Source organism: Corvus brachyrhynchos, unplaced genomic scaffold, assembly GCF_000691975.1.
Source record: "Corvus brachyrhynchos isolate BGI_N302 unplaced genomic scaffold, ASM69197v1 scaffold12, whole genome shotgun sequence".
NCBI lineage: Eukaryota > Metazoa > Chordata > Aves > Passeriformes > Corvidae > Corvus > Corvus brachyrhynchos.
Genome location: NW_008237885.1, coordinates 7,682,908 through 7,744,281, shown reverse-complemented (window position 1 = coordinate 7,744,281; position 61,374 = coordinate 7,682,908). Strand labels below are relative to the sequence as shown.

Below are 61,374 nucleotides of genomic sequence, written 5' to 3'. Positions count from 1 at the left end.
CTTGCATAAGCTTTTTGATTTTACCAAATTTCCATCAGTTACAATTTGTACATTGTACTTTGACTTATTACTAAGTACATTGTGCCAAAACCCATAAATGAATTTCCTCAAAATTACTCTCTCTCTTCACAGATGACATTTTTTTCACTCTTGTCAGAATTGTATCCAGCTGTGTTTTCCACTGCAGAACTCAGTATAGTTTCTCTTCACACTGTCTGTTCACTGCCTGGATGAATATTTCCCTGTAATGTGGGACATAATCTTCACCAGGCTATTTCTGCAGTCTGGATTATCCCAGAAACTCTATTTCTTCTGGTTGCACACTGTCTAGTATCAATATGGAAGCATCTCAGAAGGGAACAAAGTAGTATCATATTTTCTGCTTTCATTTTCTCCTCAAGGCCTTTCCACTCCATTTTAATTATAATTTCTGTTGTTATTGTACCTCAATTTGTGTTCTGTACAAAGCAGCTGTAACAAAGATTGGTTACTCATCTTTGTTAATATAAAGCATTATTATTAACCACCATAGTATTACCTATTGTGTTTAATGAGGCTTGAGACAAAGCTTAGTGAAGTCGATAGCAAATTTTCTATTAAGTACAATGATGTAGAGCATAAATTTGAAGTGAATCTTTATTTTAATTTTAAATAAACATTTATTATTTAACTAACTTCCAATAAAAGCAATAATTCATATAATTATTAACATCATTATTTGGAAAATGGAATATTTTTATGAAAACTATGTGATTAATGGTTTTGAGCTGCATTCTTTCCATAATAGAGACATTAAATCTTACTTTGACACAAAAGCATAAAATTTTTTAAGACAGGCTATAAATACTAATACCATTAAAAGACAAACAAAAATTCATCCACAAAATGTCAAGCTGCTTGAATTCATTTCTTTCTAAGCGTCTTGGTAAAAACTGGGAAAATATGAAAAAAGATTAATATGAGTAAGAAGAGAAAAGAGTAAGCTAGACCTTTACTTCTGAGATAATTGGCTGTAATTCTACCATAGATGACAGAAATATCCAGGCTTTGGCCCAAGATTCTAATGGAGATTTTTGCTTTGTTTTGTTTCTTTGCTTGTTTGTTTATGTTACTTTTTTGGGTTTTTTTCCTGCAGTATAACTATACTGGAAAATTAAAACTCACAAATCTGATCATCTTGACCTTTATGCCTAAGAAACACCAAAACCCATAAACATCAGTGCTAACCACACAGTATCAGCTACATGGAAGAACTTCAAGGTCATCTTTCTAACAAACAATCCTGTGTGCTACAGTAGAGGAGAAAAGCCTAATTTGTACACAAAAGTACCTCTGCTGTCCTTGTACTTTGCATGTGTTCCTTGTTACAAAATACAGTATCCTACAAAATTTTATTTTGTAAGTTTGGTATGGCTTTTTAATGAATCTTATAGATATTTTGGACTTCTCATTCAGATAACTTTAGGCAGATGAAATTCCTGATCTGGAAAGCTCAGTTGTTATCATTTAATACCAGTTAAAACTAAATATTGGCTGGACATTTGCTCTCAAAGACTTTTAGAGACCAATCTGTACTTGCTGTAGATTGCTAGTTTTCATTTCCATTGTTAAATGTGAGAAAATCAGGTGCAGTGCTGCAAGTGAATGGGCAGCAACAAAATAAAGGGCTGGGGGAAAAGGAAAGGGACAGAAGAGGACACATCAATGACTGATGTGCTTCAGGTTTTTTCTTCTATTTTTACTGATAATATTTGTTCTCGTGTCTCCCAGGTACCAACATCTAGTGACAGAATATGAGAAAATCAAACACTAATAAGTTAGCATGAAAATACTAAGTTAGAGGAACAGCTGATACGTGGGAGGGCAGGGCTGACATGGAAAAATCTGGAGAAATGTCCTGATAGAAACCTCAGGAGGTTCAATAAAAGCAAATGGAAAATCCTGTACCAGGAACAGAGTAACCCCACACACATTACAGGGTGGATGGCAACTGTATGGAAAGCAGCTTTGCAGAAAATGGTCTTAAAGTCCTGGCAGACAGCAAGCTGAGGATGAATCAGCAGTGTGCTCGTGAGATGATAATGAGTAAATGCATGCTATTGTAGTGGTTATAGCTGTGTCAGAAAGAATTATCCAACAAGAAGAGGAAAGGGGTTTTTCTCCCCCTGTGCACAGTACTTCTGAGACTGTCCAAGGTATTGTGTGCTATTTGGTGCTTTTTAGTACAATAAAAACATTGACAAACTTGAATAAATTCAGTGGAGGGCCACTGTCACCCTTTAAAGATATTCAAAGAGTGGTTCAGATAAATGGATTTACTCAGACTTAAGAAAATACTAAGGGGGCCCTAATCATAGTCTTCAGCTAACTGATAGATACCTATAGAGAAGATGGAGCTAAAATTGTCTCTGAGGTGCACTTGAAAGAATGAGAAGCACCAGGGGAAAGGTGTGCTGAGAGAAGTTTAGAATAAATGTAAGTGAAAAACTACTGAAAAATAAGGTGAACGTACACTGGAAATGGTAGCCCAGAGAAGATGTAGAATGTGTAGCCTTGAAGACACTCTGAACTCGAGTGGAAAAAGTGCTGAACAACCTGGTGTAACTTTTATGTTTGCCCTGGTTTGTGTGAATCTCTCAACTAGATGATCTCCAGCTATCTATGATTTTAAATGAAAAAATAAAATAAATCTAAATTAACATTTCTTTGTTGTGGAGAATTAAAAATCACTATATTTTAGATAAACTGGTATATAAAGTTTTGATTGGCACAATATTTCCTTCCTGTTACATTGAGTGGCTCATAGAGTGCTTTTGAGTTATATTAGCTGAATCATGATTGTACTTCTTAATACAATAGATATAGGTCTTAATATTTGTGTTGCAGGAGTTTTTATATTAAAAAAAAAAAAATCAGAGCAGTGTTTAGTGATGGACACTCTTTTGGTCTTTCTCTTCAGTATTTTGGAGCAACCCCTCAGAAAACCTAGGTCATCAGCAAAAATATATAATGCATTATTTACTGAAATTCATGCCACACATGACAAGCTGAGAAGTTTTGTCCGAGTAAAATCCAGTGAGTTTCTTTTCTTTTTTCTCTCCCTTCCTTTCCTTGAGAGATTTCTTTTTCTAATTGCTTTTATTAACCACGACTGTCACTAGTTACAAACACAAATGCACACACACTAACATGCAGCCACATATATACTTATTGTCCTTCCACTGCCTTTTTTTTTCTCTTTTTTCTCTATTAGTTGCACAAGATTGCATGAAACAGTTTGATTTTTCCAGTTTTTCCAGAGCTTCAGAGGTAACCACCCTGCTAGATGGAACATTTCTGGAAGTTTACAGGGACCCTGCAGCTTCTGTTAGTTGTTTCTTGATTGGCAGGTTAATGATTGTAACCTGATAGATTGGCTCCTGATAAAATAAAATGGGCCCACCCCATTCCACTCCTTGGTGGATTGGACCAAACAAGTGCCAGATGTCCTTCAACATCAAGCATTCTGTGGTCCTGAGATACCATTATACTGACCATGGGATTCAGGGGGGGTATTGGCCTAAGCCTGGGGACAAGAGTGGTGTTACTTACAGGCGTCATATCCAGTTCAAGACATTGAGTCATCAGGTGCTGGATAAAATAAGCATTTTTTTGTAATATTGTGAGGATAAACAGGAGATCCAGGGTATCCACATTGACTCAGCAAAGGTGAGAGCCTGAATCACAGGATACAATGGAAGTGGGGCATCTAGAGGCTTCACCTGAATGAAAAATGGACAGGAATAAACATTTGCTCCGGTGGGAGCAATTCAGGGACACTTACTCTGCTGATCTGACTCCAGTAGCTGTCATCAGACCCATTCACACCTGTCCCCCAGTAGCTGGCTCTCTGGGCACAAATTCAGTAGGACCCTCTCTAGATCCAGAGAGCTATGTCCTGTCCAAACTATTGACCCAGGACCCCCGCTCACTCTGGTGTCTGACACCACAGGAGGTCACACCAGCAGCTGGCAGCTAGTCCTTGCAGCACATGTACACAGGTTTAGAGAGTGCCATCACACAGAGAGTTAAAAGTTTTAATAAGAAGATATAAGAAGACAGGACAGACTGCAGTGATGAGGAACAGGGCTCTGCCAGAGAAATGTACTGATTTGTTTACATGCAGCCAGTCCCTTTATACCTTTTTCTGTCTGTTTACCTACACTCTCTGTCCCTTCCTGCTTCCCCGTCCACTGCATTTCTTCTCAGGGGCTTGTACAACTCTATCACTCCTAAACTCCTTCCAGACTGGGTACCTCTGGGGTACCCTATTAGTTAAAACAGTGCAATCACTGTGGTCATCAATAAAACTGTTTTTGAAAACAAATGTATTTCAACCTCTTCCATGAGCTGTCCTTTTCTACTTAAGATTTCCATAATGGGAGGTGAAGCTTTACTGGGACAAAAGTTGACATAGTTAGTCTGCAATCTTATTGTATCATTTCATTATCCAAGCCAAAATGATGACAGTATCACCCTGTCAAGGCTGGCTAGCAACAAGTGTTTTATCCTGAGCGTTGTAGAAGCAGTTAGGTGCGTATGTCTCCTAAACGGAAAAGTGGAGCTTTCAACTGAAATGGGTTGAATAGCCAAAGAAGTCAGAATAAAACCAGTTTTGTCATACATGAACATGACTCATTTTCTTTCTGTAATAGTCTGCGCAAAAAGAAAATGATCTAATAAAAACCTAGATGAATCTTCACAAAGGATAAAAGTTCAATGAAAAAGATATGCCTATGAAAATCACAGACTTCATGATAATCATGTTTTTAAGAAATAGTACATATACAGAAAGCTTAGTCTGAATCAGAAAATGCAGAGTACTGTAACTCCATGTTTGTTTTCTCTGTGAGAAACAAAATTGACAGTCTTTTCAGAGGAAGCAAATAACAGAAAATAAATGTTTTCCTGAAGTTCACTTGAAGCCTTAAGGGATACTATGTTATAACAACCTACCTTCCATTCTTTGCAGCTCTGACTAGTATCCCACAGAGATTCTTTGCTAAGCTGTGAGTACAAAATAAAATGTGAAGAGGTCCAAGCCTGTCTACAGATTCCACTTATTATTAGCATCCATTCTTACCATAGAACATGTCACTGGAGACCGGTATTGTCCTTAGAGGGAAAGGATTTCAGGAAAGTTATTTTGGACCATCTGAAAGAAAGAAAATCTGTTGTCTTTTTATAAAAGCCTATAATCTCAATTACCCATTTGCTTTTTCTTTAAAGAAACATTCAAGCTCCCCAGTCTCTTTCAGCAATGTAATTCCCCAACTTTGTTTGCAGTGGAGATAGTTTTAAATGTTGTGTTATTTCTGTAGTAACTTTGCAGAAAAATATAGTGTGGAAATTGCTGTGAATTAGTTCAGATCGGAAAGAACAGTTTTTATTCTACATTACAGGAAATGAATGTAAGTATAGTTGCCAGTTACTAATAAATAAAAAACAATGCCTCTAAGGAGGCATCTTGACAAATACATAGGGAAGGTTAACTATATTTAGAATAGCAGAATAGGACATGACTGACATAACATAAAACTACCTTGTATTGCTCGCGCATCAGCTTTTTTTTCTTTTTTCAAAGTAATTAGCATGACAACGTATTACATTAACTTGTGAAAGGTCCTGTGTTTCAGGGAGTACAATGGGCTGGAAGTGGTAATGGATGTATTTTTTTAAATGTTTATCTATATCTGTCTTTGCTAATCTAGAAGCTGTTTCAGCTAATGGTTTTAAATTACCAGAAGGAAGGCCCCTACAAGATTAAATTACGCTTATTCATAAAAAGTGTTTGAAAAAGTCAGACAGCTTAAAAAAAATTGCTAAAAATGTCACTCTGGAAAAATGCTTGATTTTTTAAGCATCAAACAGAATCATGAGGATGAAACGTCAATTATCAATTGAGCTTGTGACTCACAATTTATAATTTTGGGGCTTAAAAGCTAGTTTTCGAATGCATTTAAATTAAAGTATTAAAAATATCATATACCTCTTAATGATATTAATATCATACTAAAATAAAGCAAAATAAGCAAAACCCAAGTATAAACAAATTTAATACCTGTTTATGGTGCCAGATGTTTAGCAGACACCTGGACTGCAAATAAAGTGTATTTGGAATATTTTTTTCCTTTACTAACTGTAATTCTAAAAATGTATTCAAATATGTGACTATAATCCTATGTTCTCATTTTGATGTCACCTGTAGTGCCCATCAAGCTTCAGTGCCCAGTAAAATACTTTTTTTTTTTTGCCAGCCTTGTCTGCTCATCAGTAGAATAGAGTGGGTGGTATTTGGATTGGTTAAGAAAAAGTCTGGCCATTAGGCTTGCAGCATCCAGAACCTTTTTTCTTCTCTTTTCATAAGGGACCCATTTCAGCCAGTGAACTGAGGACTGAGTATTTCTCCTTCTAGTCATTCCTACTGTTAGTTTAGTGACTTGTTCACTCACCTGGGAAAAGGGAACTACAGCCTGAATTCCTTTCAGTTACAAGCAGATGCGAACTTATGTCTCCTTGTTATGAATGGATGATGTGGGTTTAAATCAGTCTCTGCCTTTTGCCCAGGCCTCTGGCAGCAGGCAGTCACATTATTGAGGTGGCCAGCACCCCAAGACCCACTCTCATTCACAAGTTCTTTAATAATGGCTGATTTGGTCTATCATAGAATGAATTATTTATTAATGGAAACAAAACTAACAGACATAAGACTTAAAACAGACTATTACTACACAGGGATAAGACAAAAAGGGATTACTAGTATTACACGCAGGGTTAAAGGTACCATTAAATTTACAGCTAGTGAAGAAATAGTATAACTTAGGATCCAGTGTTTTTTACTACCAAATTGTTGAAGGGGCACACATCGAGATCCTTTCCCTCAATTTCCAGAAAAGTAACCACAAAGTTGTGTCCAAGCTTTGGGAAGAAATTGTCTCACACGTTCCCAGGGAGTGTGTAAGAGACTTCGGCCTCTATGATAAACTGTAGTACTTTTATAGTGTAAAAACAGGCCTATTGGTCACCTGTGGTTTTTTTTATCTCTTCCCACATCTGTGTCTTGGGGTGACTTTATGATGTTGTATCCCATATCGTTGCTCTATGCCCAGAAATTAATTTTTTTGCCTTTTCTACGCCTTTAAACTGAGCCTGAGAGGGGGGAGAGGAAAAAAACTGAGAGAACTCCTAAAGCAGTTTGCAGTTTGTTTTCAAGGACACAGATAAAAAAACCTCTCTGCGTTCAGCTGCTGCAGCAAGAGGCAGGAGTGGGAGGAAGCACCGGGTTTGCTTTTTTTCCAGCAGCTTTTGGCCAGTTTTTAAGCTCCTTTTCCTCTGGAGAGTTGAACTTTGTTTTCCTGGGACTCCAATTTTTCCCTTCTTCTCTTCTGGATGGTTTCAACATCAGAACGCATCGGGAGGAATTTCCACTGAGGCCTTGGCCCTGGAGGAGGGCCCATCACCCCGTCCCAGCTCCAAGGAGGGGGAGAGAAATCTATGGAAGGACTCTGAAATTTTCCCAGGTTTCTCTCAGCAGAGTGAGAGGTTTTATTATTTAGCATTATTATCCTTTTCCTGTGTGTTTGTTAAATAAATAGTTTTTATCTCTTTCACTTTCCTTTGAGGAAAATTCATTTTTTCCCGAACCTGGTGGGGGAAGGTTGATTGTAACCTGCCTTCTATCAGAGGATATTTTCCTCCAAATTTGTCCAAACTGGCACAATCTGTTAAGCTGGCAGACCTTTTGGCGCTAGGAGATGATACCCTCTGGGCCTTGCCCGCCTGAGTTCTCTCTCCTATCTCCACCAGCCACCTGTGGTGGGGAGAGGGGAGGTATGACCAGCCACACTCCTACTCTGTGTACTTTAAACCTACTGTTCAAAGAGGTTGGTAGAAAAGCCATTACTGTATTTTTTCAATGGAGATGTATGTTGCAGTTGTGATCAGCTTGGGTATTCTAGAAAATATACATTTGTACCTATTCAGGGTAGTGCTAAGCATGCTAACGTCTTGCTTGTTGAAACACATCTTTCTGTGACTTTGGTATTTTCTTCTTGAACTCCAATTATCGTTGGCATTTTTTTGCAGCTTTACTCCTAAATACTTGAACTTGGAAATTTAGACTGACTATCTAAGTTTGTATGACAAGGAAACTTTCAGACTATCTGGAAAAGGATTTATTTGTTGCCGGCCTCCACACCTGGGTGCTGCTGGACTGCTGTTTCTGCTACATCTGATATGAGGATATAGATTCTGACAGACATCCTTTTTTGCATGTATTAAAAGGTAAGAAAATTTTGATAGTTAAATCTTTATATATTTCTGTACAGGTAGATCAAGAGCTTCTAATCTTAACAAATTCAATTAAGCACAATTTTCAATAATGTCAACAACCAAAGTAACTATAATAATATCATGATGTAATAGCTATTATTTCTGATTTTTTTTTTTTTTGTTACCAACAAATAGCAGTAGCCACAATCAGTTTAAACTGCTGTGTAATAGCATGTGGGTTTTGTTCACTATGGAGCTTACTTGATTTTCTCAAAGGAAAAAGCATCTTACATCTGGTTGGTTGTTGAGATGTCTTAGGAAGATCCAGTTGGTTGAGCTGTCTTAGAATCAGTACATTTATTTTAAATATGTATCATTCATTGTTCTGGGAGTACGGATATTTCATTTATCTGAAAATACTATGTATACAAGCATCTAGATCCACAAATCTGCAAGATGTGATAAAGTACACGTAGTGGTTAAAAAATATATTTTGAAATAACTTGTGAGTATAAAAATAAAATTTTGATTCTGGTCTAATGCAATACAGAAAAAATGTGATGACTTTTTTTTCACTTCATTATTATGATTTTCCGGAGTTTATAAACTGATCATTGTCCTGTCACTTGGAAAATGAATTAGCTTATAAATATTACAATAGCAGGAAGTTTATATTTAATTGAAGACACTATGTACATGAATATATATGTGTGCATTTTTACAGATATTAGTAAGCCTCATAACTCACTTTTCTTAATAGCAATAGTCAAGAACATTTTTTTTTAATTGCTGGATTAAAGGATTAGCAATGAACTGCACTTGTCTTCTAAAATAATTTTGAGTCGGGGGAAAAATAATGGACTGAAATATATTGTATTTTCTTCTACTCTGGAAACTATGCACAAGACAACACACATAAAAGCAGTCTCCTTATTGCATGTCTGGTTTTCAATTAAAATGTCAGGATATAGGCACCTTTCCTCCTTGCAGGTCAGACAAATAACCATATTTTAAGTAACTTATTCATTTTACACAGGATGGTGAAATGCAAGATCTCTCTCTTGCTAGATAGAAGAAAAAAGTGAATCTGTGTAGGTGAACATATGTGTGTGAACAATGAGAATGCAGTCATCTCTCTTATTTAAATAAATTTCTGTGGGAAAAAAGTGTTTGTGTTCTCTACCTTCAGGCATGAAGAGTTACATGGTTTAAAAAGTAGCAACAGTTTGTTTTCTTTGAAGTAGTTGAGGTGGGGGTTTTGTGTTGTGGGGTTTTGTTTTCTCTCCTGGTAACTTTACTAGATCAAAAGTACAGACTTGGTTCATTCAACTACACATCAATGTCCAGAGATAGTCAAAATGCTCTGATGTATACTGCCAGGCATCTAGCTGCCTTTCCAAAATACTACAGGTCCCACATATCTGCAACCTTCTTCATCATGGCTTGGGCAGATAGAGGACTGAAAAAGGTACTCATGTTCAGGTTACTGAACAGGGACATAATTTGCCTTACAGTGGATGACTAGCTCCTCAGTTTTGACAGAGGTGAAGATACGGACTGTGTGTACGTTGTGACTGTTATAGGAGCTCAGGTACCTAGATCACTTATAAATACCTAAATCTGACTGTTTGAATCAAATCTAAATCAAACCCTTAATACCTGAAACAACTGACTGTGACAAAATGAGGACACTTGATATATCATTTTCCCTAATTCCACTGGGAGCACTTCTATGTAAGACTCATTGTACCCTACAGAAAAAAATCAAAGTTGGAACTGCCCAAGGGTGAACTTTTGTCATGTTCTTTAGCTTATTTGTTTTATTTTTGGAAATTTAAGTAAGTTTCCTTAAGTTTAGAGAATCTCTTCTGAACATGTAATTTTCAGGCTAACACAGTTTTAAAATACTAGAGAAGCTGGTCACTAATTCAAACTATAAGGAAAATGTACTCTATTTTTTTCTTCCAATTTGAGTTTTTCCTATGTCTTTGGAACTTAAAAAGATATTTTGGTATCCAAAAGAACAAAAAAATCAGGTAATCTATTTTCAGGTTTTAAGAGGTAAATTTGAACTCTGTTTGACATATGTTACAAAGCAAAGGTATAATGCTTGGTTGTTTAAGATAGCCACAGAAAAATGAAGTGCACGGAATTACTTCTTTGGCCTATATTGGATATCACTGTTGAAATCAATCAATCCCTTTGATGATGAAAAGAATTATAGCATGTCTAGATCAGGCTTTATTTGGGTCAGTACAAGTCATACCCTTATGTCATACCTTTATCCTTTAAAATACAAAATATAAACATTATTCTAGTTTTTTAGATGGAGCAAGCCCTGGGTCGTATTGATACAACATTTTTTTTTCCATGCTAAAATTTTTTTTTGAATAGGTATTGTTAAAATTTATGAAATTTGGGTAGTAAGCAATTCAAATATCTGGTTATCTGCTGGAAAGTAGATCTAATCTGAACACACAGTCTAAATGTTCCTTGAAAAAGGCCTGGGTTTATAAAATGGAAAAAAGTTTTATGGGAGAACTTACCTTAATTTGGTTGGTTTTTTTGTTTTGTTTTTTTTATCATCAGAGAAAAATTATTGAATATCTCAAGCTGGAAGTTAATATGGGTAAGAGTAATAACAAAAAAAAAGTGTTACTATGCAGAAAAGCGAAGGTGGGAGCACAAAATAAGACAAAACAATTACTCGCAAAATATCCTATTGCTGAGGAAAGCTATGAGGCATACTGAAATAATGTGATGGCTCTATAATGAGCTCTGTAATGACTTTAAAATGTTTATGTTTAAAAAAGGAATCATACAATACTGAAAATAAAGACATGACTGAATATTACTATAAAGGAGTAGGTCAAGCATGTAAGGATTGAATTAGAAAGATATAACCATGAAATCAGTTCCAGCTACACAGAGACATTAAAAAAAAGAAAAATTTGATAAGTGTTTTTCAGAGTAAATAGAAGACACTGAAAAGAAGATTTCAGTTTATAGAAAGACAGGAGGAATGTAAGAGAAGGACAGATTGTGTCCTGTGTAAGAGAGCAGTTTGAGCAAACGGGGGCTATCCCGGCGATTTCTGGACTGTGTCAAAGACATATTCTTGACAGTTGCCAAGTATGGCAATGAGGATTGGTGCTTTTTGGAGTCACTGCTTGCAAATAGCCAAGAACTCTTTGGAGATGGGTCTGTAAGCAGAAGCTTTGGCTGCAGTACCCCTACAATTTTAGAGGTAAGATCATAAAGGGCATGAGAAAGACAAGTAAAGTAATAAAGATCACTGACTTCAGAAGAGCAGACTTCAGATTCAGGTTCTTCAGGGAACCATTAGGAATAGTCCAAAGGGAGCTTGTCTTCAGGCACAAAAAGGACCTCTGAAGTGCTTTGAGAGTTTCAGGACATCATTCTGAAAGCACAGGTGTGATCTATCCTCATGTCAACTCTTGTGTCATACCCAAGAATGTTGCAAAAGTTAGCAGTTGCTTCTGTGTGACAACTTGATCAAGCTTTCAACATTCTCCTTAGTCTCCATAAATAAAAAGAAGAGCATACTCCCAGTAATTCATCCATCTTCAGATCTTCTTCAGATTGAATAGTCACTGCTTTCCCTCCTCTGTACTCAATCCAGCTCTCCTCCATATAGATAACACACATTTATATGGATACAATATAAAGCCCATATTTGCTCATTGTTAATTTTAATATTTATTAGAGTGAATAGATTAGGATTGCAGAATAGTTATGGGAATTAGATGGACAAACACTATGCAAAAGTTGAGGGAGCCTGGCTCTGTTTGCTCTAGAGTATTTAAGTAATTAACTGAAGCAATCCCTGAATCTTTAGTGTTTATTGAGGACAAAGGAAGAACAAAGGAGTGAATAACAATAAGGTTTGAGTCTTTTTTGCAAAACATTAGGGGTTAGAAATGACCAATATAGTACAGTCCAAAAACGTCTCTGTTAAGTAAATGTCATTTATTTCTGTGATAGGACACCTAGTAGATAAAGAAAAAATCGCAAATTACATACTTGGAGGCTTTTGTTGTTGACATGATGATTACTGCATCATATTTGGATTGCTACCTTTGCATTAAATGAATAACACCTATTCAGTGTAGTATATGAAGAGCTATAGTTAAGCTATCATTCCTACGCCATCTTGACATATTCTTCCTTTACTGTCAGTTTAGTAGAACTAGTTCACAGCATCAGGCTTTTGGTCTTGCACAACTGTTGTAAGCAAAATCATCAGTCAAAAAATCTTCCATTAAATTAAACACGGCGTCCACATCACATGTTTAGAAGACTGAACTAGCCTAATTGTTTGGTACTTTTCAAATGTGAGGTATGTGTTAATTCCATTATTCAAATGCTAAAGACTTCTTCCCCCTAGAAAAAAAAAACCAAAACACAACAAAGCAAAGAAGAAAACCCACAAAAACCAAAGCAGCTCCCTCCTATGAACCTGACAGCAGTAACAATATATGAAAACAAAAGAGCACGATGAATGTCAAGTATAACTAGCCAAAACTATAAAGTTTGAAAGTCAGTTTGATTTCTTGAAAATTATTTGGAACAAAAAAAGAAAATTAGTGAGGGGTATACAAGCTTTAAAGAAAGACAGGTTCTGTGCCAACCACTGAATGAAGAGAGCCTTACCAAGTCTCTCTCTTCAGAAATGCTTGACAGGAGACAACTCTAGAAATAACTCTGAAATCTTCAAGGGTACTCACCAAAGTCCACAATTGCTACCAAACATGTGATCACCCAAGTTACATATTTATTACTTCTTCAAGACATCCCTCTTCCTACTACTTTTACAAAGCAAAGTTGTTTGAGAACTGCTCTATTTTGTGTCCCCTGTCACTGCCCTAGGACACTAAAAAAAGGAAAAATGGAAAGAAATTGACACAGGATATTTTTTATCCTACTATTGTTTTGCATTGATCAACATTACCATTCGTCATTCTTTTGGCATTCTCTGTATTTCTGAACATAGACAAGAAATTACAAGATAATAATCTTACTCATGACGTCTTCATAATTAACAGACACTGAGGAGAAATACATGGCTTATTCTAACAGTTTTCTCTGGGGGTGGCCATCTAACCTGTCAATCTGGCACTCCAGAAAAGTGTGGGTTTATTTCAGATACTCTATGGCATCTTAGGGAGGACTAGAAATACACAGAAAGGTTACTGAACTGAGTCTTTAATTGTCACATCCTAAAGCAGACGCTACATCTGGTCAGCTGAAAAGGTCTCTTGACTCTATTAATTGCCCTGTAAATATATTTGCAATAATCATCTGACTTTCCTTTGTGATGAGATATGGTGTTTTAAAGCTGTTTAATTGAATCTGAAGGCACATATCTTAATTGAGTCAAGTGACTTTTACTCCAGAAATTATTGCTGTAAGCATTAGGACAGGCTACAGTTGCTTAAACATGAGCATCTCATTCTCACTTCATGTGCTCTAAGGCGCTTTATAGTTACAATACTGGACCAAGGGGACACTCACATGCTTCTTGAGCAGCAGCTGGAGACCATGCAGAACTAGGCAGATCATGCTCAACTTGCACAACTTGGCTGTTTTTTGGCAACTGGAATCTGTTCATAAAGATAAATGAATTTCAGCCAAACTGCTTTTATATAACAGTTCAAATTTAATCAAATCCATACTTAATGTTTCCCAAGGGTGTTTAATAAATAATAAGCCAATTTTTGTTGATATTTGATATGTTTGAAGATTGAACAATAAGACTTTGATTCTTGTGAATTTGAAATATGGCAGTTTTCTGAACCACTGTGGGCTATGAGTGATGTATGTTCTTCAGTACCTTTATGGATGTGGCTGTGAAGGTGACGATTTAAGCTCAATCCTTGGAATTTAACCTGAAAGAGAGGATATGCAATCCCTTTCTTGCCATCTAGCCTTAGCTAGTAAGTAGAAGCAAAGGTACAGCATTAGGGATGACATTTTCCCAAACCACCTTTCAGCTGTAACTGGCTGTTTGAACTGCTGCTGTAAGTAGGGGATCAGGAAAGTGACTTTAATTTCTGAGGCAGCAAGGAGAGATACCACAACATCCTCTGATACAGAAAAGAAAGTTGTCTCAGGGATGTAGATGGCTGTGAATACTAAATTAACTTATTCTTAAATGAGGTGTGAATTACAGTGACATGGAGACAGTAGGGTGAATGAAAAAATATTTCAGAGGTATATGCATCCTCTGTGCATAGAGCAAGAGAAGGCAAATTAAATCATAACTCAGTAATGCAGAAAGTACACTCTTCACTTTCCCTGTAAATATGTCTCCTTTTGTTCCAAGTTTAAGAAGTATGTAGAACCTGGAGGAACTTGTGCTGTTGAAAGGAGATCATAGACTTCATGGTTGTTTTTCCTTTAGAAATACGCTAGTCAATATCTTTGATCAGTTTTGATATATAAAAATGAAAGCATGATAAATTCTACATTTATTTCTTACTAAGAAAGCAAGAGTTCTGAGACATTACTGTTGCTGAACTTTATTAAAGAAAACTTTTTAAAATTATCCCCAGCGTTTTAGTGTTCTTATTTTTTTAGAGTTCTTATGTTAAAAAGAAATAATAAGTATTGACAGACAGTCATGTTAATAATGTATTTATACATTATACATTGTTTTTGTAAAGTATTTCTTGAGCTATGCTTCCCCCAGTGCAATCAGGAATTTTCCTTGTTAATTATGCCTTGTTAAACTGAAATAATATTGCACATGTATATATCAATGTAACTTTTGTAATATATACACTTTATTTAAGAATGCTTACATTTTATAGTGCAAATATGATTGTATTCTGCTTCCTCTAAGGTGTTCAGAAGTAAAAAATGCTGATAGTTGTTATATGTTCTAATCCTTCTATTAGAGTTTTTATTTTGTAATAGTATGCTAATCATAAATAACTCCATAGCAGATTTTGTTTGGTTTTTTTCCTTGACTTTCTTAATGTCCACAGAAAAATATTGGTCTTCCTGTTGCCAGTAGGAATTTGTATTCTGATTGCTACACATTATGATGTCTGCTTAGGAGGGGGAAGTTATATAAGCCCTTTTTAGCAAAGAAAAACAGCAAGATTGTATTTTTTTTCTTTTTTTTTCTTTTTTTTTTTTTTTTAAATCAAGTAAGCAAATTCCAAATTTAGTATATGTTCAGTTTTACAGATGGGGTCTGCTTAGGATGTAAGACAGAAGGTCTACTGCAATCTTGAGCTATGTACTTGACAAAAATCCCTGTTGGCTTGTTTGTTTTTTTTTAAACAACCATATGCATTACATGCAGATGTGTCATGTATCACAAAATAACTTTTTCTGCCTTCTAGGCACCATACCTATTTCCTCCTTAGTCTTCTGAAATGCAACAGTCAGTGGAAACTAACAATTCACAGAATTCACAGAAGAACCTATCTGCTCTTGGAACTCACCTGTCAAGCTTTGTTCCCTGTATGGATTTGTCCAGGCTGGAATTCTAAAGTTCTTTCGGCTTGAGGTAATTGATAGCCAATTGGATAAAGTTAAAAGATAAAGCTGTAAATGACAGTCTAAGCCTTATGCAAATGTTTGTTCTCGTGGTATTTTCTGTATTTTTCCCCTAGGGCTGGAAAAAAATACCCAATTTAGCAATAAATAAAGTTTTAAAAATGGGACTGAAGCTACTGCTTCAGCTATTCATATTTTGCATCTGTGAGCTTCTGCTAAGTAAAACACTGCAATTGTTGTGACAGAAAGTTGTTTGGCTGATTTTGGATCTTAGTGTATTTTATAAAGTTTATTTTAACACTAATCAACATAGTTTTGCATATTCTGCAAGCTGGGTAAACTCAATTTCTGTTCCAAGTACACTGTCACACCAGTAGTTATTACAACACGGCTTGCATGGGTTGATTTCAGTGGGATTCCACTTAGTATGTCTCTCAAAATTGCATTATTTGATTCTAGGGGAATATTCTTGGGACCAAAATACACGCATAACAGTATGCAATGTTTGGAGCTGTGATTTTACATTGCTAACTGGGCTAAGAAATATTTCATCAGAGTAAATATGAATGAATCAGCATTTCAGAGAATCACAGAATGACGTGGGGTGGAAGGCAGCTTAAAAATCTTCTCGTTCCAACCCCATTTCCATAAGCAGAGATGCCACCCACTAGATCAAGTTGCACAGGGCCCCAGCCATACTGGCCTTGAACACTTCCAGACAGGGGACATCCACAACTTCTCTGGAAAACCTGTTCCAGTGCTTCACTACCCTCTGAATCAGGAATTTCTTCAAAACACCTTATCTAAATCTCTCTTCTTTTAGTTTAAAACAGAGATTATGTAATTTTTTTTGTACTCTGAAAAGTAAAATTCTCTGTAATTCTCTTAGCTTGGTAGCAATATAAAAGCTTATGTCAAACAGAGGTTTGGTTTTAACTTTGTTCAAAAAGCAAAATAAAAAGGAAAACTGCTTTCTTTTGTTCTTTTTTTTTTCTCTGTTGGACTTCATGAACAAAGTAGAAAAATGTTATATAGTCCAAATAGCTCTAGGCCAGTCAAACCAAATTTTTACATCAGATAATCCACTTATCATGTGAAAACCAGGATAAAATGCAGCTTTTCCTTTAATATAAGTCTAAAGAAGTACAAAGGTGTTGATTAAATAGCAACATCTAAATGATTTTCTATTTTCTGAAAAATGTGGCACAATACTTGATGGTGTTATTTTCAAAGTAGCATGTAGATAGGGAAGTTACTTTTTCAAGATCTTATGCAGTGACTTCTGAGTACTTTCAGCTGAAATTAAATTATGTGCCTATATATATTAATTAAATTTTTGCAAAATTATAACAGGACTCAGTATTGTCAGTGCATGATGGGTGAATACATCTCAATACAAACATCTCAAAAAATCACATATGTGATTTTAAAAATGCTGTTTTGAAAAAACGCTTTTCTAAGATGTGACATTTCTTTTCCATGCAAGCGAGCTGGCATGAGTATGATGACCTTGAGAAGGTATCTGCTTTAAATAATTATTAAGCAGTATTTATGATACTGTTAATGAATTTATGGCCTTCCCTTTAGATATCCAAGAATGCTGATATTCAATAGAATAGAATAGAATAGAATAGAATAGAATAGAATAGAATAGAATTTCCGTTGGAAGGGACCTAAAATAGACCAATTCTCTGACCACATCAGGGCTGAAGAAAAGTTAAAGCACACTTTTAAAGGCATTGTCCAAATGCCTCTTAAACACTGACAAGCTTGGGACATCAACCACCTCTCTAGGAAGCCTATTCAGTCAACACTGAATCTCCCCTGGTGAATCTGTGAACCATCCCCATTTGCCTTTTCAGTAGATAGCAGGGAGAAGAGATCATCACCTCCCTCTCTACTTTCCCTTCTCTGGACGCTAAAGAAAACAATGAGGTCCTTCAGCCTTCTTTTCTCCAAACTAGTAAAACCCAGGGTCCCCAGCTGCTCCTCATGGAACATTACTTCCAGCCCTTTAACCAGCTTTGTTGCCCTCCTCTGAATTCATTCAAGGACCTTAGCATCCTTCTTAAATTGTGGGGCTGCACCAATGCTGAATGCAGCAGGATAATTGTTATAAGAGAAAATTTTTGTGCCCTTCCAACTTTCAGACTTTTAAAAAAAAATCTCCAGGGCCTACCACAATTGTAGTTGATGGCTATTTAATTTTCTATACAAATTTCACCTGTATTCTCTGTTGCCTGTGGTGAAAACTCATTTTCCTTAATTTTCCCTATTCTTTTAATAACATGGGACAAACTGTGGTATTATAAATAAATACAGCCTGTAATGCTCCTGCTAGCCTCAAAAGCTCACACTGATTTCTTGCAATCTGAACACAATATGGAAAGAAAAATATGACATTTGCAAAACTGACAATTTTAGTAAAATATTAAGATGGTTTCATTTGAAATGAAATGTCTCCTGTTATTGTCTCCTGTTCTTGGTACACATTTAAAGCAAATTATGTTCCATAGTGCATATCTTGCTTGTTATATGGGCATCACATTGAAATTTTTCACTTTTAGTAGATGACAGATTTCAACAGGAAACCTTTTCAGTAAGAATACTTTAAAAAAGAAGAAAACTGCATCTGCAGAAAGCTCGACTGAAAAAGACATTTGATGGGTAACACCTGGGGTTTTAATTGTAGCACAGTCTGTAATGTAAGGCATGTACACTGCTCTCAGATGCTGAAGCCAAATGACACCAGGTCATGCTATAACTGCAGCTGGCAAATAAGCCTTGCCCTGCCACTTGCTCACTTCTTCCCAGTGGGGTGGGGGAGGGAATCTGGAGGGTAAAAGTGAGAAAATTCATGAGTCAAGATAAAGACAGTTCAATAGGTAAAGCAAAAGCCATGCATGGAAGCAAAACAAAACAAGGAATTCATTCACCACTGCCAATCGTCAGGCAGATGTTCAGCCCTCCCCAGGAGAGCCAGGCTCCTTCACACATTAACAGTGACTTGGGAGGACAAAACTCAACTCTGAATGTCTTTCTTGAAGAGGTTATATGTACAGTTATATGAAGCACAGGTTCTTGGGACTACACAGGCAAGGAAACAAACTTGCCCTGATTTTCAATAAGGAAACATCCGGATAGTAGGAGGCTATATAAATATTTGATATCATTCCTTTGCAATATTGGGCATATTAATCAGCAAGTTCTTTTCATACTGACATATATCTCTGTGAAAAACTGGGACCATTCTCATCCAGTCAAACTTTCTATAGTTTTAACTGCCTATGTAGGATAAAATGTGGGCTAATTTTAGCCCCCAAATATCTAGTACATGAAATAGAAGTATTTTTAGTCAGTAGTTTTCCTTCCTCATGTTCTCTTTTAGTGATTCATATGCCCTCCAATGTTTGAAGCACTGCAATAAATATTATGCAGTTACTCTTTATCAAAGCCGCAGTTAGTGTATTTCTCATTCCTCAAAGAACACACACAAGAAGTGCATTCCCAGCATTTCCCACTGAGCCTGTTGGTAGCTGCATGTTCAAGTCCCCATCCCTGGAGATATTCAAAATTCATCTCGATATAGCTCTATATGGTCCTGCTTAAGCAGGGCGTTTGGACTAGATGATCACTTCCAAGCTCAGACACTCTGTCACTCTGGGACTCTGTAAACATAGGTGTCCTGACTATGTCCCTAGGATATATCAGATAGGTGTGTATTTAATTGTCTCCGGTGGACTGCTTTGCATATGCATTGATTTTTTTTTTTTTTTTAATATTTTCACCACAAGGTCAGTCTGAAGTTTTCACAGGTTTCTGTCTCTGGTTCTCTTACACAGTGAAAGGTATCATCTCTGTATTCATATTGACTACTATGAACATGTCAGATGTAACTTCATATATTCTCGTATTAAGACTTCCTAATGAAACTTTTTTATACTAGCCAGGCATGTCCTTTTCAGGAATCACTGGTTGGAAGTGTTTTTTTTCCTCTTTTCTTCAATTCATTCTCTAAAATAAAACCCAGAGGTGGTGACTTTGTAGTTTATTACTATAGAAAATTAAATTTAGAAAGATGGTTTGTAACATTTTTTGTACTTTATTTCCTTCATTTTCCTACAGATAAGGATTTGGGTTAATTTTAGACAGGGATTATATTCTTTATTTATGCAAACCTATTTGAGGTCATTATCCTTTGTCTCATGTGTTGCGAATCTGAGAAAGGTTCGATACTTCCTCTACTGATTTTGAAACTTCTCATTCATACTGTTAAGTAACTGTAATAGTGTTGAACAGAGTTTTCCTTCAGTTGCAGGGGTTTTGTTAAAAATTTAGGGTTTAGAGAGTTTTGATCTTTTATAAGTATTAGTGCAGATGCCTGTGTTTACAGACACACACACACACTCATCTACGAAACCCATCAGCATTGTAACACAATATATAACTTTGTGTGAAAATGGATTTGATAGCAATCAACCTAGATACATACACAAGTAAAAAAGCAGACAACCTGAAGTCATAGTCTCACACATCAGTGTCTAATACTGTGTGCTATGTGGTAAGGCTCTAAAAAGACACGTGACACATGACCAAAATCAGAGTACCAACTATAGGTGAGACAGAGTTGCAAATGGCATTAGACACCTCTGTGCAGAAAACTGATTTCAGTCCACACTTTATGAATGAAAAACAATCAATAAAAAGAAGTTCACTTTTTACTTGTTATTTAATTAAAAATAGCTCATGTTCAGTAAGCTGTTAACATCCCTGAGGCAAGATTCCAAAGAAGTGTTTGAAACAACAGACGAGCTTCCTTACTGAAGAAATTTTTTGGATGGTCTTCAGACATCTCAGACAATTCAGTTGCTTAGACAGAGTTTTCTGCTGTCTTTTGAAAGGTCCTAGGGTATCCAGCATGGGACTGGCTCATAATAAAATAGTTCTAAATCATCACAGACCTGTCTGGAATAGCATGTGGAGACCGAGTGAAATACCCTTGGGTGTTTTTGATGACACTGCAAACCTATGTTTAAGGAACATAAGTTTTGTCATTTGTTCTCAGGAGGCAGCAATAACAGGTAGAGTACCTGCAGAGAATGATTCAATTCACCCAAAGAAGTTTGTTAAATGTTTGAAATAAATTAAGTTAATGCCATCATGAATACATTTCCCATGGAAATCTATATGCTCCCAGGGAGAGGACACTATCATTTCCTACAGTAGTATTTGCTTAAAAATGGAAGGTATATGGAGAATTGAAGGTATGTATCATGGACAGATTCATAAAAATATCTGTGTGCAACACACATAACATCTGTTACGTATAATGATGATGTATAAAAATGAACTCTTTCATTTTCCTTTCTTTTAAAAGAGAAAACATTTAATCTCCATCATTTTGGCCTTGTTTTCCATGGAAATCATCACAGCTATGAAGGGCTTAGTTCAGTTACCTAATACCTGTGAGAGTTCCTAGAGTATGCAAGGCATCCATAAAAGACTCAGCTATATTACAGAAGATCTGCAGGGAACCTATGCTCTTCTGTACCAAGAAATCCATAATGCAGTAGACATCTATGTGCTAAGAACTGAATCAGTTTTAAGTTTCTTATATTGATATATATTGTCATTAAAAAAATGCATGGTGTTTTTCAGTGTTTAGGAAAAAGGACCAAGATTGCAGTAATGTACTTCTGATGTTTTTAATTAGCAGTTTACTTCATACAACAGTCCCAAGGTAAAAAAGAACTGATGAAAAATGCAATGTCTTTTGTTGTTTCAAGCAGAATTCCATTGTAGTCACATTTTTTACAAGCTTTAATTTATTTTAATATCTATAAGGGGAAACAACATAGCTATGGAGAATGACTGTTCTCACCTAAACTGTTGAAAGTTTCATAGCTTCCAGTGGTTTAAACCAAGCATAATCCTTCCAGAAAAGAAGGACACTTTATTGGGAACAATGAGTATGACAATATGCCCTAAAAATAGATAACATTGGAATGGATGGATTTTTTTAAGACTTATCTATATGTTTAGGAAAATAACTTGTTGCTGCTTGTTAAACATTGTAAATGTATACTTTATCAATTTAAAAAGTCATTTGATCACTTAATGTTAGTGTCAGAATTTCCAAAGGTAGGCAAGGAAATAGAGACTATTCTACATGTGTATCTATAATGACATGGTAAAACTAGTCAATACAGCCAAGATCCACCAAATTTTGACACTGACATTAGGCAAGGTCATTTCCTACCACTAAATTCCAGGTTTTATTTCTGATTAATTTTCAGTGTTTTAAACAAACATATTTCCAGAGATACACATGGTAATCAAGCTACCTAAATCCCTCAAAAATCTATCAGCTGCTAACTTCCTCTGGTGATCTACTATTAATGCAGAATGAAGAATGATGGCTTAGAGATAAATTTTTATCTGACTTACTCAATTAGAATTTTGGACACAGAGATGGAGCCACAAATAAAATTTAAATCTAAAGCTAAAATGAATCAAGGTATTGTGATGCTTGGTAATGTATTCATTTACTAGAAGTTAGAAAATTCATTTCAAGAATTGAATTCACAGTGCTAATTTAAGCTTTTAACATTTTTGCATAGATTACATGTGAGAATTAAACAGCACAGAAAATAAAATGAGCTTTTTAAGCCAATGGGAAATGTTGGAAGGAAATATGTCTGAAAGTGTATCGCTCTTGGATTTAGGCACCTCACTTATGGTTGCAGTTAGCCACCTATGCAAAATTGGAACCCATGCTACACGTGGTTCATATATTTTCTGTAGGAAACAAATCCCAAACACAGTGTCAGTCATAGTCTGGGAGGTTATAAAAATCCTTTCGTAATGGATTGCTCCAGCTTGGGTCCCCCATGGGGTCACAGATCCTGCCAGAAATCCATGGGGTCCTCCATTGGCTGCAGGCAGAGACTTGCTCCACTGTGGTCCTCCATGAGCTATAGGAGGACAACCTGCATCACCACGGTCTTCTCCATGGGCTGGAAAGGAATCTGCTCCAGCATCTGGAGCACCTCCTCTCCCTTCTTCTTCACTGAATCTGGTGTCTTCAGAATTGTGTCTCAAATTTTCTTTCTCCTGTCTCTCCCAGCTACTGCACAGCCTTTTTTTGCCTTCTCTTAAATATGTTATTTAAGAGGTGCCACCAGCATCACTGATGGGCTCAGCTTTGGTCAGCTGCAAGTTCAGCTCGGAGATGGTTGAAACTGGCTCTGTCCTACATAAGAACAGCTTCTGGTGTCTTCTCACAAAAGCCACTCCTGAGGGAAAAATGTCAGATGAGAGAAAATCTATCTTTCAGGCCTGACAGTAAACACAGCTATGTGAAATGTGAGCAAACTCCTTTGTTCTATTATTAGACATATTAGGAGGTGAAGGGGTGCTGTTCTTTGGTTTGGTATTCTTTGTTTATCCTACAGTGTCTCTAATGTAAAACAAAGGTAAGACAATTCAGGTTTCCATCAGATTAGATTCCTTCAGATTTAGGAAGGAATATGTATGTGTGTATATATATATATATATAGATACATATATATATATAGATACATATATATATTTTCTATATTAGAATTGGTATTTATTTCTAAAGGCATTTTAGTCCTCTTTCAGTCATTATTACTATTTTCATTAGGGGTATTTATTCATATAATTAAGAAAAATCAATAAAATAATAGCATGTCTGAATGTAAAGCAGGAGACAATGCAATCATATAAGACAGTGTCTCATGGCTTATCAGGAATATCAAAATTAGTGAGATGAATAATTCAGTATTAAATTTACATATAAATTACACTTGTAAACAACCATAATAGCAATAACTATAATTAATTGCATCAATCATAAAATATATGATTATATGTTCAAATAAAATAAAGACTACACCTTTAAAACACACCCGGATAATTTTACACAAAAGAACAAACAAGACAAATTACTTTCAAAAATCTGGCAATGAGGAGAATGTGTATCTGTCTCACATACAACTAAGTATTCCTCCTAGTGTCATAAAATCTGTTTGTAAAGTATCAACAAAATAGATTGACTGTTCAAGTTTTGATCTACTATTTGCATATATATTGCTATACTGTAACACCTAGAATTTAACCATTTGTTTACGCACCCTTTATTTTGAAAATTAATTTTCTTAGTGGAATGATTTTTAGTGTTTCTAAGAAAATGCTGTAAGGTATTCTTTATAAATGTCTTTTTTTCATTAAAAAGTACAACAAAGATGCTAGTAAATATACATAAATATATTTATATGCATATACAATTTGCATAAAAATTGTGAATTTTAAGTTATGAAAATATTCCAAAGTGGAATCACTAGCTGCTCTGGCAATCTCATTCTAATATGCATTTGATATATAATGGATTAGGTCTAATCACTTCTTACAAGAAACTATGCATGATACCTGTTCTGTAGGCCAGAGATTGTTCCCTAGCCCTTTATTATTTAGCCACAGAGATGAGCCAGGAGATGGTGAAGATCACTTAGCACATCTCTGGTGAGCTTCAAATTTCCATAGTGCTTCAAGGCTGCATCCTGCCTGCCTATCGGGATGAAATCTCAGAGATTGAAATATCCATTCCTTGTTTCTTCTGTAAGGACAGATTAGTGTATGGTCAGTGACAGAATTGTGATGTATTTCAAGAAATCTCAGCAAACAATCGAAGAATTGGACTGCCAGGGCATAATGGCTGTACCTGCCTTGGGTTAAGATGCAACTTGCAATTCCAATCAGGCTTTATGTGTCAGTCACACTGCATGCTGTACCTGCATTACTGCAGAAACAAAACAAGGAAAATACAAAGGCATTAGCAGACTTAGATAAAACTTCCATCCTAATATCAAATCTTTAATAAATGAGCAAAACATAAGAATTTCATTTCACTTAAGTTTACAACTTCTGAAGAAGCCCAAAGATTAGAATTTTAATAGAAAAGGAATAAAATAAGCTTCCCCTTTACTGTTCAAAGAGCATCTGAATGGTACACTTAGTCATATGCTTTAGTTCCAGGTAATCCTGTGAGGAGCAGGAAGCTGGCCTCAGTGGTCCGTACTAGGTCTTAGGTCCTTTCCAACCTGATATTCTATAAATTTATGATTCTATTTCTTGACATTATATGATGGACTCGGAGCTCTTAGAACTGACTTGCAAAAGTATTCTGAGATTCTGGTCTGAAGTGATAGGATAATGTTCTCTGACAGAACAAACACTTGAACCATAATAGAGCATAACAAGAGAGGTAGCACTCCCCACAAACTACATTAAAAAAAAAAAAATTACTGGTATATACCTTCGGGATTTTTTGATGTTTGGGGTTTTATTTTCATATTTGAATGACAGTGATTTCAAACACTTTTGCTGCATAGGAATAGTTGGTTTGTTTTCAAGTACGTCCTGATCCAGGTTCACAAACAGCTACATTTAATGCTCTTGGTGTAGCTGTCGAAGTTCCAGGTATTTTCAGTGGAGTTGGCACACTTTACTGTTGATGTGGACAGCCATGAAGATGGTCTGGTTAGAAGAGGAAAATTACTGAACAGAATGAAATGTCTGCTGAGCAGTACTGGTGGGAATTGTCTGCCAGCCTGGGAGCTTTAGGCCTGGGAACTGGGGTTGGGAACCAGAAACATTTTTGAAAATCTTAGCCGGTGTCTTTGAAGTACAGCTGGGTACCTAGAAATCTTGGGGTACCCTTGGTAAGTGCAAAAGCCAAGAAACTGCAATGGCAATTTATGATCCGAAAAAGTGGAGACAGTGTGGTAAAATAAAATTGGTGAGATTCTGTAAAATAGGTCATGCAAAGATGCAGATGCTTGGGAGAATGTAGGAGAAAAAAATTGAAAGGTAGAAGAACATGAAAAAGTGCAAGAATCCCTGCAAGCAGAATTTCAGGAGTGGCAGGAAAGTACTGGGCTTCTCACAGAGACATATGCAACTGCAAGCACTTTGCTGAGAGCTGTTAAGCAGGAAGCTCAAGATGTTTTACAGTGGCTTAGAGCATTTAGAGCAACTGTCCCTCGAAACTCATAGTCCTGGTAAAAGTCAGCTGTTTCAGGGTTTAGAAACTAGTGTCAGACCTCTGGCTTTAACACAGCCAGAGCAAGAACATATGTGCTCAGTCTCAGAGAGTGAGACCATTGAGAAGATACATATGCTGAAAGGAGGGTGATTCCAGGCCTTCTATCCCTGCCTCATGGATATGGTTCTGGCCACAGGCAACCCCTGTTTTGTTATGAGAATATAATGCAGACAGAACAGTGTCTTTGAACACTTTCTGTTACTCTATTTCTTTCTATAGTTCAAACTTCCACAACACAGTTCCTGGCTCATGCCTGAAACAAAGGCCCTTCCCTGCTACCCCAGGTCACAATGAGCATTAAAACCTACACTACACAACAGCTAGTGGAGAAACAAAATATGGCAAAAAGACCAGTGGCAAGGGGCTACCAGGCGGGAGGTGGAACCATTTTTCTTCATTAGAATAAGGCCAAACAAATATTTCTGTCTGTATGCCCTCTAATACTGGGGTCCCCTTTGGGACTCACAGAAAAAGGATATTGGTGGGGATTGTGTCAACAAGTTTCCAGTAATTATTATTAAGTTAATATTTTCCTAGAATTAGAGAGGTGTCAAGGTTTCCAAGCATGATTTTCACCTTGGGAATACTCATTACTGGCTGTTTATACAGTCCTGTTAGATACAGTAACCATCACATTAGATGCAACCTTAGAAATATTCCCTGTTTTTGTAGGAACTAGAGAACTTACTCCTTTTCCACAGGGAACTGTACTCTCCAGACATCCACATCGGTCTGCCTGACATACACAGATGGGAAGATCTAAAAGAAATTGATACATTTCTGGAGCAAGAGCTGGGAGCTACAAGAGATATCCTGAAGGGTCAAGGAAAGCAACACTGAATTTAGGCAACTCAGCTCGACCTTGTATTTTTCAAGAATTTGGATATTAAAAGAGAATGAAGGCTTTGCTAAATGATAAGTAGTTTTTAACATGTGTGAAAATGCTTGGAGGCATGGAGCTCACCTTGAACACTCTCTTAAAATTTAAAGTTCTTTAAGGGTTTCAGGACTTTGGCTCAGACCAACTGAAAAATATTCAGAGTATAAGTAATAATTTAAAAACTGATAAATGTTTCCATCTCTGTTATCAAATCCTAAAAATTAGTAATTTCACCTGAAGTGATATATTGAATATTTTAGTGTATAGTTGGTTTCAAAAGGCTATTTTTATTAAAAATAGTTGTAACTAAATTCACTTTTTTTTTAAATAAATATAATTATGTTTAATTTTCTGCCCAAAAGAGAAGATAATTATAGCAAAAAAGGTTTTTTTTCATGAGGAGGTTGATTGGAAGAGACTTCATAGTATTCTAATATGAATACACTTTATTTATTGCTGAAACATACAAGTTCATTTAGGAGTTGATAGATTTATTTGGTTTCCAACTGGTCCTTATTAATTATTTGTGCAAAGATATATATGGCATATGTACTGTAAAACCTGCTTATGGATACCTAACTCGAGAAAAAAAGTTATTGATAATTTCGCAAGTATTTGAGGTCTTAGCCTGAATTGGCCAAAAAGGATTGTTTGATAAAATGACATGTGACTGCTAAGATCACAGATTTAATGAAGAGTCTAATGCTTAGAGCATTCATATGCAATTTAAGAAAACCTGATTCAATTTATTAAGATGACCCAGGAGACTTAAAACTGTATTTGCTAGAGGATTTTCTTAAATACCAAGCTGTGAAGTGTCTGAGAAAGAGAAAAAAATTTTATGAGTTTTTTCACTTCTTGTTTTAAGACATCCTTTGATATATGGAACAATGGATTTGAAGCTTAACCCTCTGTTTTCAGATGACCTTTCAGTCTAAACCACAGGCTTTTGTTGCCACCTTTGTTATCTTCACCAACATTCAACACTTTATTGTTTAGAAGATCTATGCAAAGTTCAGGAACCAAAAAAGTAGACATTAAAACTTTCTAAATCTCCCCCTACTTCTAGGAAGTTTTCAGACAGTTTGATCAAATTGTACAGAAAAAGGGTTCATTCAGTGTCAGAGGGCTCAATTAATATTGTTGCCCATAAAAATAGTACTCATTTTGAGAAGATATGTAATCTTAGTCCTTCATTTTCCTCAGCATTGTTAATAATGCTCAACAGAAACTATAACATTCCACTTGGTGTAAAACACTGTAACTTTTAGCAGGTAGGACAAGAAATGCATGTTGGAGTTAAATAATTTACTGGAGTTTAGTAGAAGAAGCCTTATGTTATGCAAAAAGATAATTTACTTACCGAGCCCTCATTTGTTCATATGACAACATTTATTCCTTTATTAATCTTCACTTTATTTTTGATAGAAAGATTAAAGAGGACAGTACAACTCTCCAAGCCCCCACTAACCTCCCATCTGTTAGAACCCCTAAGGGAGAGGTACATTGACTATTGAGTTTAGGTGGCTCGTGAGCCTGTAGAGAAATTAACTGTGGGAAAGGGAATAACATTTTAATGAGATGAACAGCTTGAAAGTATGATTTTCTTTCTTCTGTTTTCAGAGCATTAATCTTCATCATAATTTTGACAACAGTTTTACATAGTCCAGATTTGAGTATCCTTTCTGCTCTAGACACAAATATAATAATGTGTTTTATTGTTATTAGACATACCTTTTATCTTGAGCACTGTGGTACTTAGAATGTGTAAAAAAAATCGTTCATACATATCAGGGTTCATTCATATTTTACAAGTGAAATGACTGAGGTGAAACTGATTTGGTCCCTGAAATAGTGGCAAATTCATGTTAGGAACAAAAATCTAGCAGTATACCTAATCTTCCTTGCATGGATGTAGTACCATTATTTGGAATTCAGTAACTGGTACTCTAATTGTTCAGATCCAAGACCTGAAGAAATGCATGGCAGCCTGAACATAAGGGAAAAATAAACTGCTCCGTGACACCTTAGTGTCAGCCTGTGTCTGTTGTGAGTATATGTATCAGTGGGACTTGTTTAGTGAATGGAAATTACTTCTCAATAAAAACTTCATTATTTAGTTAAGGTATTTGTACAACTTCCTTGACAAATTTCTGACTCATCTGAACAGTGAAAATAGTTATGCATGATAATTTTAAGCAGTTAAGCTTCTGCCATTGTACTTCAGTAACGGATTTGGCTTTTTAACCCTATCTTAATCATTAGAAGGATCTGATTTTAATTATCTTTTTGTTTTCAAAGAAATTGCTCCTCCTATTACACTTGGAAATTACAATTGGTGAATATTAACCTCATCTACATGTTGTTTATTCTATGGGATGATATATCAATTTTAGCATAAGATCAATACACAGAATGGAGAACTATTTTGAAAAATTGCATCAATGTGCACAACAACATATTCAGTACTTTCTAAAGAAGATTTGAAAATGGTTAGTGTTTATAATCATTCTTATGTTACCTAAAAAATGGAAAAAAAAATTAGGATAAAAAGGATTATGTAAAATTGAAATGGAGAAAGTTCTAAATAGATGATTTATGCATTATGTATCTTTCATCTGATTCTTTTCTTGATAATAGGAGACTTGATTTAGTAGCTGTGACATTTTCATCATAAAACTGAAACTGAAACTTAATTTAAAGGAAGCATTTCTAATTTAAAATCTTCTTTGTTCTGAAAATTTTATAGATTTACACTTGTGTCATGCAGTGTTTCATAAGAATTTTTCACCCATGCTTCAGAGAGCTTGCTGTGTCCATTAGAATGACACAGACAAGGAGAAAAGGGAAACAGATGGAGGCCTAGAGAAATAAAGGTGATGAAATGTTACATTACTTCATCAGAAGAATGTACTGATGCTCTTCTTTGGGGAATGATGTGTCAGAAAATGAGGAAGCAATAACAGAAGAACTAGTTTTGAAGAAGGACACTACAGTGCAGGCAAATTATTCCATTTGAAGGAGAGAGGGTACGAAACACAGAGCTTGACAGTGGCAGCAGCAGCAGCAGACAAATAGACTAAAAGAATGTGCAGGGTATTCAAGACAGAAAGAGAACTGTGGTGAAAAATCAGATACCAGGAAGGAGTTAGGAATTAGTCATTCCACTGAGAAAATTGAAGACGGAATTAAGAAAGAGAAGTTACAGTGAAAAATACTCAGGGCAAGGATGTGGAAAGGACTTTATCACAGATATTGGAAGAGAAGAGTGCTGTGTCTGTGGATATTGCTGTCTTTCATATGGGGGAAGACAAAAAATTGTCTTCTGGGGCTATAGGAAAAAGAGGCACATGTTGAAAAGCAGTGTAAAAATATGAAATGGAGAGGAAATGTTTGATGATCAGTAAAAAATAGAATATTAGGATTTAAGAATTGTGACAAAGTTGATTCTGTAGTTTTGATTTGGGGAAGTGAAGAAAAATGTGTTCAACATAAATTAACTAAAATTTAATGTGAAAGCTCAGGGACGTTTTATGAAAGTATCCTATTATTTTCTTAGCCTTGTGACCTTGATGCCAAATTCATCAGAACATTCATCTGTGATTTTTAACCCTTACTGATTCAGATAGTTTCAGTTAAGTATGCAAAAAAAATTTACTTTTTATCTTTTAATATCAGGACCAAATTCAGCTAAAAAAAAATTACAGAATTCCTCTTTTTTTTTTGCTTCCACAGTTATCAATCAGTTTGGTATTCACATGTAGTAGCACCTGACAGTTCACACCTGCCACATACTGGTCCTGTCTGACTAGAGGACAGAAGTACTGACACCTGGGGGGAGGTGGGTCTGTCTGTAGCTGGTGATACTGTCAGCTGTAGGTTAAGCAGGATCTGCCCCCTCACATTTGGCTACATCTTATTCATGTAGTCAATGAAATTCAGTGTACGTAAGTGTGAAGTCCATCAGAAAAAGTCAGTACTCTGCAGTTCAGGAAGATTCACCTCTCCTGGGTCCCCAAGCACCTGCAAATACAGGCAAGAGAAAAAAAAAACTAGTGGCAAAAAGATATATATTTCTGATCATCAGGGAAAGAAAGAAGTCTGTTTGCCTTGATGGTTTGTGGGCTCTGTGCTGAGGCAGTTAGAGCCTTCCAGAAGAAATAAATCTCCTCAGTGAGCACCAAGTGGAGGGCAGGTTAGGAGAGATAGGGAGACAGTGGAAAAGGAGAGTGGCACAAGACAGGGCAAACATGAGGGAAACTGAGAGAATGCTGAGAAAAGCGTAGGTCAAAAAAAGCCAGGACTCAGAGATGACAGACAGAAAGCATAAAATAACCTGTAGGAAATTACTGAAATAAGAGCACCTTCATAGTATTTTCTTAAAATAGGTTAATGTTAGCCCTCTGAGAAAAAAGATCCACATAAGTAAGAAACTTAATTTGTATGTCACTCAAAATAAGATTTTTTTTTCTTGCTATTGTTTCTTTTTTCTTCTTTTTTCCTTTTAATTTTTTTTTTCTCTTTAGGACATCAAGTCTGTAGTCTATAGGCTCAAATGCTTGAATTTTGGTGCTGTATTCAAATAGTCATTCTAATATGCTGGTGGTAAAGAGCTCCAGGAAAAAGACATGTATTAGCTATATATTGCTTGAAAGTTTAGTTGCAAGCCATAACTGATATTTGGAAGGGTGAATCATATCTGCTTTTCCAGATCTGCTGTTCACTATATGTTGCTGATAACACAGTTACCTGACTAGGTTTGTCTCTGATTTGACTAGTACTTCTGTTCCTGTGCTAAGGAACTCTTCTTTCACTGCTGCCTCAGTAAAATTTGTACTGTAGTAGTAGTACTAGTTTCTCATTTTAATAGTGGCTCCTACAACAATAGAGCTGACATGCCTTTCCTATTGAGTGACACTTCAGCTGACCAATCCAAAGAAAATAATTTTAAGATACTAGTGATGGAAGCAGTAAAGAAAGAGAAGATTTTATTTTTAATGATACCAGCTTGAATAGCCATCCATGCAAAAGCAGAGACAGTTGTCTATATGATGTTGATCTTGTTTTCAAGAAGAAGGGAGAATGAATTAAAAATAAATGCCTTTCTCTTTTAACTCACTAACCACTTTCTCTAGGACAGGTCCATGTCTCATCTTGTTACCTGTTGAAAAGTTAAATTGCATGCAATTTAACTGCATGCCCAATTAGATAAGCAATTGTCAGTGGCTGCTGCGACAACCTCATCTTTTTGAAAAGGTAGAACTAAGAATCAATATAAGACAGAGATAAAACAGAAAAAAAGAAATTTGATTTAGCTATATATTTCTTTTATTTACAAGTTCATTCCTAGTTGATGCCATTACAAAGCAGTATTTCAAAATGACATTAAAATCATAGTGTGAGAAGATATTTTTTAAAATGACTTAAAACTACATATAAGTTACAGACCATTTTCCTTGAGAACTCTTGTGATAAATGTATGGCAACTGAGTGGAAAACATTCCTTTTCCTGCTGTGATGGCACATTTGTACTCTTTAGCACAGGCAAATGTATTTGCAATTTCTTCCTGACAGCTTGATTAACCTTGAAAAGTTGCAAAATAAAAAACAACAAAAAAAAAGAATTTTCATAGTTAACTTTCCAAATATACTTGAGAAAAACTACAAACCTAATAGCTTATAAATAGTGCTAGTAGCTTCATTGGGTTTCTGTATTCTTCCTGTTACATAATGTATACGGTTTCATTTTATAAAATTAATAATGTCAAAATAAGAGAGAGGTTCAGAGAAATACACAGAATTTGTATTTTGGTCTTTTTACTTGGTGTACTTGTCAAGGTGGTTGTGGAAGGGGCTATGTGGGGGGTTTAGGTACTTCTGTAAGGAGAGACAGGGGCTTCTCTGTGATGATTCCAGCTTGTTCCAGCCAAGTGGAATGGACCCACTGTGGGGCATAGCTGAGCCCCTCACTGAGGATGGTGACACCTCAGGGAAAATGTGTTTAACAAAGAACAAAGTTCTGTCTGAGAGAGAGAAGGAAGCAAAGAAAGTGTGGGAAACAACCTTCCAAGCACTAAGATGAGATAAGAAGGAGGGGGAGGAGGTACTCCGGGTGATGGTACAGAGACTCCTCTGGAGCCCACAGAGAAAACCATGGTGGAACATATAGATATTTCCAGAAGAATCTACAGTCTATGGAGGACCCATTTGGACGGGGCAAAGTATGAGTGGGAAGGAGTGTTAGACAGGAACTGGTACAGACTGATCACAACCCTCCACTTCTCCCCTGCCTTGTGCCACTCAGCAGGGTGGAGAGGAGGTAGAGGAATCAGAAATGAGGAAGAAAAGCTGAGTCTAGGAAGAAGGAGTGATGTGAGGGAAGGTGTTTTAATATGTTTCTCAGTACCCAAATCTACTTTAATTGGTTTAGGGGGAAAAAAATTCCCAAGCTGAGTCTATTTTACTTGTGATGATAGTTGGCAAGTGATCTCACATGAGATTTTTCATCTTATTTTCCTGTCCTTTTGAGGAGTAGACTAAGAGAGAGTGTAGAAGGCATCTGTGTTGATGTCTGGCAGCTGGCCGGGTTCAGCCTACCACTGCCATGAATCAAAGTGTCCTCACTACCTCCTGGTGCATACTATTCATCTGGAGAAAAATATATTCAGTAGAAGTTTTATTTAATGCTGATCTTAGCAATTATTCTTATCGTGTTTAACTGAGGCACAGTAATAGAATGCATAGACTGAACAATAAATTATCACTAAACACTTAAACCAGTAATTGAAATATTTAATATCTTAAATATCTGTATCTCCAGGGATTTTTATTTTGATAATGCATAAGTGGTATGTATTGTTGTGCCAGAATTAAAAAGAACTGTATCAAAGAACACCATAATCTAAATATAAAAGGAAGATGAAGGGGAAAGATTAGACAATATCAAAAACCCAAGACATTGTAGTGAATTGTTCAAATCAATGCAAGCAATAGTAATTCTGCTCCTTCTGTGGTTAATTGGTAGGTTAGCTTAATTAAATCAATGTATACAAAATGGGAAAGACCAGGCAGATTCTTATTAAACTGGAGTATAAATAAGTATTTAGATGTAATCAAAATTATTTGGAGAAAGATGAAAAATATCAATATTCAGAGCAGAAGATAAGACTTAAGATACTAGTTCTGACTTCCACTACAAAGACAACAAATGTTTTATTGAATAGTTACAAATAATATTTGAAAAGGAAATCCTAGAATATGTGTCAGTTCTAGAATTTTCAGCACATTTTGCCATCTGCAAACAAGTTTATTCCATGACCAATTTAATTTCTCCTCTCTGAATTGTAATGTTGTCCATGACTAGAATTTTGTATTTAAGATACTTAATAGAGGGCTTTGATCTTTTTTTTTTGCACATGAACAGCTGAAAAGTGTTGATATTTTTTCTTACATTAGAAAAGTCACGTGTAAAGTAGGATTTCATTGTAATTGTCTGCATAGACCAAAGTAAACTAGGCCCTAAATGATGCAAGTATCCCCTCTGTTTCCTCCCGTACCCCAGACTACCATGTGTATATAAATTAATTTTCTGTTTATATATAAATTGAACTATATTATTGAATTAAGCCTGTTCAGCTTTCTCTGTTGGAAAACAATGACACTGCACCAAAACAAAACTCAGTCAGTCTTCTATATCCTATCTAATCCAACTGGTTTTAAGAGGAAATATTCAGAAAAGTGCTATATTACTGCATTCAGGGTTGCGGGAGTAATTGTTAGAGAAACATCTACAGTTTTCATTGGCCTCAGCACAGCAGACAGAATTACTTCAGCCCACCTCCTACTTCATAGTGCTATGGATGTTACATTGTTGTCTGCAGTTACTGATGGTGTTATCACCTAACAAGCCCATGTAGCAGATGTTCCCTATGTTTTTTGACAATTAAGTTGTAGTCTGGGTATTTATGGACTGAATTTATACTGTGAACCGTTAACTCAATGTTACCCAAGGCACACTTGAGAGAAGTAATTGTGATGCACTATAATTATATAAACAGAGATACTTGAAGGTATTTAAGCACTTTACTGCTGTTATCTCCTAATTTCAATGAAATTAGCAGCAATAAAAGAATAGGGTGCCAAGTTTCTTTTTTAGTGCAATCTGATTAGTAAAACCAAAAAAAAAAAAAAAAGAGAAAAAATTTTAAAAGTCAACCATGAAAGTGTTATAATACATATACCCATTAGAAAACCAAAAACCAAAACTAAACCCCAATATTTCACTAGTTGAAAACTTTGCAGGGTTCACATTGAAATCTGTGACATGAGCTAAGAAAAAAATTTATTCCAAGTCAAACTTTGAAACTAGTGAAAGGTCAGGGCAGTATCTCTTAATATAGGTTTGCCCTGTCTATAATTTTTGACACTTAGTTGAGACATCTAAAGGGGAATTGTAGAATTGTAGAATGGTTTGGGTTGGAAGGGACCTTAAAATCATCTACATACAACACTCCTGCCGTGGGCAGGGGCACCTTCCAAGAGATCAGGTTATTAAAGCTCCATGCAATCTGGCCTTCAACACTTCCAGGGATGGGGCATCCACAGCTTCTCTGGGCAACCTGTTCCTGTGCCTCACAAATGCCTCTGTAAAAAAATTCTTTCTTTCAGCTAATTGAAATCTCTCTTCCTTCAGTGTTAACCCATTACCTTTTGTTCTGTTACTGCAGGCCCAAGTAAAAGTCTCTCTATTATAAGCCCCCTTTAAGAATTGAAAGACTTCACCAAGATCTCCCCAGAACATTTTCTTCTCCAAGTTAAGCAACCCCAACTCTCTCAGCCTTTCTTCACAGGAGTGGTATTCTAGACCTCTGACCATTTCTGTGCCCTCCCCTAGGTCTGCTCCAAGACATCCATGTCTTTCTTGTGCTGGAGACACCAGAGCTGAATGTAGTGCTGCAGGTGGAGTCTCACCAGAGGACAGAGGAAGATTCCAGGTTCTGTGTGGATATAGACACTCCAGCAAACCCAGTCCATGATAGTATAGCTTCCATAGGAGACAAAGAATGATTTAAAAACTTCACTTCTCTAAGTCCTTGATGATTTATACACAAATGTTCCAGTCTGAATTCCATGGCAAATTTCTCTTTTTCTCTTACCCAGGCAACAGAAATTTTCTTGAAGACCAAGGAACAATCGTCTGTAGGTTATCCTGGCTGTTGGAGTCACACTATTAATGTGACAGCAACTGACTAAGATTCTATTTTTCTAATTCTATTGTGGGTCTACTGCTTACATTAAGCTATTGCTATACAGAAAATTGACTTGAAACTTAATTTTCTTAAGTCATTTAAATGCAAGACTGAATTACTGTCATGTCCTTTATCATTTTTGAAAAGCAAGACTTTCAGGCATCTGCATTTTTATGCTTTGACATCAGGATTTGGATGAAATATGCCTACCTTCACACTAAGAGTTTTCACAGAGCTTCCATCTCCATAAGAAATTAATTTATGACTCACATTTGCTGCATCATGTATTTTCTGTTGTTTTCTTAGTGTGATGGCTTTTGTGAGCTCTTTCTGAACACACTGTGCTTCCCAGCATGAAGTACAAAGTCTACATATGTGACCTTGGAATACGGATTCTCCTGCGTCATTGGAGAGGTATGCAGATGGACACTGCAGTACTGTTACTGCTACTTATCACAGAGACTTTTTATTTATCACTTGCTGCTACTTTTCAAATTAAAACACCAAGAGTGTGCAGAAATTCTGAATGGATATATAATTAGAAGCAGTAAGGATGAATGGAGTATTCTGTTCATCTAATTAAACTTTCCATTCGTTTGCCTCTGAAATGATCCCCATAGCTTTCCTATTGACTCATTTGGAACAAATTATGCCCTAGATAAGTGAAGGCTACTGATAGCGTGGAACTGTAATATATGACAAACTAAGTAGAACTTTCCATCCATTAGTTCAGAAGTCTTTGAAGTACAAAATAATGAACCATTGTGCTAGGTTCTTCATATGCCTGCAAGTGAATAATATTCCTTAATGTAGGTAGATATGCTTGCAATAAATGAATCATCCTTCATTATTTTATCAATAATAACAAATATCTATTGATTAGCAGAAAGCTGTCTTTGTGAATTTCATTGTCAAATGACAAGTCAAATCAAGTTCTATGAAAGAGGACAAAAGCTAAAAATCGACATATTTCTCCAGCTGCCAGAAGTTCCTGTGAAAGTAAAGGAGGCTAAAGAGAGGGTGAGAAGTTAGAGACATCAAATACTAACCCTTAGCCTTTGCTTCAAATGTATTTCTTTCACTAATCTAAACACCTGTTCAATTCAACACAAGTATAAATTCAACACAATGCTCTCAGGCACAGGGTCTGATTCTTAGAATGTCCTGTGCAGGGTCAGAAGGCGGGCTGAATGATCCTGCTGGCTCCCTTCCAACTCAGTGTATTCCATGAGCCCATGATTCTATAAATCCCACAGCATGGAATAGAGTTTTATCAGTGGTTTTAACCATGTTACATGACAAGATATAAATCATTTAGTAGTTGACTTTCTGGATGCATAAGAATATCATACTTAAATTACTCTATTTTTTGCATTACAGATTACTACTAAGGAATAAACAATGTACTGTGAAAGAAAATAGTCCATTCACAAGGCATATTTCTGGGTATTTCAGACAAGGCCAGCTATTAGACACCTATGGTGATCAGCTAATTGCAGAAAGGCAATCTTTTATGTAAAAAATCCCCAAAATTAATGTGACTAAAAAGCTACATTTTACTCATAACTTCATGTCAAACTTCCTAAAAAAAATCCAGTAAGGCAGATGTGCCAGCTGCAACAATACAGTCAACTAACATAATGGAAAGATAAAATATAGATTTATCTTTTTTTCTGAAGAAAATGGAAAGCACTAACTTTATGCTCCAATATAGTTCTTTCCAGTACAAAAATCTTATCTGTCTTCTATTAAATATGTCTCCAGAAAACAATTTTATCCCTGATTGTGATGTTACTAGCTGTGGAACAAGTCTGAATATAAGGAACAGAATGATTTGCAGCTGCTAAAATGAATTTATTAAACCCTCTTTTCTATTTCCATCATGGTTTTGTTGCTGCCAGCACTTTCCCTGATGTGATGCTTAGCAGTGACAATACCAATTGGCACATATGCAGATATAAATGTGTGCTTGAGAGACAGGCAGGAATTGAATAGAGCAAGTAGTGGCATTTGGTATAGCCAGGATTATTGAGATCTGTTTGTGAGTGGAAAACTTAAAGACTAAAATCTTGTGGAAAATATCAGATAAAATTACTGGGTTTATTAATTTCAGGTAGAAAATGAATTTTCCTCTATATTTGCCTTAAATATGTTGATCTTTCTTATCATAGTTTTATATTTATCAAATCCCCTGAGTAGGACTGAATTTTTTTCTTTTATTTTCTTTTTAGAAAGTGCCTATTCAAAAGGTCACAAATAAAACACCCACAACCATCATTCAACAGCTGATGTTCAGACATTTTTCTCAATACTTTGCACCATTTTTTTAGCAAGAAAGAAGGAGTAAGACTATCTTTTCTGAAGTCTGTGTACACATGCTATCTTTCAAATGCAATAAGTCTGACTACACCATATATCACCTAGTGGTGTCTAGATTTTACCATATCAGTTATTCTCAAGTAAGTTTTCACATTGCAATACAGCTGTGAGAAATCAAGAGGGTAAAGAAAGGAATAGCCTGGGGAGTCTAAGGGATATAGATAAAGGATGTTCCTACAGAAGTGTTATGGCCATGCATATTAGGACGCTGCCCTGGAATTTAGATGGATCTGGAAATTGCTAATTCAGTCATTATATTGGTTTAAATGAATTTAGTAGTTAAAAGGGATTAAAAATAATGTAAAAATCAGAGAAAAGAGAAAACAATTTTAAAAAGGAAGAAGAATGAGAATGTGCAGTAGTTATCAAAAGTTAATATACACATTTAAAAAAACTTAAGTAAGAGATGAGAAAGATTTGAATTTTTTTTTTTCTCATACAACTATATATTTAAAAGAAAGTCATATAAATTCAGGGAAACCTCCTGTCGCAAATGTCCTTATGTTAAATTAAATGAAATAACACTCAATTCATGTTATATAATAATAATTGTAATACCCATGCTCTAAAGTAATAGTTAGTCCATAGGTTTTAAAACAGATTTCATAAACCTTCTAATTGTTTTCTCTGGTATGACTTCTAGAAACTGAACACATACTTCTGAGAGATAAATATCCTTCATATTTCCAAAGACATTCTAAGAACTATGGCACTTCAGAAAAAAATTTTCTTGAATTCTAAAACAAAGATAGTTTTACAAAAACAATTAAGGCAGATATTAACCGGAACAACACTTTTTCTGGTAATGTGTACCAATCATGTTTAGGGGAGAGGGAATGGAAATCAAAGGTGTATAAGCAAAAGGCTCGGGGGTTTTTTGTTCAATTTTTTTTTGCTTTATTTTCTTTCAGGGTTTTGGTGAAGGGGGGCATTGTGGGTTTTTTTGCTGTTTTTTTTTTTTTTACACAAACAAAAGCACACTAATACCTCATTTCTTATTCATAAAAATCTGTAGAGTTTGTTTCATATGTTATCTTCAAACCATTCTTTTTTTTTTTTGCTAATCATTTAAAGTGTATTTCATTATTTTAATGAAACATTTAACATTTCAGGGTATATAAACAAATATGTATCTGTTTACATTTGTATTTTAAAATTTCAAATAAATAAAAAAGCCTCTTAAAAATATTCATGTTTTTGAGACTTTCTTTTTTACATCAGCCATAACTCTGTCAATCAAAATATGCCCATGTAGCCTTTCTCTCAAAAACTTCGGTGGATTTGTGCTTTTTTGCCCTGATTCTGAGCTATGAAGTCCTTTATTCACTGTATTTTTCCATTTTTATTTCTTGGCTTTCATAAGGACTTTAGGTAGTCAGACATTAAAATTTTTTTTATTCTAATTAGAGCATTCACAATAGTTTATTACCTTTGACAAAGAAATAATTTAACTCATTATACAGGCATCTTGGGGAGCAGATGGAAATGTAGTGGGAACGACCATGCATAAAACTTAGATTCCAAAATTCTAAAGAAGACCAACAGAACTGCACTTAAAAGAAAAGAAAAAAGGGAAACCATGACAAAATTGTTCAATAAATTTTAAAAAAAGTAAAAGAAAAAAGGAGAAGAGGACGCGAGGAATTTTTTATGCACTCTTTTTCTTAGGATGCTTGCACGAGAGGAAAATATTTACAGGGCGATATTGCATGTTCTCTACTTCCAGTCAATCACATAGAAACTTGTCAAGTCAAGGAATGAAAATAGACATAGATATCATCTATGGTTCTTGTTAGAAGATAGATGTCTAATATTCTAATATTGAAATGAAGGAGCAAAATTCAGTAAAAAGAGAAATCTGTTTATCAGTAATCTATGTTGCCATATGTCTTCAAGTGTGCTAATGTTCTTCCATGTTATTCTGCCCAAATTTTCTTCTCATGTATGATAGAAGTTTTTAATCATGAAGAACCTCTGAAGGATTAAAGTGAATCTTGTTTACTTATAATAAATTCAGGATTATGTACTTACTATTGCTTCTTAATCCTGTTTTTTCCATTCAGCATCTCTTCAATGGACATATAAATGTGTTTCATTTTAATTGCAGTCATTATGTCCCTAAATAATTCATGACTGAAAAAGAATGAAGAATATATTCTCATAAATTCTATTGTATTTAAGTTTATGCGTTTTTATTTATTTATTTTTACTCCATTTTTGTAACCATTATATGTTCTGGTGTGTCTTGCTTGACTACCTCATAATAATTCTGGATTGTCCCTCTGGGACATTGTAACTGTATTTCAAACATAAAACACTCAAAACGTATTCTGGCTGAACATTCACTGCTTTGTGCTCTTTAGTTTACACAACACCCTCCCCATTGTCACCAACTATCAGATAACTAATCATAGTCAATAAATAAATATTAAAAAGCAAGTATCAAGTGGAAAATTACTTGCAGGTGACAAGACAGATTATGTGAAGTTGTATTATACAGCACAACTGAATTTGTTTGTTATTTTTTAACAGCTGGAACACTGAGGGAGTTTGTGCACAGCCCTGAGAGAGGCACAGAGGTGTTGCAGTCATGCTCTATTTATAATATTGCAGCTAATGGGAACTAAGCCAAAGGCATGACCCATATGATGACCAAAAGCTGAACTTTGCTTGACTGACTTGAGAAAATATATTATTTTTCATGCCACCACCTATGCTAATGAAGTAAAAACTGTGCATGCTTTATGTGTATGACAAAAGTGTCTCAAACTCCACGTAATAATGAAATAGTATTAAATTAAACTTTATCTTTTACCCAACCCTCAAAGAAAACAATATTAATATATCCTAGGGGAGGGATATGAAGAAGGGAGAAGACTCTGCTTTTGTATCCTGGGATGGTTGATGATGTGTAGCCATCTCCTCCCTCACAGTGATACCTTACCATCAGGTAAGCTTTATTCCACAGTAACACTGTTTCTTATGCTTTCTGATATCAGTGTATTTATCACAAATTTCTGAACTTTATCCTGTCACAACAATCACCTTTAACATGCAACCCACACTATTTCTGTAAATGGGATTGTGGTTATGACCAGACTTACAGTGTAACCACGCTTTTTGTGCATCTGGCACCTTACCAGACTTATAGTGCCAAATTATTTACTCTACGGTTTTACTTGTGAAGGTCTCCTGGGGACTCGATCAGACAGATACTGTAGTGACTAAGAAAGTTCAAAGCCTAACCCCCCCTGGGCCCACTACCTCTGCTGATAACCCAGAAAGCAAGGGGGTTGCCTTTTCTTAAATTTTTACGAGATGCTAACTTTCCTTTCTCATTTGTTGGAGGGTTGGTATTTTCACTGTTTCTGTGCCTGCTCATGTCCTTCCCACTTCCTTTTGAACCCTTTACCACTTTCAACTCCAGCTGAGCATTGGTTTTCCTAATTACCCCTGTGAATGCTTAAGTCTTGCATTTAAACTCCTCAGTAATCTGCCCACCTCAGTAACCTATACTCCTCAGTAATTTGTCCCTTTTCCACCTCCAATCCATTTTCTTTTTGCCTTTAGACTGAGTCAGACATTTTGATCTGGGCCAAGCTGAACTTTCCTATTACTGCTTGTTTTTTTGCAGCTGAGAATGGGCTGCTCTTGTGCATTAAGGACATTGTCCCTGAAGCCTTCTTGAAGGCATAGGCTGCTCAGTGAAGTGGTGAGATCACCATCCCTGGAAATGACCAAACGGCATGTGGATGCAGCTCATGAGGAAATGGTTTAGTAGTGAACAGAGTGGTGCAGGGTTAACTGTTGTACTTGATGATTTTAGAGGTTTATTCCAACCTTAACAGGCCTATGAGATCTCATGGGCTTCTTTGCCCTTCCTAGAAAGGGAGCTTTTCAGGTCCTAGTGAAACCAGTACCAATACTCTTGAAGCCCAGGGTCTTTGATCTGCCTTTTGCTGTCCTGAGGATGTTAAACTCTCTTTTGGTCACAGCAGCAAATTGACTAACACCTTCTTGGTCAGTTCTTCTTCCTTTGTGATTAGCACACTTGGTGATGCACCTCCTCTTTTTGGTCCATCCAGTTTCTGCATCATATATTTGTCTCCCAGACACTGGAATGCACCTGCCTTGTTTGTGCTCACCATGCTCTTCTCTCTATAAAATCTGTAGTTGTCAGTTTCCTGTAACAGTCACCTTCTGAGATGAAGAGGTTTCTTCTGTCTGTTAAAAAAATATACCATCAGAGTTCAATTTCTTCCTGTCCCACTGAGACCTCTGATTACATTTGATCTATTCAAGATTTTCCTTAGCATTATTCTTGTTGAAAAGAGTAGCTACAGTACTGGACAAGCTTTGACAATCCATCTGCAGTGTCCTAGGTCCAAGAGATGTGGCAAACCTCTAAAGATAACAGGTTTTTTAAAAGGAGCCCAACACTACTTTTATCATTTCTTCCTTGTGTTTAAGTCAGACACAGCTGGACCAAATGCCTTCCTTAGCACAATTTACTCCTCTCTGAGAACACAGTGAAGGATAACACAGACCTCTTTTTGTTGACAGAAGTCACAAGACCTCTTTAGATCTGTGAGTGGTAAGGCAGAGAGGGGAAAGGTTGAGAGATATGAATGGAGGGGAAGAAATGTAAGGGTTGTTCATAATAATGTTCAAAATATCCCTTAGATGTAATTCTTTAGAAATAAATTTGAAGCCTTGTCTGATGTTATGTGCTGTAATTGCCAAAAACCTTGCATTTTGAGTGAGCCTGCCTATAAAGTTTCCTTGTACGGAGTTAAAACTTTGTTAGGTACCTTATATAACTGAAGCAGACTTTTAATCCTGTAATAACTTAGTACAAGTATTCACTGACCAAGTTTTTACACCTTCAGGGAGATCAAGCTTAGATCTTGTTTAGAAAAGAATTTGCAAGGTATATCATTATAATGTATCAGTTTGTTGAAAAATCTTTAGTTAAATTTGCAATGTTTCAACACAATTTTTTTTTTTTTTTTTATATTTCACAATTTAAATCTTATTTTAAAAGCTATGGCTATTCTTGTGAATTACATGATGGAAAGATGGAAATGCTGAGGTCTGAGTATGTATATCCTATACCAGAACATACCATGAGCTCTCAACCACACAGGTTTGGGCCAGGAGGATAACCGAGTGTCCATTAAACCATATTTCTCAACAATCTTCACAAATATTCACAAATTGTATCTGGTAAAATTATTTCTTCCCCAGTTTTGGCAACAGACTCATACTTCCCATTCATGAAATGTAAGCACATTCACTTTACATCAAACTTCAAAGCTTTAGTAGAAGATAGACAAACACTCAAAATTCAGAGTACAAGCAGAATAAAACAGGAGAAACATGTGTCATCAATACTGAAGAATTTACTGAGTGAAAGAAAAGCTACTAGTCTATAAGCTTAAAGGGAATACACAGAAAAGTATTTAGTCCCTGCTAACCTGACTGACTCCTTCATACCAGATCCGCTGAGCAACTTAACCTTGGTTACATGAAGTGCAAAAAACACCTAACAGTTTTCCAAGTGCCAAAAAGTGCCAAAACCCCTTTTCTGCTAGAAAAAAAAAAAATTATATTCTTAAAAGACTGATTCTGATTCAGTCCAGTTACTTAAAAAATTAATTTAAAAATGCAATTATGAATTGCTATTATAGGCCATTGATAATTGTCTCTAGGTTGCTCAATGAGAATTTTTTGCAATCACCCTCTTTTTGTATACTTTTGGTAGTAATTTTGCTGCTGTTACTGTTTGTTTTCTTATCTCATAGCTGGTTCCAGCAAATTGTTCTTATTTTAACCTTTTCACCTTTTTGTGCCTCCAATTCTCAACTCCATCCCTGGAGCGAGAAAGGGGAGGAAAAGGAGGGGGAGAGAGCTAGTGGCACCTCATTTGGGAGAGTCTCAGGGAGGAGGGGGCATTAAACTGGGGAGTGTCATTCCTGAACCACGACACATCAGAGTCTTGAACAAGGGAATTTATAAATTAATATGAAAACTTCAAACCCTCAGGCACAGTTCACTAATAATTCGTTTGAATCCCATGTCTAAACTGGTCATTCACTATTTTTTGTTTGTTTGTTTGTTGGGGCTTTTTTTTCTTCTAAATTTGCAGGTACATTCTATCGGATTTTCCTTTCACCTTTCAGTAGTCATGAATCTTCTATGACACCTTATTACCGCAGGCCTGGTTCCTACGGTGTATCACCGTGTCCCGCAGCCATAGGGAGGAGGAGGAGGAGAAGATCCAGCAGGCAGGAATTGTGCAGCAAGATTGATTTATTTATTTTACAAACTCTTTTATAGACTTTTTTCTTCATAGTCTAATTGGACAAAGGACCAGCCACCCCTTGGGGGCGATTGGCCAAAATCCTAAAATATCCATTATCAAAATATTTTCTACTATACCATAAACAAGACTTTCCAAGGTTGCAGGTGGCTTGGTTGTTTACATTCCCTGCTACCTCTTCTGTGAGAGAGAAAAGTCTCTCACGGACTTAGAAAAATAACCAGAAGATCCTCACTAACAGCATTTTTGTACCTACAACACTTATTCAAAATCATATGAATATATAAGTGCATATATGTGGACACACACACAAATCATATATATATCCTTTGTCAGCGTTATAAGTAATTGAAAAATAATATTTTATCTCTTCAGAAAGAGGTAGATTACAGCAAATTGGCTATTTGTTCTTCACATATTGCTTATAGTCCTTCCATTTTACAATACACATTTTACTAGCTGGAGATGGAATTGTATTCTGTAGGAAATTTTACTGGAGCATAAACAGACACACTTACTCATACCCTCACACAGCTTTTAATAAAGGTACATATGTTACATCTTGGGGAAGTCATATATTAGCAATCATTTCTCTAAATGTTCCATTTGATTTTACTGTCAGAGAAGCAAATTTCAACTTCTCTTATAGTTAAGACTAAAGAGAATATTAAAAAACCTAAAAAAACAACCACAAAACAAAGAAGAAATTTAAAAGTTTCTTTTTAGAATTATATCATTAGTAGTCAAAGAAATCAGAAGGAACACTTTCTAGTCATACTGATCATGAAAAATGTAAATATTAATTAAAAAATATAGATGAGAGCATGCAGTTTATATAAAGGTCAGTATATTTTTTCATTTTAGAAAGGGATTTAAAATTTTTAGTTGGCTAAATATTTGAAAGAATTTTGAGACCATATAAGTTTAAAGTGGAAATAAAGCAATTTGAAACTCTAAAGCTGTTCGATTAATAGTGCTTTAATACTGAATAATAATCTTTCAGTCTGCCTAATGGAAAAAAAAAAACTGCATAGTTATGTCTGATAGTCTCTCTGAAACTATTCCTTACCAAAACACTAGTGACTAAGTGGAGTGTAGAATCTATAACCACTTGGTGCTTCTTGTGTTTGGACATAGACTATAGAAGTATCATACTTGTAACTGTCAACATTTTGGTATTCTTTTTACTCTTAAAAAACCCCTATGTGTTTTGTTATATCACAAGTCTTAAAATTTTCTTCCACTTAGAGAAGACTGGTAAAAAGGAAGTGTGTGAAAGTGTTTGTTTTTTTTAGTTCAGAAAATTTCAATATCCATGTGATTATTGCAAACACAATTTATTTTTTTAACATACTACAGATGTATGTAATTAAAAAATAGGTATTTTTTTAAATTGTGCACTGGTGTAACTTACAGACAGCTTTTATCTAGACACTGTAATGTATACATCTATATATAGATTATTTCTACCTCTATAATGTATATATGTAATTACTACAGCTATAATAATAATACATTATATCCCCTAAGTTCAGTCTTCTCCAGTGCTCAGTCATCCTCACAGTAGAAAACTCCAGGAAACACTTTTTTACTGTGCAGGATATCAAACTGTGGCACAGGTTGCCCAGAGATTTTGTGGAGTCTCCAACTTTGGAAATATTCAAAAGCCATCTGGACATGATCCTGGGCAACTGGCTCTAAGTGGCCCTGCTTGAGCAGTGGAGGCTTGGACCAGATGACATTCAGAGGTCCTTCCAGCCTCAACTCTTCTGTGATTCTGTGGTCCACGGTATAAATAGAAAGACTCGACATAAATAAGTGACCCAGAAGAAACAGGTTCTTTTCCTGTATAAATGCTTGCTTCTTTAACCAGATTTTTGTATAAACTTTTGACCCATCTTCAGTGGGAATATTAGAACAATTAGTTTCTGAACTGAGCAGACCTGAAGGTTCTAACAGTTGAAGTCGATAGGAATTGCAGTTAATTTCAGCATAATCAGTACTCCACTGAGTCTTTTTTTTATATAAAGAGTAGAGATATTATTAGATCAAAATGTGTTTTTCTTATTTAATAAAAGGCATTTATCCATGGAAAGACATTTCACTCCTTGCATGATATTTATTTTTTCATAGATTTGGAAAACATACAAAATTTAGACTCAGACAGGAATTTTCCCAGTAAAAAAACATACGAAGTGAGAGGAAAAGATTTGTTTTCTACTGAACTGTACTTGAGTTCTTATTCATTATCTTTTTTTTTATCTCATCACCTTGTGTGATCTTTATTTCAAATTTGTGAAAATCACCAGCTTAAAGTTTACGGGTAGTTTCACACAAATGCACACACAGAGCATCACACTCCCCAGTAGCTGGCACCTTGTCCTACTTGCTGGGTGGTCCAATGTGATGTTCATACACAGAGGCTCAAAATAGGAAGGACATTAATATAAAAGACAGTTAGAAATAGGATTTAGTAAGAGGATTTAGTAAGAATGTAGGACAGGCACAGTAGCATTCAGCGTGACAAGTATAATGACCACCTTCTACTAATGTGCAATCTGTGCCTTTTATCCCCCTTTTTCCAAACTTGTTCTTTCTGGGTTGGTGTTGATCCCTCCAACATTCCATAAAAATTGCTGTATAATCTCCAGAATCTCTCTCTATTCCAAAATAGTTTTTCCCTCCAGCCCACAGTAAGTCATATGTCCCTTAAAGCAGCACGTCCCCTAGTTTCCTTGCATTTACCCACTGACAAAATCTTTGAATGTCATACAGTGACTTTCAGCTGCACATTTATAGAAGGAATATAGAGATGAAAGATGAAATTCAATTGTTGTAATTGGAAAATGATGTTGTGACATTCATGCTCTCTGACAGTCCTTTAAAAAAATCTAGACTTTAGAATGTGCATTTTAAAATTGCAAGACCAAGGTTACTACCATGTAGAGCAAGTATCATTTTTTTAAGCACCACTACTATTTTTTTCAGGAGCATATTTTACTGAAAGCAGAGGCCTGCAACAGCCCCAAAGTAGCAATGCAGTAATCAGAACATAATTTTGGCTTGCCTTGAACCCAGATAGAAGTATATTATGATAGTGTTAACAATACTGTATAGTATGTACACTGTATAACCACAATATATAAATAGTTTGTAACATCATTAAGTCAAGGTTAGGAACAATCTATAAATATTTTACTTTCGTTTGTGACTACCAAAACAGCAAAGATAGGTAACTGTATTTTTACATATTGGTGAGAAAAAACAGTTGTATTAGAAAAATGAATGAAACAAATCCAAACCAAAAATCCTCTTGAAACATTTGTTGAAATCCTTGTGACAAATTTGCTTTCAAAAAGGGACTTTAACCATAAAACATAATAACAGAATTTAGATATAAAGAGATATTGAGATGGGGATGCAGAAAATTCTTAGACATGTCTAAGCTAGTGAGATATGATTTCTCTCTTAAGATTGTTGAAATACTACACCAAAAACTTCTGGGATGAATATTTTAAAAATTGTGTTCCTACTTTTTCTTTGTTTATTTTCTAAATTTTGCATATTAAAACTGAATGAGGTTTATAGGTATGATTAGAAGATTGCTATCTAATACATTTGTTACTGTTGTTTCAAATAGCATTTAAGGAGTGTAAGAACGTGTCATATTACTGACAATTTTGAGTTTGCAGTTAACATTAAGCTTTTAAGATGAAATAACAAATTTTTACTTGGAAAGATGTATTACTCAGGTCTCTTTTTCTTAAGAAAATATAAACACTGAAAATTACTTAAAAAAAAGTCCTTATATCTTTCATTAATCTAAAAAAATACATAAACTCAGACTACTGAAAATTAAAGAAGGTAGAGTAGTGCAGGCAGAAAGTTCAGAAGAGGACTGTAAGTCAAAAATAACTGCAAAAACTGTTGATTTTATCAAAATTATGCCATGTTTTGTCTCTTGACAATCTGTATCAAAGCATTTTTAAGCTGAATAAAAAACATGCTCCTAAGTATTTGTATGCATAAGAACCTACCTAGTTGATAGAGGAAAAAAAAAGAAGTACTTACCATGTTCATCACTTTATTTGCTAGTTCTTGTAGCATCACTAGGATTTACCAGAACAAACTATCAACTAGAGAGCAGAGATGAAACACAATTAATGAGCAGATGTGTCACCAAGGCAAGTTGCCACACTCAGAGTTCTGGCCCAAAGGTATAAATAAATCTACTCTTCATCAAAGAAAGCTACTCAATAGGTCATTTTTATGCAAGGCCTAGGGAAACTGAGAATGCTACCATTTCTGAAGGCTGTATGGGCTTAACTGTGATTGAAAGTGACAACCAACTTTCCCTCTCAGCTGTGTGCTGAGATGACCTTACTGCAGCATGCCTGTATACTCACATATTTACACTGTTAACATTGCTTTGCAGAGATTGTTAATGATAATCAGACTGTAGTCTTTCATACTAGAAATATAGCTAAATATGCTGTGTTCCTCAATTGTTAATATTGTTTCTGTTTAACACAAGAGATCCTGAGAAAAAAAAGTGGTCTCTATTTTTATTTGTGCCATTTCCATTTGTTTCTGACAAAATATGCCTTTGGTAATAGAAGATTAATATTAAAAAAAAAAATGTTGTAGCGGCAGTTATTCTAAGAAGACTGAGGGCTTGAAAGAGCAAAAAGATTCAGTATGCCTTAATTATAAATTTTGATTTTGAAAAAAAACCTGAAGCACCATTTTATTTTTCTTCTTGTATGTGGGAAAAAAAACCAACAAACCAAACCACAAAACAAAACATTCAATCACCCTGCTTAGCAGCAGTGAAGAGTGAAGTAATTCATGAAGACATAATGAGATGAAAGAGAAATCTCTCATGATTTACTTCTTAAGTACTTACTACTTACATTTTTCATCTCTATAAATCTATCTTATATCCCTATGTAAAAACATATTAATAATAAAGCACAGTTCTGTAAGAATGCATATGTGAAAGCTGAATCCCCTAGTAGTTAAATTCAGTCTTTTGTACTTTTGCTTGCACTTGCAAATTTAAATGCACTTTTTTTTTCCCCCAGCCATTCTTCTGCAGTTATTTTTCACCCAGACCAGTTGCAGAAAGCTTGAATATACACGTACTTTTGCACACATAAGCACAGCGTCAATGATATTCAGCTAACTGGGCAGAGACACAAACCTATTAACAATGAGATAATCTGGGACATGAGAATTGCATAGTCTGTAGTTAGTACATCTATGCTGTTCTACTATTTAGACACAATAAATATAGTATGGTCTTAATATATGCTGTGGGAATAGAAATCCAGAATTTCAGCTTCAAGACCTTGAAAATAATTCAGGATTATATTCCTGAATTACAGAGATTTCAGGGTTCTATTCCAGAAAATTATTAGCTCTTAATTCAACCCATCTATACATTTTTTCTGCAGGGCTTTATATATTCTAAACTGAAACACAGCTGCTCTAAAGGTTGCACAAATATCTCTTATTATCCCAGAGATTCACTTTACTAGTAGTAGTAGTAGTAGTCGTAGTAGTATTCATAGGAAACTTCATCTACAGGATACTATTTTTTACATTTGGTAGTATCAAGAATGAATTTAGCCATCACAGAAGGAGAACATTTGGGTATGGAAGTAATTCTCTCTATGGCATTGCATCAAAAAAGTGGATAAAATGTATTCAGTGTAATGCCAACTTGCTATAGCAATTTCACCTCTTAAGCTTCTTTGGCTATGTAGTGAGATGAGCAAAAGTGAGACTTTTGTTAAGTCCAACTAAAAACAAGTATTCAGAAACATAAGTGTTACTGTTGGAGTAAGTAATGTGAAACTCTTTTCAGAACTTTCACGTCATAAAGCTGCTAAAAAAAATAGTCTTTTCAAAATGTTTTGAGCCAGGTTCACAGCAAGTGTAAATCAGTATGAATTTATTGAATGAACATATTCCTATATAGTTCCATAATGAGACTCTGTGACAGGAATACATACTGGAGTGCACAAAGATAAATGGGGACTGAGTATGATGGCACAGAAAATCGCTAATTTGATGTCGGAGGTTGGACTAGATGACCCTGGTCCCTCCCATTACCCATTCCGTGATTCTGTGATTTTTCTTATAATTTTTAAAAATCTAATAAAATATTTTCAACATTCATTCAACACAGCAATGTTCAGCTGCAATTCTTCCCCTTAAGGAATGACCTGATGTGAATGCTGTGTGCTGATGCTGACAACTTATGAACCTTACTTGCTTGGTTATTTCCCTTTGGAAATGAAGATAGTGTCAGTTTTCTGATCACATTGTGTAAACCCAAAAAAATTAGCAACAAACCTTTCAGTGCTTGAGTGAATTTAAATAATCATTTAACATATATCTCAGATAAAAAAATAAGCAAAAGAAAGGCATGCACACATTTTAATGCTGAGAAAATACTTTTATATACACTTTAGTTAAGTGACTTTTTTTTAAATCCATGTATAAAATCTAGCTAAAATGGAATATGCATCGTTTAAATGAATATGAATCAGTAGGTTATGTTCCTTCTTACTTTTAGCAACCAGTTCTAAAAGGCAGGGTACTGGAACATCCCTGTTATTTTTAAGTTAAAAACAATACATACAGCTTTTTTAGTATCTATCTCTTCTGTGTTGAGAATGTACTTTTTTTTTTTTAATAATTAAACTGTTCACAAGGTCTACTTTTTCTTTCCAATTCTGCTCCCCACTGTGGGTACAGGAGGGAGGAAGTGACTGTGGTGAGTTGTTACCAGCTGGGATTAAACCACAACAGGTCAATAAAACCAGATCAAATTAAACAAAACAGGGACACAGGAAAAGTTAGGTGACTTATTCTAACTGTACAGCCTCAGATATGTAAATCATATATGCCTGCACATGTATAAAACCAAACTTAACACAACTGAAATTGAGGACTTAATTTCAACACCTAACTTTCTCCTATTTTAGGGTCAGTTTTTCTGTCAAGACAAAGAAAGTTGTCAGAGGGAGGTTATCACCTCTTATCTATGATATTTTAATATGTGCCTAAATTTAGTTGAACCGGATCTCAGCTTTATGTTCTATCTCAGAAAGGGCAGAAGTAGTCAGGTCAGATCAGCACAGAGGAAACGGACATAAAGAAGACAGAATTCATGGGAAGTTGAACTCTCATTAGAATGTATTGGTACACTTTTTCAATGTGATTATATCATCCAGAAGAAAAAGCTGCCTTTTACTTCCACTGATGATACTTTAAGCATATAAAGTCACAGACTGAAAGAACTGCCTTGATGCCAGTGTGTTCTAGAGGCATACCATAAGGTCTCAGAGCTTCTTCATCTGCAAATAAATTGTTTACTTTTGTATATGAGACAGTAGTGCTGAAAGATACTTTTCATACTTAAGAACCTTGAGATACTTTTAAATAATGAAGTACAGAAAAGTTTGCAGGAATTTTTCTAAAGGAAAATTTCATAGAAGTTCCTTTGCATCTTCCAGAGTCTCATATAGGATAAGATGTAGGGTCACTTAGGAGATATTTGTACATATGCTAATCATTTAAAACAACAGAATTGACTGTGTAAATTAAAGATATATTCATGTGCACACCTGTCTGTTCAAAACAGTTCCTGTTCATCTTTGAAAACTAGATCCTTACCGGAGGAATTCCTCTTTACTGGATTGGAACATTAACAAGCTGGACACCTACATTTGAGTTGTTACCATTCAGTGCAAATGAAGAGAACCATGGCTGCTGGGGGAATGATTCCTTTGCTCCTGCTCTGTAGATCACCAGAAGGAACAACTTGTTTGGCTCTAAAGGAGACTTTGTGAGGCAAGCTCAGACAAATTACTTCTTTCATAGTCTTGTGCAGTTGTACTAAAATAAAATAATGGGTGGTGGGGGGGGGAAGAGGGGAATCCCTCCCCAGCTCTTAAAATAATTTGATTTCTTTTTTTTAATGATACTAATTTTTTTGCCATTTTTTATATTTTTTTCTTCATTCAGACAATGCCGGTATTAACTTGTACAATTTAGAATGATAAAAAAGGCCTGTAGTTTTGCTCTCAGTATGAATCCATGAAAGTACAGCCAGCTTTTCATAATCTGAGGGCAAATTGACCTGTTCTAAAATGGGACTTATTAATGTCCCTGACTCATGAATTTGTTATTACTTTTGCATTTTAATGGTAGTATGTTTTTTTCAGGTTTTTATTTGTTTGCTTTGTGCAGGCTTTGGCTTTTTCTTATAGAAGCTATTATGAAACTGTGTCTTACATTACTGCTGAAAAGAGTGTTGAAAATACAGGGATATTTTTGTTACTGTTGAGCACGGCTTGCATGGAGTCAAAGCCTTTTCTGCTTCTCACCCCACCCCACCAACAAGTAGGCTGGAAGTACACAAGAATTTGGGAGAGGACACAGCCAGGAGAGCTGAGCCACCAAAAGGATATTACATGCCATATAGCGTCATGCTCAGCATATCAGCTGGGAAAGAAGAAGGAGGGGATGGATGTTTAGAGTTACTGTGTTTGTCTTCCCAAGCATTGTTACATGTGAACTGTGCTTTCCTAAAGGTGCCTGAACACCTGCCTGCCCACGGGAAGTTGTGAATTAATTCCTCGTTTTGTTTTGCTTGCATGTCCAGCTTTTGCTTTATCTATAAACAGTGTATCTCAATCCATGACTTTCCCCAGTTTTACCTTCCTGATTCTTTCCCCATCCCATCAGGGGGGAGTGTGTGAGTGGCTGTGCAGGTCTTAGGTATGACAATTTGCTTTTCTTTCTCAGCTAGACAGCTTTTGCATTCTATAAATAATAGTAATAAAGAAAATAAAGGGCTAACTGTAAAAAAATAAAACAGTAAGAAAGATAGAAAAATAAATCAGAATTTTTTGGTATGGTCATGTCCATATTAACAAAATTTATAGGGTATACATAGGATATAATTTTCCAAGCTAGCTTGCAGACATGCTGGTATGATCTACCTAGCAACCCATACCAGCTATCATAAGGCAATCAGTGACAGTTTGGATAATGAACAATAATGAACAATTCCACTAGAGATTCATTTCAACTTCCCCTGACAATATGTGTGTCTGGTGTAACTACAATTGTCTAAGTTAGTACTCAGTTATCCTTTCTATGTTAGTTTCTCACTAGGAGATTTATCCAATGGCTACTGAAATCAATAGACATAGAACCAACTCCCTCTCAGCACTTAAGGTGGCACACATATATACAAAGATGGTACTATAATGTCTCTTTAATAGTAATGATTGACAAAACTTGATATTTCTTAGTTCCTTACTTCATGCTATTATGGGAAGAAAATTTTTCAACTAATAGAAAGTAAAACAATAATTGTTCTGTATCCAGAAAGCAGTTTGTGGCAATACATTCTCCACCACAAACAAAAATGGGAAAAAAAGGATATATAAAATAATGTGAGATAGATTATACGTGTATATGTCTTCATATAGATTATATTCATATATGTCTTCATATCAAAGGCAGTTTGTAAAAAATAATCAACCAAAACAGTAGTAGAGAATACTCATGTACCAGTATTTGTCTATTTTGTGTATCTATGATTTTTCTAACAAAAAGTGTATTCATCATGACAGAATTTCTATGAAGAGTAGACATAGTTTTTATTTTTGGGATTTTTCTTTTGGCCTTTCACAGTCATAGTTAAAGCATTTCATTTGCTGGATAAAATGTGAGGCAGCTTCAATGTTCAGCCATAATAGAGAAAAATGACAGCTTCATTCCCATCACAACTGGATGGAGGTAATTACTGATACTGTCACAGGCCTGGCACAGATCAGTGCTTGTAGAATAGCCACAACCCTGCTAAAAAATATGAATGTCAGAATGAAGGATTTTTTCCTTTTTTAGCTGTCCAATATGATTAAAAGATTTTGAGTTCTAAGGCCCTTTTTACCTAATATTATTAACACTGAAAATAGTTAATAAGCCATTACTAAATTGGATGTTCCATTTGTGCATCCAATAACGGGATCATAAACTAATAGAAAACTCCATGCTGAAGCTCTTGTAATGTATAGTTCATTGCTGACTATATATTTTAGATTGCCTTATGTGCCAGCCAACTTAAAGGCAGATTATTAATTATACACAAAGTTAAAGAACCTTGTTTTGACTCATTTGGTATTAAAACTTTTCTTCTTTTCTAATTTTTTTAAATGTAAATTAAATTTAATCATAATGCAGAACAAAAGCTGGCAGCAGGTGATCAGGAATCTGAAAGGTAATATACAGCTGACTGTTTACAAGTCTAAAAATATCTTATCTCTTCTTCACTATTAGAAGCATGAAAGTCAGAAAGGAAGCAAGTAGGAAACAAAACTGCTGCTTATTTAGCCTCTAGTCTCCATTTATGAGTGCACTATTATGTACTTTAGAAGTAAAAGTCATGAAGATATTAAGGCTAGTAATTTTCTTTTGTTCAGATTAATTGAAAGAAACAATAGATGGCTCCCAAACCAAAAGGAAAGCATGCAGCTTCTAAAGCCACATAGGTAAATCAATTCACCAATTAAAGATGTGTAGATTATTAATTTCTTTCCTCTTGGACAATGTTGGATAACGATGTCTGAGTATGTTTGTGCATTTTGTGAATGAAAATGGTTCTGAGAAATAGAATAAGACAGTCTGAACACAGCTGGGGAAAGGACAGCACACACTGTCCTGAAAGAAGCCCAGAGGGGAAATTTTAGGTCAGCTCCTGCCTGAGAATGCCTTGAGGATGTGAGAATGGAACTAGCTTCTCATAGTTTCTTTACTCTTCTCAGAGAAACAGCATGTTATTTATTTTTAGTGAATAAAAATGACTGTGACAAATTCAGTACATTACCCCACCATTAAATTCTCCTAATTTAAACAGTCCAAAAATTATCCAAGCTCTGGATATTTTAAAGTGGTAATGCTTTCTTATTGTCAGGCAATTTTTATATTGGTAATTATTATATAAATCTGATGTATAGGAAGGTATGGCGTTTAATTTAATAACATACCTAAATGAGTCCTGGTTCAGCTTTTAAAATTTTTGGGTTTGCACTCCAGAAAAATATATTTTAAAAATTATTATACAATTTGTAAGTGAAATTAGATCCATCAGCAATGTATTTACAGGAAACCTACATGCACAGTAGAAAGCTACCAGAAAGTAAGCTCCAATAATGTTGAAATACTAGGATTTTTCTTTTTTTTTCTTTTTCCCACTTTTTATTTCATTAAGAAGGCACTGATTCAAAAAGACAGCTGTTTCCTAGTATGTAGGGCACAGTGAAATTGTCTTCTGAGATTAGGTGCCCAGAGACATCCTCCAAAGAATTTAGCAAGTTACTTGGTATGAAAGCTGATCAGTTTTCTATACTTGAGGACCACCTGTTCTTTCCTTTGAAGACCCATTTGTGGCACAGATCATACAATGGGATTACTATGAAGTCACTATTACAGTCAATATAGCTGTATTTTTTTTGAGACTATGGGAAGATATCATGATCCATAAAGTGGAAAAAAAGCCTGAAAGCAAAGGTGTCAGATGCAGATACTATCCTTACATACTCAGAATCACAGAATGGGTAAATTTGGAAGGGACCATAGTGGGTCACCTGGTCCCACCTCCCTGCTCAAGCAGGTATGGCCTCACCAGGAATGAGTAGAGAGGCAGGATCACCTCCCTCAACCTGCTGGCAATGCTTTTCCTAATGCTCCCCAGGATACTGTTAAAATCCAATTATTGAGAGATGCCTCTACCCAAATTAAGGTTCAAATGAGACCATATGCCAGAGTCAATAGTATGGATTTTACGAAACAGTAAATATGAGGTTGAGAGAGATAGAAAGAAATAGGGAAACGGCAGAGGAGGAGAGAGAGAAAGAGTGAGAAAGAGACAGATTAAGTAGAAAAATATCACCACTTGTGGATCCAGCTGTGTCCCATTGGATCTTTCTTCACCCTGGGTTTCTTAGTGGTAGGGGTCTTGAGGTCATTCAGAACTTTTCACTATTTATTTCTCTCAGCAAAAAAAAGGAATCAATGCTTACTGGCTACCCTGTTCTCTTATTCTATTGGTTAAATGATTCCCTCACTTCCAATGTTAATTAGTCCCATGTTCAGTCTTTCTCTTGAGTCTGTGGGCCTCCTATCTTCAGTCAGTGGGCTATGACCTCCCCCGCCAGACCCAGACAGAGCTGACCTTCAGCACAGTTGCTGAGCTGGCCTTCCCTGTGGACTCCTTACAGTGATACCTTCTTCTTTCCCAGCCTTTTTTACCTCCCCCATAGGCCTGAGATAGTTGACAAATAGTAGTATCCTTATCATGTCTCAAATTCCTTCAGCTGGTTAAACTTACAGTCCAAATTCCAGGAATTAATGGAGATGTATTTGGGAGGGTGGGGAGTGATTTGGGTTAGGGTTAGGGTGGTGTGTATAGAGATGGCCTCCAGAATGGGGCGCCCCATCACTTTTCCAGGGATTGAGGTGAGGCTGACTGGCTGGTAGTTCCCTGGGTCCAGTCCTCAGGCACCTCTCCCAGTCGCCACGACCTTTCAAGGATGATCAGGAGAGGCCTTGCTATAGTGTCCACCAGGTCTCTCAGCACTCCTGGATGCATCCCATGAGGGCCTATGGACTTGTGAATATCGTTTGCCTATGTGTTCTCTAACCCAAACCTCCTTGATCAAGGGAAAGCCTTCCAATATTCCTTTAAACTGGCATCCTGAGTCAGAGATTCCTGAGGATTGGTCTTATTATAATTTTTATCTTTCTGTTTTGTGAGCATAAGAACATTTAGTTTTAATTTTTAATACAGTTTCACTTTTCAATTTCAAGATTCCCTTTCAAAATATACCAGATGTTTTTCTTTCTGCTTGTTAGAAAATTTGACCAAAAAAGGTTTATAAGTCTCAGCAGAGATAGGGTTTTTTATATTTTCTTAACACTTCAATGCATGCAGGTACTTAATTAGTTTATTCACTACTTACCGAAATCACTGTTAATAGAATAGTGGTAACAATAAAAAGGACCTTCCACAGGAATAGTGCAGGCTTAAATGACAAATGAGCACCATTTATTTGAAGTTATAGGTTGTTTGTTCAGATGTATCCTTGGTTAGGAAATTGTCCAGATTGTTAGATGGCGTATGCAAAACAAGCATTCCACTTTCTGATGGAGAATGGTGCATGATAAAAAAGTACCATCAAGAATAATGTGTAGTTACAGCACAGAAACAACATTTCACAGGATGAAAGCACAAATTGACTTCTCGCCTCCTGCAGTGTTTCCTCAGATCATATTTTAAACTCATTGGGAGTAAGAAAGGCTGAAACTAGAACAGTCTCAGCTTTGTGCAACCTTTGTTAATGAGTTTATCAAGATTGTCAGTCAAGTTCTTTCCATAAGATAAAATTGTGCAACACTAATAACTGGAGAAAACTAAAAATTAAAATAAATTTTCTATTTAATAATCAGAGAGAATATTTCTCTCTGTGAGAGATAACCCCTTTTCCATTATTTTCTGTCGTAATTCCTGTAGTTCATAACATTGTCAATCTGCAAAAGTCTCAACATTCTTCCAAATCTCTGTGATTTTTTCTCCTTTTTCATTTTCCTTGCTGACTCTCCTTCGGCATAATACCTCACTTGTTTGACATCCCTGAGCACTAGTCAGACAGAAAAGCAGCATGTCCTAGGCTGATACGCAGATATTTGTGGTCTGATTAAATACTCATAGCATGATTAACCACAGCACTTATCATAGAATCTTTTCATATTCATTTTCTTTTCTCTCCACCTATATGCTAATCTTTAGCAAAATTGTTGGGAATTCCTCTCTTTGAAATCTCTTCTTCCTTCAGCGCAAATGAAATAAGATAATGGGTTCAAGAATTATCTAGAGAGAATTCAAAGTCACCCTCCTTGTAAAATGAGGCCAAAAAAAAAAAATACAAAGGGAGTAACATAATTATTTAGTTTATTTCCTAGAGAGTTTTGGCTGCAGATTTTTCCTGAGGGTGGAATTGGAGCTGATGGAGAACTTCTGGTTTAGAATTAAGGAAACAACATGCAAAGGTGATGTTATAGTGGGTGTCTGCTTAGGCCACCCAACCAGGTAGAACAAGTGGATAAGATCAATAGGAGCAGTCTCACATTTGAAAGTCTTGATCGTCACTGGGGACTTCAATCACCATGATATCTGTGGAGGGTCAACACACCAAGGCATACACAATCTAGAAGGTTCCTGGAGTGTATTGGTGATAAATTCCTCCTACAAGTGATAGAGGAGTTAATGAGGAGAGGTGCATTTCTGGATCTGAGAGTTGCCAATGAGGGGATTGAGGGGATTGCTGGCAATGTGGAGATTAAAGCCAGATGTCTATGGCTCGTAAGATGAAGGAGTTCAGGATCCTGAAGTCAGGGAGGAGAATGAAAATCAAGTCCCACAAACCTGGGTAAGGAGAGAGCAGACTGTTGCCTCTTCAAAGACCTGTTCAGCAGAGTCCCATGAGATAAGTTCCTAGAGGGGAGAGGCCCAAGAAAGCTGGTTAATATTTAAGTATCACTTCATACAAGCTCAGCAGACCTCCATCCCAAATTAATAACCAGTCAGGTAAAAATGCCAGGAGGCCTGTGTGGATGAACAAAGGCCTCCTGGCCAAACTCAGAAATAAAAAGAGAGCAAATAAAGTGTGAAAACAAAGTTAGATAACCTGGGAGGAATACAGAAACATTGTCTAAGCATCCAGGGATAAAGTTATGAAATCTGAAACCCAGCTGGACTATGATCATATACAAATGCAGAGGCAATAAAAGAAAAATGTGGGGCCAATGTTCCATGATTTGGTTACAGTGTGAGTTATAGAGTGCCTTTTTCTGTCCCAGTCTTTACTTACAAGACCTCGCATATGATAGAAGGCTGAGAGTGCTGGATTGCAGCCTAGAGAAGAGAAGGTTTGGGGGGCTTGTCACTCATGCATATGAATTCTTGAAGGAAGGATGTAAAGAAGATGGAGCCAGGAGCCAGGCCCTCTCAGTAGAGCCCAGTGACAGGCCCGGACAAATGGGCACACAGTGAAATGCAAGAGGTTTCCTCTGACGATCAGGAGGAATTTTTTTTTTTTTTTTTTTACTTAGAAGGGGACTGAGCACTGGAATATGTTGCCCAGGAAGGTTGCAGAGCCTCCATCTTTGAGATATTCAATACCTGTCTAAACAATGTACTTGACATAAAGCACTTAGTGGCCTTACTTGTGCAGTGTGGTTGGACAAGATGATCTCCAGAAGTCCCTTCCAACCTCAACTCTTCTGTGATTCTTGATTTTAAAGGTATTAATCCAGAATAAAAGCAATGGTGTCAGGAGATAAGAAAGCTTCACAAGTTTAGGATAATTTTTTTGTCTGAGAGATTGTTTCCACTCCAATCTGCAATAATATTATCTAAAATCATTATTAATTTTAAAAGAAAATGTCATCAAGTCATTTTAGATGTTGGCACACTTCACGGAAAAGTCATGAACATAACAGGGGCACCTCTACAGCCTTCCCATACTGTGAAAACTGTGACAATCTACAGGCTGTTAACACCAGAATGAGTCAAGATGTTAGCATAAAGTAGAAATTCATAAATCAGAGTTTAGTGATATTCAAAAAAACTTTAAATATAACTTTAAAATTCTCTGTTGTAAAGCAGGGAGTTTTAAAAATACTACTACCTCTTCAAGAAACAAGACCATTTAAAAAGCACCAGATAATTTAATAATGGGTTATATTTTCAAAATCATATGCACTTCTGATTGTTCTACTGAGATTTTTTACTCCTATTCTCATGAATTTTCATTGCCTAAAAGCAATGGTAAAGGAATGTGAAACATGTAAAGTAGATAAAGGAAATATTACTAAAGAATTACATAATAATTTGCCAAATGTTTTAATTCTATTACTATTCAAATTTTTTGTTTGAGATAATAGTTATGCCATCTCCACATTCTTTCTGGGAGTATATTGTCTACAGTTTTACCTATATTGGCTTTATATGTCTCTAAGTATCCATAGAAAAGTACACTAATATTTTTGAGCCTTGTGATGCGCAAAATCATATCGAATTATTAAAATGAGAAGTTTTATGAAAAAAATTAGAAATGCACTTCAAGAAAATAAGCTGAAAAAATTTAACACATTTATGTATTTTTATATGGCTTTCATTCCAAAATAAGTGGCTTACCTTGAGCTCTAATTTCCAGTTTAATCAATAAGAGGTTCCCTTCTGGTGGTTTTTATTTGTTTTTCTCCTATATTTAGAAATTTCTTTATAAAATTGATATGAATAAAGCAAAGATAAATAAAAATGCCAAAGCATAAAAAAAAAACTTTTGAGAAAATCAGTATTAATTGCACCAAAAAAAATGAATCTATGTTCTTATAAAGGAAATAAAAATCAAAGAAATTTATTTTCCTTCATGTCAATATCTGTAAAATCTATGCCATCTAAAAGAATGTAAATAAAAGTTAAGGCCTAGGTGTA

The 61,374-nt window shown here is 35.6% G+C and overlaps 2 long non-coding RNA genes across 5 annotated transcripts; one reads left to right on the top strand and one right to left on the bottom strand.

Moving 5' to 3' along the window:
* The first annotated feature begins 7,535 nt into the window (after positions 1 to 7,535).
* LOC108446315 lies at positions 7,536 to 39,640 on the top strand. Of its 4 annotated transcripts, XR_001861470.1 has the most exons (4): positions 7,540 to 7,581; positions 8,125 to 8,322; positions 15,684 to 15,850; positions 35,740 to 39,640. It is a non-coding gene; the product is annotated as an uncharacterized LOC108446315 (long non-coding RNA). The 4 variants fall into 4 exon arrangements; XR_001861472.1 differs by lacking the exon at positions 35,740 to 39,640 and having other exon boundaries at positions 7,536 to 7,574; positions 15,684 to 16,933; XR_001861469.1 differs by lacking the exon at positions 35,740 to 39,640 and having other exon boundaries at positions 15,684 to 16,933.
* On the bottom strand, positions 24,150 to 49,100 carry LOC108446316. Its single transcript, XR_001861473.1, has 3 exons — positions 48,867 to 49,100; positions 40,505 to 40,606; positions 24,150 to 24,661 (listed from the first exon to the last, which is right to left on the bottom strand). It is a non-coding gene; the product is annotated as an uncharacterized LOC108446316 (long non-coding RNA).
* Between the last annotated feature and the right edge of the window lie 12,274 nt (positions 49,101 to 61,374).